The sequence below is a fragment of the Stegodyphus dumicola genome, chromosome 10 (genome assembly GCF_044657685.1).
Source record: "Stegodyphus dumicola isolate Sdum_Otavi_A_Nest chromosome 10, ASM4465768v1".
NCBI lineage: Eukaryota > Metazoa > Arthropoda > Arachnida > Araneae > Eresidae > Stegodyphus > Stegodyphus dumicola.
The window spans coordinates 5,231,796-5,303,884 of NC_140777.1; the positions used below are offsets into that span (position 1 = coordinate 5,231,796).

The 72,089-nt window shown below is 34.3% G+C and overlaps 1 long non-coding RNA gene across 1 annotated transcript; it reads left to right on the forward strand.

Annotated features, from left to right (window-relative positions):
- Positions 1-2,634: 2,634 nt before the first annotated feature.
- Positions 2,635-9,244, forward strand: LOC146994863 (uncharacterized). The gene is made up of 4 exons (XR_015043662.1): positions 2,635-2,767; positions 4,435-4,515; positions 7,856-7,973; positions 8,851-9,244. It is a non-coding gene; the product is annotated as an uncharacterized LOC146994863 (long non-coding RNA).
- The last annotated feature ends 62,845 nt before the right edge of the window (positions 9,245-72,089 follow it).

The window sequence follows — 72,089 nt, forward strand, 5'->3', positions numbered from 1 at the left end:
AACGCTAGTAAGAAAAGCAGTGTGGAAAATAATGCTTTGTTATAATTTACCTGCTCCGCACTAAGGCACTATACGAAAGGGAGCGATGCTTTCATGGAGGACATTCTAAGAGGAACTGGCCCGTTTTTAACGTTACACATGGCCGCTGATGGGCCTGTCAATAATGCTTAATACAGTAAATAACTTTCGTGATATTTAAAAACTCGATTCAGTCGAAAACCATAAATTAAAAACTTTGCTCTAAATTATAAAATGTTGCTTTGTTAAATATAATTAGCCTATTTCAAAATTTAACATTCAAAAGTGCTCATTAATAAAACGGTATAAAATAATGTAACGCTAATAAATAAAGAGGAAAAATGAAAGTTAAAAAAAATTGTCTCACCATTTTCTTTTAATTCGTAGTAAAAGTACTTGATACTCTTCTGTTGTCGCAACCGGATTCGGAAATGTCCGTATGTATGCATGTATAACGTACACATACTCATACATAGGTACACACATATACATATGCATATACCAACACATACATCCATACATACATGCATATATTCATTTCATACATTTCTAAATCTGGTGCTGATAACCGAAGAGTACGAAATATTTATATTAGCATTTCTCTGAACTTTTGTAACATAAAATCATGACACTTTAAAAGAAAGTGAAGATCGAAACAAAAATACGTACAAAAAAGATATTTTCCTGGATCTTCAGACATAATACTTCATATTAACTGATTGCCGAGTTTCCAACAGCGGGCTGCATCCAAAGAGTTCTACGCCTGAAAAAGAGAAAATATAAAAATATTTCAATGTGAACGAAAGCAGTTCTATACACACCTGGAAAAGAAATTTTTAATATGAATGAGATAAGTTCTATACGCTGCCAAAACCGGTATAGTGGTTAGCGTGGCTGACTGCGGTGACGAAGGCCCCGGGTTCGAATCCCGAAGAAGGCATGGATGTTTGCAAATGTGTAGTGCGGTATGGTGGAACTCGAAGTATACGGTGAGCCAAAAACTATCGTGTGCACACGAGCTCGTGGAGCTTCCTAGTGTGGTTTGGTGGAAGTGGAAATGGGTAGGAGACCCTCCATTCCCCCCTGGGGGTTTGCACTTCATCAAAATTGTGGGTGGAACTCAGCTAAATCGGATTCGCAAGTGTAAGGTACTCAAGGTTGATGCCAAAGACAGGAAAGTAGTGTGGAATGTCAATAATGCTTTGTTATTGCAGTGTACGTATCTTACGCTCCTTGCCACATGGATCTTTATCTCTAGGCAGAATAGCAGAAAATGCATCATCTACTCTGATTCTCTGAGTGCTCTTGAATCAATAAATACAAAGGTCTTAGAAATTTTAAAGCCACACCTCCGTTTGAGAAACGCAGGTTATTATATTGCATACTGCTGGGTGCCTGGAGACGCTGGCATCAAAGGCAATGTACTCGCCAATATTGCAGCAAAATCTGCTGATATTACCTCAGAAAAAGATGTCCCTTTTACAGGCATACGGAATTACATTAGAACAAAGTTCTTGTTCAGGTGGTAAGAATTCTGCGAATGCCCAACTCTGAACAATTTAAGGCAGCTAAAACCCAATTTGGAGTACAGGGAATCGAAAGGAGGATGTACTACTCACTCGCTTACGAATTGGTCATTGCAGACTGACATATCAGTACCTCTTGAAAGGAGATAATGAGCCTATTTGTGGCACTTGCAACGTTCCCGTTTTAGTCAATCCCATTTTAACCTGCTGTCCTGCTTTTAGTCAGAAACGTGAATTTTATTTCAACTCTACGAATGTTAACTTAACAGATCTCATTGGAAGAAACCTCACATCAACCTCATAAGTTTTTTAAAAGACATCTCCTTTTACCATATGATTTGAACTACATTTTATCCTGCTCTACCTGATGCTACAGCATTTTTCAGTCATTTCTGCCTGGACATTTTAAAGTCATTTCTCCATGCCTTCATCAGCATTTCAGGTTCATTTCATCAATTCACTCGATACAGTGTGTTTATGCATCTTGAATTTTACTTACCATTTGTCTGGCGCATAATAACCCTCGAGGTTTTGTGCCATTTAAAAAATCAACCAACCAACCAACTTTGCCACGAGGAATTTTTGGGCTTGGGCTGGTGTTACTATCAGACAAGTGAGAATAAGTAACAACAACAAGTTTTTATATTCTCAAACTACCTTCGGCTTCATCTTGGACTTGACTCGTTTCAGTTTATACTTATCTGCCCATCACCGGCCGAGCGGTAAAGTCACTCGTTGGTAGTTTGCTTCGAGGTTCGACTCCCGCGTACGGCCAGGTCGCATTGGGCGTTTCCGTGGTTTCCCTCATGTGTAACGTATTTACCAGCCAGTTTCCCTTAAAATGTTTTCCACGAAACCATTCCTTCCCTTATGCATATAGCCCTAGGGGTTTTGCCGTAATCACATATACAAAGGGTTTATCCTTACAATAGGAAATTTTAGTGTTTTTTATACATACACTCTAAATCTCGCAGAGTGGGATTTGGAGGGTGACAGCAGTTTTCGCTCCGTTGCGTGTCAAACAACGCAAATTTACTGTCTTGGTAGCAGAACATGTTTCCCACTTGCAATAATAACCTTGGGGAAGGGAGTGAATTGAAGGAGCAGGACGACCCCCTGTCTTGTCATCGTCCACCCAGACTGACCAAACAAGTTTGTTCTTTGGCTAAGCGCCATTTCAAGCGAGGACAGTCGTAACAATGGATACAGCTCCTTTGCCAAAAGTAAGTTCGCTTTTAAAATATATATACAATTATTTCTTAATATAAATATCTTAATTATTATAAATTATAGTTAGTTTGCTCTTTTTTTTTAGGTGTCTGTAAATTTGCTTTAAGAGTGTAATGCTGTAACGTAGTTTTATTTATTATGTACTGCTAACACAATGAAAGCTGTACGTATGGATGGTACTTTTTGTAAATAATTCTTAACATTATTTTTATTTTTGAACAATTTACACAAAGCTATCGAATTTAATTATTTAAATTTAGTTTTGCATGCATTCCTATTTCAAATAGGAAGAACAGCGGTGGAAAAAAAAAATGCATACTAAAGTTTTGATTTTTTTTATAACACAAGTGTGTAAATTATTTGGTAGTATTGGAAGAAATAAAAACCGTATACTTTACTGAATTTCCTATTGAACTCATATCGTTTTCAGCTTCTAGTAGTTTTTAATAGATTTTTAACTTTCATTTTTTATAAATTCTGCTTATAGTTTGCGACAATAAAATTCACTTACTGTTGCAAAGCTGAATTTTTCCAAAATATTCCACTACTTGGGTCATATCAGCATTCTAAAACTTATATTTTTGCAAATATGTTGTTATTCTCGAGAGTGTAGGTGTAACTAAGGCCTCTTGAACATTCAAAAGTCCGGGAGACCAATAAAGCTGCTAAGACGGCTTTCCGTTTACGATTTAAAAAAAATCTTGCATTCTTTAAAAAAGACTGAAAGCTTCAGATTTTAAATTACGTCCAAAGGGGCATTTTTTTAACATTTTGTGTGTTACCTTTATTTATTAAATATCACGTTCTTCGCACTTAAACCATAAAAACATTCAACAGCAATATCGCAAAATAATTTTAAAATGAACATATCTTTAGAATTTCCAATACAGAGTCTCGCGAGCTGGAGATATATATATATATATATATATATATTTTACTCGTACAGTCTTGCCATTGCTCGCTTTGAAATCGTTTACTTTGTTAATAAAAAATTCGTTGAAGTATTACAAAATATTAAATAATAAAGCAAATAATAAAACCAATTTCAAATTCAAATTAGGGCTTCCACATGCCCATATTCTATGGAAGATTACCTTATTCAAATTTTGTTGGCTCTAGGTACCGTTGTTTTATTATAATGCGAGAAACATACATACATTCATGCAGATTCTTCATTATTTAATTTCTTTTAATATAATGTTTGGTGGCAGCAATTTGAAATGAAACATATCGGGAATATGCAAAATGCAAAATATATGCAAAATGCCAAAACGAAATTAACAGTCCTTTGAAATGAAACATATCGGGAATATGCAAAATGCAAAATATATGCAAAATGCCAAAACGAAATTAACAGTCCTTCTGGGAGAATTGCCCCTTTGGACTAAAAGAAAACCCAGCTATTTAAAAAAAATAATAAGTTTTGATTTTCTGATGACAAACTGAAAAACTATTGTATTATTAAATATTCCAGGTAATTCATGCAGATAACTATTTAATGAGAATTCATTTTCAATCAAAGACCAAGCATAAAATTTTTGTACCTTGTCCCATTCTACATAGGTTCTATATTCCTAATACTTGTGCCACAGCAAATTGTCAAATTTATCTGCCCCTTGTCTTTTTTTTAAACTGTAGCACAATAAAATACTTTTTTCAGGAGGCGTTACATAATAGTTCAAAATTATCAGATTTTTATAACTGCAAGAAGTTCCCGAAGATGCTGTTAATGTCCTAAAAGGTAATTTTATTTTCTACTCTGTTTTAAATTAAAAACTATACCTAGTCCGGATTTTTGAAAATTCCAGATATTCAGTTGACTTTATATGCTATATACATGTATTTATTTTATGCTAAATATGTATTTACTGACAAATATACGTATATGCCAATATATAATATGTACACCAAATGTTTATTTCTTTTAATGCAAATAAGAAAATTAAAAAAAAACAGTATTTATTTCTAAAAAATGTAAGGCATGTTTTTTTCAGACTTAATTAAATAGTAAAATTCGTTTATATCTAAACATTTTTATTTCAACTGAAACAAAACGACTTTTTATATGTAAGCCATAAAACCTAAATGTTTGATGCATTTTTATTTTATAATATGAAAATTAAGCAATATTGCCTTATATTTGTGGCAGCGCCTATCATATTTAAAAAAATTAACTTATTTTATTAACAGATAATAGAATGCACAATTAAAAAACAGCTTCCCCTCCCTTCTATTGCGGGAGAAAACCTAATTCGACGGGTTATTTTTATTTATTTATTTCCCCCTTCTAAGAAAACTTGTCAGGCATACTTTCAAAATTGTCGAAATATATACTAATTTAAACGATAATTCTAAAATGATTCATAGATTAATTCATATACATCAACTCAATAGTTAGAAAGTTAAACTAATGACATTTACTTATTACTTTTCAAGATTATTGCCTTTTCATTTCAATTAGTTATTATATCTTCTCCTAGTGATATTAAAATGAGTGAGGATCTGATGAAGTAATGTTCAAAATAATATAATTGTTTACATTAGCAAAAGCTATTGTTGTATCAAACAAGTCTTATAAACCTTTTCTTATCCACAGTCCTTTAAAGTAGGAAAGAAATGTAAGTAACCTGATTTTAATAAACTCATATGAATTCATTTCCTGGTTTAGATAGGATTTAAAGACTCAGGTAACACAGCTTGTTTACATTTTCAATAACTAAGTTATGTGAACACTGTTAGAGGTGTAGCCAGAGTTCTTGCTGCCTCACTCAGTGCACAATAAAAAGTCTATAAAATGTCAAAATGATATACATAAAAACAAAATATCTGGGTTTAGTTTTGAAATAAAACATTAATTCTAATACCGTAAAGTACTATTTTGTTTGTTTTCCTTATACACAAAATCATTAATAGTATTCTAAAAGTTTGATTTACTATTCTATCAGCTGATTTGTAGACAGTATGGTACAATTTCTCAGTCTTAGGTGTTTTTTAATCCATTTGTACTTTGCAAAATTCTTCTCGCAACAGTCATGAAAAAAATTTACAGATGTATATCAGTATTTGGAACTGCATTCTGAAATTTTATGAACTGCAGAAGTTCAAAGTTACCATCCTTCCACCTGCCTTCGAAAACACTACCGCAAAGAATCCAGTAAATGTAAACGCTGCAAAAGCACAAAGCTGGTAGAATTCTCTTGCGGCCTCCTCGCTTTCTTTCGCTGCTGTTCAAAATTTATTTGCATGTGTCATTTTTTCTCAATTTATTATTATTTTGTCTGATTTCCGTGCTATGTTTTCTAAAAGTGATTTTAAAGTGTTTGCAAAGAAAATTTACAAAACTGCATACTCGAGTACTTGTCTCGGCATGAAATTAAGCATAATGGTTGAGATACAGTCAAAGAACTATTAAATTGCGTTTAAAGAATGTTTCCTTCTAAGATAATATGTTGCCGAAAATTTTCTTAACGGAACAGTTTTTGGAACAATTTTGAGAAAATGGGGGAAGGCCAAATTGATTTCAGTAACTAATATTTACTTTATGTAAATTTTACTTACGTATGCTTAATATTATATTTCTTGCTGCTCATTCAGAATCGTACCTAGGGTTTTCAGCGCCCAGGGACAACTGAAGATTTCGCGCCCCCTACTACTTCCCAAGGATAGAAAACATTTAATTCTAAAATGCCGTAACATCAGTTTGGCGCCCTTTGGATCCTGCGCCCGGGGACAGATGCCCCTTGCCCTCCTCTAGCTACGCCCCTGCGCTCATTTTAATTTATATGCCCTAAATACCATGTTTAACAGGCTGTTTACTTACAAATGCTTAATATCATGCTTTTTCTCCGAACATTAATGCACATCCCCTGAATATTACCCACCAGCGGCAAAGTCGCTGAGCACTGGTAGTTCGGTCCAGAGTTTGAATCGCATGAAGAAGCTGGCTGCATGGACTTTTTTGTGGTTTTCTCCATGTGTAACGTGTATACGAACCAGTTTGCCTTAGAAAGACCTCCACGGAGGCATTCTTCCCATTAGGCAGATTTTTGATGGCATGTCAGCAACTAAAGGACAAATAAAGGCTTTGAAAAGCTGTCAGAATTTTATCGAAGCTGTCGAAATTATGCTTGGCAGTAGATTGGATCAAGCTCTGAATACAAAAACAGGTCAATTTGAAACCAAAATTGTAAAAGAAACATTTCAGTATGTTTCAGTCATAAAAACAATTGAATGTAAGAAATTGTATAGATTGCCATGTAAGAAATTGTATAGAAACTGAAACAATTTCTAATGATAGACATTTAAAAAAGTTTTCATCTTTTTACGTCCCAAGAATTTTGAAATATGTGGAAACAAAACGCCCTGATCTTCTGGTACCAAGTATTGCTGATTTCAGTGGTAAAAATCTTTAAAAATTCAACTAGGATTATAGATGATAGAATTTAATTAGGATTATAAATGATAGAATACTTTAAAACTTTTCTTTGTTTACTTTTTAATTACCTAGAGTAAAGTAATTTTGCATCTATTACTCACATTGGTCTTTATTCTTAAATGGCTTATAGTTTTTTCCTTCTGGCTCTTAAAGATAAGCGGTAAATGCATGTGCCTCTAGTGCCAAAGGCCTTTTTAATGATAGTTTTGTAGTCATTATGTAATAAACGTGTATATATATATATATATAGATAGATAGATAGATAGATGACCTAAAAGCATTAGTTTTGCTCACAGAACTTTTGCTCAGCTAAAATTATTGGAAAGAAAGAGGGAAAAAGGTTTTATTCATTATTAATGAGTAAATATTTGGCATAAGTCTATGCATAAAAAATAATTTCATATGCTTAGCTATAAAATTCTTTTCATAGGATAATATTTTTAGTTTGCAGTGTATGTATATGTAAATAAGCTATTGATACTATATGTAAGTGAGCTGAGCTGCATATACTTTGAAATTTGCTACATATTCTATCTTGAAAGGTTCATGTGTGATATTTATATAGTTTCAATTAATTATTACATTTCACATGCAATTTTTATCCAGTATATGTCTTTTATATATACTTTTATTTTTATTTTTGTAGGGTAAAGGCAAAGCAAGTATTTTAGCATCAGGTTGTTATTTGAAAGAAAAAAAAAAAAAAAAAAAAAAAAAAAAAAAAAAAAAAAATCCAAATTCTGCACTTCTAATATTTGCTAAATGTAAGTATTGAGGAATTTTGATATGCTTTGCACTAACTTTCATTTTAAGAGGGCAGATTATATTAAAATGAGCCATTTTACAGCAGTGAATGTATTTGGCCTCATGTGGCTAAAATTCATCTTCTCAGGCTGCTTTCGACTATTGTACCCACAGATGATGCATGGTCATTTAGCTAATTTCTGTAGAATTGGAATTGCATTGATTTGAATGTCACCTACATACTAGCAAATATTTCGAGAGAGTAAGATGGTTTGTAATATGTGTGATGCCTTTATATGATCTAAATCTAAAGCATGACACTAATCATATATATGCATGTATATACAGTGAACATAGATTTTTTTTTTTTTTTTTTAACTTGTAAAGTGATGGAAAAATTGCTTCAAGGTGAAATTCAAAAGATACACTTCCAGCCAGACTATAGCGATCATGAAATCAAGAACAAACATCTTTACAATAACAATAGTTTATTATGAACAACAATAGTTTATTATGAAGGGATGATACTTGTTTTCATAAGGAAAAGACAGACTAATTCTCCATATAGTTTGTTCTTTTTACATTTTTATGTACATTATTTTTATTACATTTTTCATTAAGAAGCAACGCACAGATAGACTATCCTATTTTATATTTGCATCAATATAACATTTACATATTCCTATATGTATTTATACTGCATTTTTACAGAAACTAAAAGCAAAAGACCTCTATGTGAATAAAATTACTAGGAATTACTTATTTTTGAAAGAAGAAAAATTTTCTGGCGATATTTTTTAATTGGAAAGATAAACTTTCTAGTATGGCTCATTGGTATTTGACTTCTCCTAATAGATAGGTAATGGATGTATTCTTAATAAAGAAATTTATTTTCAGGGAATGGAAGACATGGAATCTCTTGGACCAGCTCAGAATAAACAGCCCATTATAGTGTGCATTACAAGTTCATTCTATATTAAAGCAGTAAATCACTTAAAAGCATGCCCAAATCATGCCATGAAGGCATTTGACATTCTATTTAAAACTAATTTTGTATTTAGCTTCAATATGCACATACATCAACAAATTTTTATAATTTTGTGGCAAGCCTTTTGTATAATGTCAGCACTCCTAGAGCTTGTGTGGACTCTTTAAATACATGTTCGAGTCTGAATTTATTGCATTTTGTACATGCATTACATTTCATATTTTTAATGTCATTTTAGTGTCATATTTTCCATTTTTATATATGTATATATATGTACATATATTTCCTAATAAAGAGTTTTTCATGCAATGCTTGTTTTCACTTATATTTAAAATACTTTGTTCATTGAAATTATTATAATTCTGTAGTTATGGTAATGATTCCTATTCGGATTTAATCAATAAATGAAATACATAATAAATTTCAGCAGAATTATGAAAAATGAATTTTTAGCTTACACATGTGAGCTATAATCCATATTATTTCATTTTAAAATTTACTTTATTTTTCCCAAATGAGACTTGGAATTAGCATATATAAAAATAAGTTATAGTCTAAAAGTATATGTAAGCATTTATTCACCTGTAATGATTAATGTATAGGAATTTGTATGCATATAACTTTTCAAAAATAGAAAGCGTAACAAGCTAACTGAAGATTTTAGACTTTATTCATAATTTGGGGTAATAATTAATTTTAAGCTCTTCATAATTATGTAATAAGAAATAGAAACATTTCTTTTGCAATATTTTGTGCAATATATGAAGCTAAAAACAATAGCATGAGAGTATTTTATGGTTACTTATTTTCTGAATCTCATACATTAAAAATAAAGCTGAATAGTTTTCATGTAAGGGAAATTAAATTCGCATTTGTTTCTTACTTCAATGTATATTAAAATTTATTATTCGATTTTTTATGCATATTATGCTCAAGTAGACAAACTACTAGTAACATCAATTCACAAATTGTATTAATATAGTCACTTATAAGTAGCATTTTAAGAAGTTAAATCTATCAGATTATGATACAGGTTTACTGACACATATATATATATGATCAGCTGTTCTAACACATTCAAATTTTCATTATAAAATTTATCAAGAACTATTTTTAATAAATTACTTTTCCAACTAGAATGATTATTTAATGGAAAATTTAGCTTACAATTTACATGATTACGTGCCCAAATCTTGTGAATAAGCATAATTTGCTTTTTTAAATTAAAATATGTATACAAAATTTAGAATGTATATCACTATATATATATATATATATATATATGATTCATCTAAAATGATTTTTTTTAAAATTTCTTTTATGAAACTAAGAATTTTTTGATTTCTCAAATCAAATTTTGAAAATATCTGAAATATTTATTCAAAGTTTTAAGTACCTGAAAAACCTTATTTTTTATTCAAAAGTTAAGTTTTTCATTGCGAATATCTTGCTATTCCAGTTTTTATATATAAGTTGCATTGACGTTCTTATTTTTATTGCTTACTACACATAAAGGCAAAAGCCATGTTTCTGTAAAATAAAATATATTTTACAGAAACTGTGAGAAAGTGATAGTGTTAAGTATTTCAGAATGTTAACTACACCGAATTTCCAATATTTTAATATGGATGTAATTTTTTTTATATGTATATTTCGTTAGATCTCGAAAGAAATCTCATCGCCAATAAATGTTTAAGTAAGTACATAGGTAGCAAATCTAAAACAGATGTATATATCAGATAATTAAAATCACAATAGCATGTTAAAAAGTAGTGTAAAATATTTTTTTCAAGAGATAATATTTTAACCAGATATCTAAAACAATACATCAGCTATAAAGTTTACATAGCAAATACCAATTTTCAGTTTGCCTATAAAATAATTATATAAAAATCGCACCATCAAGGAGTGAGCAGACTATTATTATAACTCCTTGTAATGTGTGTGGTTTCACCCGAATATCGGGCGATATCTGACTATCGAAGAAGAGCGAACGAAGAAAGGGTCACTCCTGTTTTTGTGTGAAAAGGGACCGCTTTTTACTAGAGTGAAATATCGCTCCTTCGAGGTTGGTGCCATTTTGGCATTAGAGGGAGGTGGGATATCACTCCTTTAGAATCGGATAGGACTCTTTCGAATTTAGAGTGTAATAAGTGGTAAATAAGAGGAAGAAATAAATATGTGATAAACATCTGAGCCGAAACGCTATCTTTACATAACACATAACACTATGCATATGAGAAAAATATTTACGCCAATTATATATGTTATTAGAAGCTCAGCACTTTTTATTGTAGTCTACACGAAAAAGATGTTACGTTAATTTAAGCGTACAGAAACGTTGCTGTTGTTTCCTGTTTGCAATCAATGCACACAAGTCATTTGATCGAGGAAATAGTTTATTGCGATCTGTTATTGCGATCTGTGGATGCTTATCCAGCAATATTTCTGTCATGTCCCATGATCTTTTGCGTGCTTTAAGATTTAAGCAAGATAGTTGAAAATACTTTGCCACGCAATTTTCTGTACAAAATAAAATAATTAAAGCATCGTCGATTGCTTCTGAAACATTTCATTGCGAAGTTAGATCAAATATAGGAAATTATGAAGATTTCACTACCTGGTTGAAATAAATACAAACACATGTTGGATACTTCGCAAAAGTATCGATGTGAAATATTACTTAGTAAGCGGTAAATAAGATGAAGAAAGAAATCTATGATAAACATTTGAGCCCAAATGCAATTTCTACCTAAAACTATGCGTTGAGAAAAAATATTTACACCAATTATATGTAAATAAAAGTCTATATGAAAAAGATGTTCTATAATAATAAAATATCGATGTAAAATATTACTTAATAAGTGGCAAATAAGATGAAGAAAGAAATCTATGATAAACATCTGAGCCCAAATGCAATCTTTACATAAAACTATGCGTATGAGAAAAAATATTTACACCAATTATGTAAATAGAAGTCAGCACTTTTTATGACAGTCTATATGAAAAAGATGTTCTATAATAATAGCCAATGCAGAATTTTATTCAAAGTGAATTTTACTAATTTGCATTCGTATACATTTAGTGTTAAATTTCACCTTTAATAACTGCTCACTCTTAAATGTACTCAGTGGCGTAACTAGAACTCTTGGGCCCCTATGCGAAAACATTTTTGGGCCCCTTATTAAATTTACAGTACTTTTAAGACTGGTAAGGGGGTGGATATATATTCTGCCAATTGCAATAAAAAGTGAAGTGCACAACTAGCTATTATAGCACTCCATATACAAGTTAGAGTTATGCGAGATATATATCTCTGTCTCACTGTACACATACGTATGCACATATACGCGAACGTACAAATGTCATGAAAAATCCCTTTTGAATCCGTTTTAAGCGCATTTTATAATCCTTTTTTAAAGGAAGAGCCCTTTATTCTGTCCGTACGTACAGATGTCACGAAAGCAAACCGTAGAAATGGATTTGAGAACGGTCAAAATGGATATTTCCGTTGAAATATGATACCCGACATTTTGGTATGACATAAATATTGAATTCAACTTTTATGGGGGCACCTTGCCCTTGATCATATTATTTATAAAAGAATGCGCATTTTTTAAAGTTTAATCATGTGAATGTAGTTCAGCAGAACATTCAAGGGCCCCTTAAACCTTCGGGCCCCTATGCGACGGCACTCTTTGCATACCCTTATTTACGCCACTGAATGTACTGTCTACACAAGAAATACTCAGCGTTATAAAATTACCTTATTCACAACGAATGTATTCCATTTATTCACATATAACTTTTAAACAATGGATATAATCAGATCATACACAATATGTATTCTGAATCTTACACTTAAAAAATCAAAAGAATGCAAGCTATGAAATAAGAAAAGACGCTAGAGTCATTGTAACACTTTCAGTCCTTCTCAGCTCAATAAAATTTAAAAAAAAAAAAAAAAAAAAAAAACTGAAATGTTTCAGATTTTAAATTACGTCCAAAGGGACGTTTTTTAACATTTTGTGTGTTACCTTTATTTATTAACTATCATGTTCCTCGCATTTAAACCATAAGATCCAGTGCAACAGCAATATCGCAAAATAGTTTTAAAACGAGCATATCTTTAGAATTTCCGATACAGAGACTCACGCGCTGGAGATAAAAATGTTTTTTCTGCACAACGTTGCCATTGCTCGCTTTGAAATCCTTGAGTTTGTTAATCAAAAGTTCGTCAAAGTTTTAAGAAATAGGAAATCGATCATAAAACAAATTTCAAATTTCAAATTTGGTCTTCCACATGCTCATATTCGTTGGAGGATTACGTTATTCAAAATTCGATGACTCTATGTACCGTTGTTTTATCACAATACGAGAAATATACATACATTTATGCAGATTTTCATTATTTAATTTCTTCAAATATAATGCAGGACTCTAACATTTTATGGCAACAGTTTGAAAAGTGAACCGACATTTATGAGTCCGACGCAAAATGCCAAAACGAAACTAATAGTCCTTTGGGATTCAAATCCCTTTGGACTAAAAACCTATACACTTGAATTTTCTTAATCCACAGGTGTTAGTAAATGCATGATATTCGAGGTTAATTGTTGCTCGAGTCATTAATTCGAGGTTAATTGTTGCTCGTTTTAAATAAAAATAACTCTAAAATTCAATTTCGAAATTCAGTTTATTCCGCATGGGTGTAAAATCACAGCGAACCCTCTCATATCAACTAGTTTCTTAAGATTAACTAACGAAAAGTGTTAGGTTTAGTGCAAAATATCACGGCGAGCGCCACTACTGTCTATTACTTTAAAATAGGTTATTTTCCGCCTCTGGATTTGCCTCATAACCGTGGAAACGACAGCTGCAGCAGATGATGAAAGCCGCCTAATTCTTTTCCCTCCACTTTCACACTCTTTCCATCACTTTTTCACATAAAGCGTGCAAATGAAGACTAATATAAACTTCAATCTCAAACGAGGAGGGGAAATAAATGATGTGTGGTTAGGACGACACGCGTTACTATCGCAAATGGAGAGGGCTGGCAACCACTTTGGACTGATTATTTTAAAGTGACAGATTATAGCATTTGCCGTAGATCTAATACTTTAAATTAGGCTCACCAGCAGCATAGTGGTAAAATCGCTGAACACTGGTAGTTTGGTTCTGGATTTGAATCCTGGAGAACATGCTGGCTGCATGGGCGTTTTCCTGATTTTTCCCATGTGTAACGTGTATACGAGCCAGTTTCCTTTAGAAAGGCTTCCATGAAGGCATCCCTCTCCTTAGGCAGATAGCCCTCGAGTGCTTTGCCATAATCAAATAAACCAAATGTAATAATTTTAATGAACTAGCTGGTTCACCAACAGGTATAATACTTTCTTTCTTATGAATAATAAAATTATCATGATAATTAGTTATAGAAATGCACACTTTACCTGGAGCGCTGTTGGAGATGATATTGGAGAAGCCAAACCAATTTTACGGTAGTACAAGTAACCTTAAATAAAGATGTAATTTCTTTTATTAGCATTAATCCTCTTAGTGACATTAAATTTAAATTTAAGTTTTTAAGAAATAAATTTCGCCTTCATCTTCTAATTTCATCAGAACGAAACAAAATGAATATAACCAAGAAATATTAATATTTTTTAAATACACTGGCTAAACCTTTTAGGAAACTTATATGACTGATATGACAATATATGACTTGACTATATACTATATATGACTTGATAATATATACTATGTATGACTTGGAATATATATTACTATATATGACTTGGAAAATATATATTTAAATGACTATATACTATATATGACTTGGGAAATATATATTTAAATATGTCAAATTGAGAGCCTTTGTAGAATACGTTTACAACATAGATACAAGTTCCAAAAAGAGGAATTAGATATTTTAAAGTGAAATATTTGTTTCCTTAATATTGCGTTCTGCAGAATTACTTTGTTCTAAGTTTTCTAAACGAATCAGTATCAAGTATTAAAAGAATTTAGCAGAGCTGAGACTTACAGTATACAAAGACGATTGTTTTAATTGTATAATATTGACTGCTTTACAGTTGTTCCAGTGGATTGAGGAAAATAATTACAGTACAAAGTCCGTAATCCGGACTCGTCGGGACTTCGGCAATTCCAGATTAGGGTTTTTTCCGGATTATAGATCATCAATTTAAATCTGGTAAGATGGCATGCAGAACTTATACAATTAAAAATATGAAACCGTAATTTATGAAATAAAGAACAACTATGATCTAAAGGGCATCAAAATTTACAAAAAAAAAAAAAGCTTAATATTTATTTGTTTATTTTATTAAACATTTCTTTCAATGTAACTTGTTTAAGTTGCTTCGTTTTTTGTGCTAATACTTTCTCTCGAATTCTCTCTTCTATAAACAGACCTAATTTCTTGTTCAGTTACAAAGTTCCACTGTTCAAATCCTGTAATTGCTGTGTCGAGAATACCGACTAACTTGTCAATCGAAATTTTTTCGTTTTCAATAATAACCTCTCTGTCACTTTCATCACTATCGGAAGAACTCATGTGTAAACACTTTACTAGCTTTACGCGCATGCGTAGCGGACGCGCGCATCAAACGCGCATGCGTAAGTTTGTGGCTTTGAGGTCCGGATTATAGATCATTCCGGATAATGGACATCTGGATTACGGACTTTGTACTGAATTACGAGATTGACAGAAAATGCCAAATATTGAGTATACATAATCATTGACGGAAATGTAATTTTTTTTTTTTCAGAAATAAAACTTTTGAACTGAAATATGCTGTAAGAAAACAAATACAGTACAACTCGCTTATAACGAGCCCTGATTTAACGAGAATCCGGATTTAAGGAATAAATCGAAAATACTTGGTTGGTACAATCGAAAACACTGGTCGCTTTTAACGAGCAAATTCGGTTATAGTTAGCAATAGTTTTGTGATTCATACAACTTTTATTGAGTTCCACTTCTTCAGGTCAGCTAATCCTTTCTTGGAAAAATTTCTTTAACATTCCGAAGTCAACCGAAGGTTAATGAAGAGTCATAAGTCCTGCGCATGCATGACGGCGGCTTCATTTTATCTTGGAGAGTGATCAGGTTTCAATTTTTCTTAATGATTTCTTCAAGTGTTATTCAGCCTATGGACCAAGGAATCATCAAAAGTTTTACATCAAACTTGATGCACCTGATGATTTTGATGCTTCTCGATAGGAGAGAAAAAATAGGAACATCCTCAAATGTTAATGTAAACGTACTCGAAGCGATACATTTAATGAACGATGCATGGAAAATAACGTTACATCAACATGCATTACCAATTGCTTCCATAAAGCTGGCTTGGACATTTCTCAAGTGAGACAAATCACTAAGAAAGAAGAAGACATAGACGTCTTGGAGAATTTGGAAATGAACAGAGAAGAATTTGAAAATTATATGTATGTTGACGCAAATGTTGTCAACTGCTTCCAAGGATATTGTGGCTGCAAATTGTGGCAGACGGAGAAAATAATAAAGCGGCGTTGATAAACGCCACGAATGTGAATAATTTCAAGCTGAGCCGCCCCCAACGTCCTCAATGGCTTTTTCAGTGTGAAGAAGAACTTCAGAAGTTTTTCGAAGCCAGGGGTGCAAATGACGAAGTTTTTCGGGCCCTGAGTCTACTCCAAAGAACAATAACACAAGAAAGAGACAATCAGGCAGTTCAAAGTAAATTATCCAGCTTCTTTTGTACTGCATAGAAATGAGGAAAAAAAAATCAATAAAAAGAAATTCTGAAAGGTTTCATATTTTAAATTATTTCCAAAGAGGAGTTTTTATAACATTTTGCGTGTTAACTTTATTTATTAGATATCATGATCTTCGCACTTAAACCATAAAATTCAGTTCAAGAGCAATAACATCAAATAATTTTAAATTGAGCGTATCTTTAGAATTTCTGATACACAGTCTGAAACGCTGATGATAAAAATCCTTTTTTTCTGTACAACATTGACATTGCTCGCTTTGAAATCCCTGTGTTTGTTAATGAAAAATTCGTTAAAGTTTTGCAAAACATGAAATCGATAATAAAAAAAATTCCAAGTTTCAAATTTGGGCTTCCAGATGCTCATATTCGCAATAGAATTACGTCATTCAAAACTCGATGGCTCTAGGTACCTTTGTTTCATCACACTGTGAGAAAAATACATACATTCAAGCAAATTCTTCATTATTAGTTTCTTCAACTATAATACTGGGCGATAATATTAGGTGGCAACAATTTGAATAGTGATACACCGTTTATAGTGATTAGACACAAAATCGCAAAACGAAACCAATCATCCTTTAGGGTCAAAGTCCCTTTGGACTAAAAATAAACACCAAATACAGGTAAAAAAGCAATTTTTACGATTAAAATTACAGTTTTTATGAAAAAAAAAAGCCATTCGACCTGCGGCAAGAAGATACATTTTTCGGTGCGTAAAACTGAATGTTTACTTTTGATCCCACTCGGTAAAAAGATACTGAAGGTGCAAAAACTGAATTCAATATTCTACTGAATTTCAAATGCAAAAAAATAGTGGTTCGTTAGGCTTAACTCGCCAGTTTTAAACTGTGGATAATTCTACAACCATTAAACCACATAATTCAATCACTTTTAAAGAAAAAATGCACAATTAACCTATATATAATAATTTAAAAAGTATGCTCGCCGAGCCTGGTAACAGAGTGAGAATATATACATACAACTGGCGCAGCCGATTCCAGCAAAAACGGGAGGTGCACATCTACATAATACATAAATACACACAAAAGTCAAGTAAAAGTCTTTTCTGAGTGCATTTAAAATCGAATTTGTAATCCTTTTTGCAAACAACAGTCCTTTATTCCATCCATACATACAGATGTCACTCGAAAGCACCTTTCAAGTGATTTAGAGAGCGGATGGAATGTATATTTTTGTTGAAATATGATACACGAAATTTTTTGCGATTACAATACTTTATTTGCATCGCACAATGAAGTAAACATACAAGTGCTAATCCTAAACTAATCACCAAACTAATCCTTTATTGTTTGCTTTTGTTGTCTGGCAGCAGTATATTTTTTTAAACAGATTAAAATTTAATTTATAAAGAATTTTACATTTAAAAGTGCCAAGCTCCGTTTCCACTTTTAAATTAAATATAACATAAAAATGACGTAAATAGGAAACATGGAAAAGCTAAAATATACTAGAACAACCATTCAGGGAAAATAAAGAAATGAAATACACTGGTGTGCAAAAATTAAGGACGAGACGGTTTTTTTCAATATAACTTTGTACAAAAGCTTTCCAAATCAACACATTTAATAGCGTAAGATCCCCAATACGTAAGGACATGAGTAATGTAAGCAACACTTACTAAAAGAGAAATCAGAGAGATAAAAAGAAGCTTTATTGAAAAAGTAGCATGGAGCGCAATGCGACTGAAGACCGAAACATGACTGTGATGGGTGTCCAGCAAGAAATATCCGGTCTTTAATAGGGGATATGATCTCCCCTGACTGCTAGGCAGGTTTCACAGCGTCTGCCTATGCTGAGAATGAGGGTGTCAATGAGTTGTTGAGGTATTGCTGCCGATTCGTCTTGCAGCGACAATCGAAGCTCCGGAATCGTTACTGGTGGTAAGGTACGAGCTGCCAAGCGTCTGCCTAGAAAAATCCCATACATGCTCGATGGGATTGAGATCCGGAGATCGTGCCGGCCAATCCATACGTTCAATATCCTCACTCTCTAAGAGCTGTTCGGCAGCTACTGTGCGATGACATGGTGCATTGTCGTCCATGAAAAGGAACTGCGGACCAATAGCGCCTCTAAAAAGACGCACATATGGAAGAAGAATCTCGTTACAATAACGGGTCCCGTTGACTGAACCTGAGTCGAAGATGTGAAGGTCTGTACGGCTACCAAGCCTGATGCCTCCCCACACGAGAACACCGCCACCTCCATACCTGTCCCTTTCAATGATGTTCCAGGGATGATTGCGGCTTCCCCGCTCTCTCCAGATGAGTATGCGATGAGAATCGCTGCTCAGACTGAATCTGCTCTCATCTGTAAAGAGTACTCTTCCCCATTCATTGTCTCTCCAATTCCGGTGTTCCCGGCACCACAGAGAACGCCTTCTCCGATGGGCAGGCGTTAGAGGTACACACCGTACAGGGCGTCGTGCAAACAGACCACCACCGTGCAGTCTTCTGGCCACGGTAAAACGCGATATCATCGTCCAGTCGCCTGTGTCGTGTGTCTAGCGATTTCTCCCGCTGTCTGCCGCCTGTTTCTTCTGGCCTGTAAGGCAATATACCGGTCATCTGCGGGTGTGGTTCCTCGTGGATGACCACTACTAAACCCTCGGATAGCTGTTCTTGTAGTTTGAAATTGTCTCCAAAGTCGTGAAACGATGCTGTGAGCAATTCCGAACTCTGCAGCCACACTTGTCACACTGCGGCCTTCCTCCAACTTCCCAATGATTCAACCTCGGGTAAAGCATCCAGACGTCGTCTAACAGATTGATTATTCGCCATTTCTCGCCGAGGCAGCAACTCAGTGAGTGATTTTAACTGCTATACGGCGTGCAATCTCTTTGCCAGAAATACTGATCTTACACCGACAACATGCTTTATACTACTCAGACACTCCCCCATTACGTCTACCTGCATATCTGCGCATGTGCTACCGTACATCACCTTACTTAATCTCCTGATTGGTCTTTCTGTCCGCTCTGCCTCTTCGTTCACCTGATATGCTAATTTTTCGACTTCGTCCTTAATTTTTGCACACCAGTGTATATATAGAGACTTCCATTCTATATGTTCCGCAAAATTTTAAAATAACAAATAGATTTCATTTTAAATGCAGAATTTTTTAATACTCTTATAAAATTTGAATGATAAATTATAGCACTTACTTTTCGTTGATAAGCAGCATAACATATTCACACCGCACAGGATTTTACCGCTCCTAAAATAGAATAATCAGAAAAAAAAAGCCAAAATAAGAGATCGAAGAATAATACCTCTAGAACAAAAGTAAAACGAACTATATATACAAAGAGCCTTGCAATGCATACAATACGGAAAACTTTCAGGATAACAATTAAATTTTATTTAAAATGCAGATGATAATATACTCACTTTGACAATATCGAAAATTAATAATAGCATCGTCCGTTGACAATTATCGGACAGACAGTTCCTATTTTCAAAGAATTTTAGCAAAGTGTCTAAACCACATTTGATGATTCATCGCTTTCAACAAATATGCCAAATTTCAAACGCGCAAATATATAAATTCACGCATATCTTCGGAAATTTTGGATTTTAAATGTTTTTAAGCATTTTTTAATGGAATTTTTGGATTTTTATGAAAATTAAGGAATTTTGAGAATTTCTTTTAACGAAAATTTGATATTGTGATATGTAAATATATGTTTTAATTTCTTAAGTCCCCTTTCCGTGGTGCATTGTAGTTATTATAGAAACGTTTCAAGATGTCTACTATGAATGATAGAGATTCCTTTAATAAAAGTGAGAGTACTTTTGAACAAGACATGAGTAAAACTGATGTATTGAGTGTTATTCAAAATCTTTATGATACAATTGATGTAATGAAGGAAAAGCGGATCGCAAAGAACATTATTCATGACCTCTCGTCAGGTTTGTCTTTTATCGCTAGATGGGTAGAGAAATACAGCCTGAACCAGATTGAACTTGAGAACTCTAAACATAGAGAAGAAAATTTTACCGGTATATTTGAAGAACTGAGGGAAATCAAGAAAATGATTAAAGGCAGAGATGACCAAGTATGTAGCGGTCCTTATGAGGTAAAAGAGACCGGAGAAAATGATATGGATGATATGGTCTTACAAAAGAAAGAAAAGCACTTCTATAAAGCTAAGAATAAAGATAATGAAATTTTACTAAGATCAGTAGACAAAAGTAAAGATGTCTACGAGGAAATCTCTAGGCAACTTGATCCGGGCAAATTAGGCATTGGAGTTATTAACGCTTTTACAAGAAAAAAACGGTGATGTTGTGGTTAGAATGAAGGATAAATATGAAGTCGCGGTCTTATAGAAAGCAATATTAAAAGAAGATAAATTAAAGGATGTCGTTAAGACCAGGAAATACAAATTTATAAAGACAAAAATTATAATTTATAACGTTGGAGATTTTGTGGAGGATTCGGATATTTTGCGTAAGCTTAAAGAGGATTGCACATGCGATGGACACTGCACTAGAGCACGTTTTCGGCTAAAGACTTCCGAAAAAGAGGTTACACATCGTGTTTTTATGGTTTCTTCAGAGTGTCAGAGTTCTGTATTAGAAGATGAACGATTCGCATTGGGATGGAAATCCTATGCGAGCCGTTTATACTTAAACCCAAAGAGATACTCAAGGTGTCTTAGATATGGTCACACTAAAAAATTTTGCAGGTTTGATCTACGATGCGCTACAAGTTCTCTGAAACATGAGAAGAATGAATGTAAGCGTGAAGAAGTTAAGTGTTGTAATTGTATCGAATACAATGAACAATATGGTACAGTATTTGATTTTATGCATGATGCTTTTTCTAGATCTTGTTCAGTTTTTAAAGAGGAAATTAGATTTTTAAAGGATCATTTAGATATTTGACATTTTACTTATGATTTATGCACTACGGTGGGGACTTTGCCTTTTGCTGTTTATTTGTTTCCGCTGCTCCTCGGACTGCTATTTATTAAGAAGAAAGACTTTTCTATCCCCCTGGTGACGCGTAAGTAAAGAATAAAGCTATTTGAAAACTGGTGTCTTGACTGATTATTTTAGTTTTATATTACCATTTTATCATTGAAAATATTGTTTTAATTATCTTGATTTTAACTGTAAATAGCTTTTTACCTTAATTTTATTGATTATATTCTATTTTGGATTTTAACTCTTTTTACAATTTGAATTTTATTATGAACATTTTAAACATAAACTTAAATCACTGCGCCGCTGCGGCATGTCAACTTACAGTTTTGGATAAGGTCTTAAATATTGAGCCAGATATTATCACTCTGCAGAAGCCTTATTACATTGGGGACAACATTGCTTATCAATGTAGAGACTGTTCATTACAAAAAAGGAAGAACCGCCATCATTGTGGTTAATAGAAATCTAAAATTCTATGTTGAACATGTTTCAGATATAATTACGTGTATTAGCTGTTACAATCGAGATGGTATAATTTCAGTTATCTCTATTTATTTCTCCCCTGCTGAGGACATTGAAAGTCATTTAATGAGTTTAGAGAATGTTTTAAAAGATATACACAATGAATTTATTTTAGTTGGTGATTTTAATTCAAAGCATTTTAACTGGGGGGCTCCTCTATTGGACCAACGGGGGATTTTAACCATGGACTTTATTTTACAAATGGACTTGGTTCTTTCAAATGAAAGCGACTCTGCTTCTACTTTCTCCTCATCAGTGGGAACTGGATGGACAGACCTAGTTTTGGGCTCGTGCGATATGAATTTTGAAAAAGTTAAGATGGAAATACTCGATATAGACTCTTTAAGTGATCATCGCTATATTTTGCTGGATCTGTCTTGTGCCATTAGAACTGAACAAAATCGGCTAATATTCTCTAGACATAAAGGACGAGTTAAAAAATTTATTAAGAGATTATATCCACGTTTGATTGAGTTTGAAAACAGAATTATTAGTTGCGGTCCACCAGAAGAATTGAATTCTGTCATTATGGAGTTTGAGACCTATTTACAGGGAGAAATGATGGATAAACTGAGGATAAAGTCAGAGCGAAAGAAACATGAAATTTCTTGGTGGATCCCTGCCCTTCCAAGGCTTAAAAGAAAAGTTAGAGCCTATAGGAAGAGCTATCAGGTCTATGGTATTCAAGATTCAATAAAAATAGAGAGAAGAACGCTTCATAAAAAATATTTGGCCATTTATAAGAAGGCGATTAAAAGAACAAAATATGAATTCAAGCAATGTCTTTTTTCTGCGAAACAGAGATTACTATGATAAATTCTATAGAATTGCTGCAGATAAAAAGAAGAAGAGAATGATCTTACATAGAAATGGTGGCGGTTCCCCAGAGGACTATTATCGAAGACTCATAGAAGATGCCCTCGATTTAAATGAGAATTACAGCGATATTATTATGGATGACTCAGAGGTAGATATGGATGATACAAGAGAAATGAATTTTACCGTTAACGAAGTTAATATGGTTATCTCCAATTTACGTGACAAGATTGCCCCCGGACCGGATGGGATTAGGGTCACATTGGTTAAATCCCTTTATGAATTTTTTCCTTCACTTTTGATCATCTTGTACAATCGATGTTTAGAGTTTCAAATCTTCCCTACCACCTGGAAGGAGGGAGAACTCATTTTAATCCCTAAAAGTAATGGAAAACTCAGACCGATATGTTTGCTCAAGATTCTGGGTAAAGTTTACGAGAAACTGTTGATCAATAGACTACAAATTTTGATTGATAGGGATGAAGTAATATAAGATGACCAATATGGTTTTAGAAAAGGAAGGAGTACAGAATTGGCACTATATAAAGTGGTTGACGTGATAAGAAACAAAAGAATTGAGACATCTTTTGCAGTTCACCAGAAGGACTAGAGACAAAAAGGAAGCGCGGACAATCATTAGATTCTTTGGTATTTGCATCGGTTCGGATCTTCTTGTTACTGGATTTGTCAACAATTTCAGTATCTTTGTCATTTTCATCGGTACGGATCTTCTTGTTAATTGATTTGTCAACAATTTCAATATTTTGGTTGGTGTCATTTGAGTCAGTTTTTTTAGAATAAAAAGAGAAGCCATAATTGAAAGAGAAAAAATTCAGGTCCGACGGCCCCGCCCAGCACGGAGCCCAACAAGGGAACACAGATTCCTGTGTTAGGGCTAGCCGGACCTATACGCAAACTGAAGCCCCACAGTCGGCTTTCCCGAAAGCAGGTACTCCCGAGAGCTTGACCCCAAGCCACTGATACAAGGACTAGTGACCAGCCGATTGACACCCGTGAGGACGACTAAGGTGCCTCCCGTTTAGCTGAAGCAGAGGCCAGAGCAGTGTGTTGGGGACAGTACCTCGCCCCTCAACTACCAGGACCCTCCTTTCCAGCGACACGGGTCTCCACGCACGGAAAACACGTGAGCAGTTTTCCCCCGACTCGAAAACTAGAGACAAGGTCTGTTCCAGTCTCTCGTGACGAGCCCCAAACTTCGTAGAGAGAAACCACAAGGGAGAAGGGAAGGGAAAAAGTTCCAGCCAAGAGAGAGGAGACGGAAAAGAGGATAGATAACTGGGGCCCCAGGATCGTGACACCCGTCTCATTAAGAAGATGATCCCCTGAAGGGCTAGGGTACCTCGGGATTGCCACACCCGTACTCACAAGAGCGAGCCCCCTGAGGGGTCTATTAGTTGAAAACCATCTTATATATATAATACAGTCCAAGTAAACTCCATTTTAGATCTGTATACCAATTAGTTGTCTGTTATTATTGATAATCTTCATAATGTCTCTTGAATAATTTTGCAATATCTCATATTTTAGATTTTTCACATCAAATGTTCCATATTTGTCTCTCACCCTCTTGGTAAGAATATAAGTCTCAAGGAAGTGTTCAGCGTCGCCAATCTGATGACATATAAGGCAATTTTCATTGCCCTGGAGGTGAAATCTTCTCAAGTAATAGGGAAACCTACCGTGTCTTGACAATAGCTGATTAACATCTATATCACTGTAGAATTTCATTTTATTGACAACTTGTATTTCTTTCAGGTACTTAACTTTTTTCCCGGAGGAATCCCAATTTTCTTTCCATTTTTTATTATAATAGTCCTTCATGATCGTAATCTTCTTCCGCCTTGCGGGTTTTATAAATAAATAATCTGATCCATCCCCCAGGGCAGCTTCTTTCGCCAGTGCATCCGCCCTCTCATTACCTGTATGTCCCACGTGTGCTTTTATCCAGTGTTACTGTAAAGAATGCTTATTGCTAGCAGCAAAATAAAGTGTCTTTACTTCTTCTAAAAGAACATTTTTGGCTCTGGCTGGGAGAGCGCCATCAAGACCAAAAGAGCATCAGAATAAATATGAATACAATGTCGATTATTAAGTCCTTCAGTAGTCCATCTGATGGCTTCTTTTAGTGCAATAATTTCAGCCTGGTACACATAGTTGATATTATTCATTTAAAATTTTTTATTATAAATCTCTAAATTATAAAAAAAAACCACAAATGCAGACCCGAAGCCCCCCTCAAAACCAGAGCCATCTGTAAATATATCTATTTCATTCATTTCCAATCTGTTATAATCAAAATTTATACCATGAAATATATTTGGATTTATTCCCTTAAAAACTGCATATTTAATAAAATCAGAGCACACTTTAAAAATCATTGTATAAAATAAAATCCTGTAAACCATTACCCAATACAAAGTTTTCATAGTAAAATTGATAATAGATAGAGAGAGGGGGTACACCGGCAAGTATACACAGAACCTCCGTTGAGAGAGTTCTAAAAGCTCTAGTGATGGTCAGAAGCCAAGCTCTCTGCATAGAGTCCAATTTAGTCCGCAATCTTATAAGCTCCCCTGCTTGAAGTCCCCATGAACCTATTCCGTAAATAATCTTAGGTAAAATGACGTTAATATAAATCTCTCTAAGGGTGGTGCTTTTGTTAGTCAAGGTACCTGGGGTAAAGGTACTATTATAAAATGTCATAACTCTCTCAGTCTTCCTTTGAATATCTTTAAAGTGTGGGATGAAATTCAGTATACGATCTATAATAACCCCCAGATACTTAATCTCATCTTTGAATTTAATATTTCTTCTTTCAAACTTCAATTTCGGCGGTCTTGTTTGTGCGCCACCCATAGGAAAAAAATAGCTTGAGTCTTGTCCAAATTGAACTGAATTTTCTGTTTAAAGCTCTATTTATTAAATAATTCATCAACTATTTTGAATCTTTGTTCTAATTTTTCAAGGGAGCACTCATAGGACAAGACCATGATATCGTCAGCGAAACAAATAATCTCCGTGCATGGTAAATCAACAAGTATTTCGCTTATCATGAGGCTCCAAAACAAGGGAGCACTGCAGGAGCCTTGTGAGAATCCTTTCTCAATTCGATAATGTAAAACAAATCTATCATAGTCGTCTTGATATATGACTGTTCTGTTCATCAAATAATTTCTTATTAGACCAAAATGTCTTCCAGTAATTCCAGCCTTCTGGAGAGTGGAGAGGAGTAAGGACCAAACGATAGCATCAAAAGCCCCATGAATATCGAATGATATTAAGGCAACATGGTAATCATTCTTTTTCTATCTAATAAAATTAACTGTGTGATATAGAGCCAAATCAGTCGACTTTCCCTTCCTAAAACCGTATTGCCTTTTGCTTATAAAATTCTCAGTATCAAGGATATAACTAATTCTATTAGTAACAAGTTTATCAAGAATTTTTGCAAATACTTTTAACAGGCAAATAGGACGATATCTTTTACCTTCTTTAGGTATCAAGATAATTCTTCCAACTTTCCAACAGTCCGGGAAAGCCACCAAAGACAAACATTTATTATACAGAATAATAAAAAGAGAAGGATAAAATTCAAATAATTTCTTAATAATATTGGCTCCAATACCATCAATTCCAGGGGCAGATCTAATCCTCAATTTTTTAACAACACAATAAATTTCTTCCTAAGTAAAAAAATCATCACAAACAGTGTGGTATCTTCCGGTACTTCTATTTTCTTTTTGATTATCATTTCGTTGTTCACATTCAAAAGTTTCATCTTCTTCTCCAACAACATCACAGTCGTTCAATTTTAAAATTTTTCTTATTATTTTATCATAATAATCTTCAATTTTATGAAAATCATTATTACCCATTTCTAAAATTATCTTTTGTCATATTTTGCTAGTGGCAATTTTATAATATTTATCATAATAAACTGTATTTTCTAAAAAAGAGTTTTCTCTAAAATTCCTTTTAACTTTTTTAATCAGTTTCTTGTAAATTGCTAAGTTTCTTTTATATCTTATTCTTCTTTCTATCCGCAATCCCTCAGGTATATTATTAACTTGTGAGCTTTTCCTCAGGGCTCGAACTTTCCTTCGTTGAACATCCAAGGCCCCAGTCCACCAGGAAACATGTTTTCGATAATTACATGGTTTTTTTAATCAACAAGTACTTATCCATTTTTTTTTCTATGATTTTCCATTTCAAAAACAATATTATTCAAATCCTCTGAGGTTTTGACCAAACTAATTTTATCTTCAATTTTACCAAGAGCAATTCGACTTCTTTTAATCATACTTTTGATTCTATTTAAATCTCTTGAATAAATTTTTCGTGTACTATTCTCCATCTCACAGTTTCCAATTTTAATTAACATATACCTGTGATCACTGAGTGTCTTACTGTCCAAAACTCTCACTTTATCAATATCCATATCTGGAGAACAAAGGGCCAAATCAGTCCAACCTTGACACACAGGGGACAAAAACGTTGGTGCAAGATCTTGCACATTTAAAAGTTTCAAATTATGTTGTATAATAAAATGGTAAGTTAAAACTCCCCTACTATCCATTTCATTCGCCCCCAATTAAAATTCTTTGAATTAAAATCTCCTACTATAATAAAACTATATGTATATAATCTAAAAGAACTTTCCAATTGACTTAAATGAGTATCTAAGTTCTCTGCAGGTGAGAAATAACTAGAAATGATAGCAATACGTGTGTGTTCCAAATAAACAGTTATTGCCACTATACAATCTTGAACAACATCGACTGTCAATTCTAATCTTTTATCTTCTACAATAATCGCGGCTCTACCATCAATAGCATTAACAACTCTCCACACAGTCAGTAGTTAAAATCTCTTTATTTTAGATAAATTCAAGAGCTACTTACCAGGGGTGAGGGCAAAATTATTCATCTGTATCTTGTTCCAGTGTATAATATTTACTTTATATCAATCAGAACAGGACAAAGTATAAGATAAAAAGTAATCTAAAATATATAAAATAGTCCCGGCCGACAATACAATAATCAGAATTAAATATCCAAATGTGTTTTTAGAAATTTCATTTCCTCAATGTAAACACTACAGTCTACCGAAAAAGCATCACGTGAAATATCAAAATTTGTATTAAATTTCTTGTTAAACTCTTTGCAATTTATGGAACAATGAGATTCACTCTTACAAGAAGATTTATGATGTTCTCTTGAGCAAATACTACATATAACTTCATTTTCTCAATCTTTCTTTGTGTGTCCAAAAGACAGACATCTCACACATCGCTTCGGTCGTAGAAATAACTTTGTTGAGTAAGACTTCCATTCTTTAAGTAGACGCTGATCCTCCAAGACCTGCTTTTGACATTCACTATTTATCAGGAAAACTCTATGGGATACTTCTTGTTCAGTGGCCTTAATTTTAAAAATTGGTTTAACACATTCCTGATTGCAAGAACAATCACACTTCATAGCTGCAACAAATTTCTCATCAGACAGAGCATCAGAAACATTATAAATAATTAATTTTGGTCGTATAAATTTACGCCTTCTAGGTAAAACCGATCCATTGAATTTTTGATTATTTACTACTTCCTTTTCCAAAACTCTGCATTCTTCTTTATTCTTCAGCTGTACCACCATCTCACCCTTTCGTCTGCAATAAGATTTTACAACATCAATTCCCATATCGCTTGGATTTAAATTTTCACGGATTTCATCATAAACGTCTACACCTTCTTTCAAAGGTTTCAAAATAATTTCATTATTTTTTTCCTTATACAAGTTTTTCTTCTCCTTATTTCTAATTTTCTTACTCCTGACCTCAATTCCTTTGTTTTCCATATTCTTCTCATCTGCTCTAAACCTATCCCGAAGATCAGCAATTCCATCCAAGACACGATCTAATTTCTCTTATGTTTAGAATTTTAGATCTAATTTGTCATCATGTTTAGAACTATTCACTTGATATAAGTATCTCTTGGATACCCACTCCGAAGTGTAGATATTTCCATTACTCAAAGACTCAGCCGACATCTTCGGAACACGTTTTTCTCTTAAAATTTCTACAATACTACTCGGCTGATCTTTGGAATATGGTAACAGGTAGTTTGGCGACATTTTGGAGGCGATAAAGGTATACCCAGGACTTTGGGAATAATATGAGAAGTACTCAGTTCCGATTACGCATTATTTTGTGTGAGGGAAATGAGAGATCATGAGATATGTCATGCGACATTAATAGACGAATCACTGTTCTTTAATCGGAAAAGGGGGTATATTTGTAAAAATATCTGCTGTACTTTATAGCAGTAGTTTCATTCTATGTTCTGTGAAAAAGTGTTGTTTAATATTTGGATCCCATGGCCGTATATAAAGTAAATCCGAAATTTTTATTACGTTTATGTGTAGTTGCAAGAAATCTGGTGAAAATGGACATTTTGTGATCCGCCATACACTCAAGATTCTGTAGAAGATTAGGTAAGTTAGTATTTTTAATTATTTTTATGCATTGTTGGAAATGTAAGGAGTAAATAAATTAATATGGTATTATTTGAAAATTGTTATTAGCAATGATTTAGTTTAAAGTAATTAGGATTGTAATCTAATTTTTATTAATTTAATGTATGTGCTTATTTATATTTTAAGTAGTGTTTTTTAATTTAATTATATTTTAATTTAATGATCGTGATTTTGAGAGTTATATGTTTGTAGCATTTTGGAATACGTTTGAGTAGAAGTAAATGTGCATGAAAAGAACTTAAGTATTTGACACTAAGTATTTGTAACCATTTTTAATGTTTTGTTATGAATTCGTTGGTGACGTTTATAATAGATAATTTAGAGGTAAAAGTTTTTGGACATTTTATTTACATATACGTGGAAATGTTCATTTTTGGATAGGGTATATACTTTTTCGCGATCAGGTAATTTCATATATGTGCTTTTTACCGAGTTTAAAGATTCACAAAATTTTCCTGCATTTTCGCGCAAATTTTTGTAATTTATGAGAAAATAGCAGTGTAGATGGATAAAGTCAAGAGGGTGCGCAATGCCATTTTTGTGAAATTCTGGGATGTTTTTTTAAGTAAAAATAAGTCGACGTGTACATGGTTACTGTGTATGTGCGATTTTGAAAAACGCGGCAAGGAGTTTGCGATTATGCACTTTTTCCCAATTTTGCAGTTAATATTTGTCATGATTAAGCAGTTTTGTTCCATAAAATTTCTAGCATAAGTGTAATTCGGCTAGCAGATTCTTGGAAAAAGTGTTGAGTAAATAAAAAGAAAAGAAACATGTCTTTTCTTCGTTAAGACAAAATGGCAACGAAAAAAATAGGGGGTTGCTGTAGCAGAGTTGGTCGCCAAAGTTTCGCCAACAAATCGCCAAGTTACCATAATCCAAAGATCAACCCACTACTCATTTGTTTGAGAACTGAAACAATGTCATCCTTACTATCACTCTTAATTATCTCCGTAAGATCTTCAGTATTACTATTTTTTAATTGAGACACTGTTGGCCAAGGGACACAGAAATAAGCTATATACAAATAAAAGTCAAATAAATATAAAAAATAGCTATAAAATACTAAAATCCAATTCTTCAATGCAGCAAAGTTTCTTGAAAAAATTCTAAAAACTCTAAAATTCAATAAAACATCCTTAAAACAGTAAAATCAGTATCTACAAAGCAAATGAAAAATTTTTGCAATAAAAACGAGAGTTCTGGCACCTAAATTGAACAAATTGACCAACGTGCTGAAAGACGTCAAATACGGTGCACCAAAGATTGGCATTGACTACCCGTCAACGGGCAAAAAGACTCTCTGATATTATTATGCACCAAACGATTTTCCTTCAAATAACATAAATCTTCAAATGTAAACAAATGTCAGCCTCGTTAGGCCTAACTCACTCAACGTTTTTAAGTTTAAATATCTCTAAAACCATGCAAGATAGAATTGTGCTTTTAAGTATATGCACAAATAAGACATGTAAGAATATAAAACATCAAACAGAATAAAGTTGCATGAAATATTCATCAAATAATCAATGTTTAACTTACTCGTCCATGCGAGTGGGGCGTTTCCGTGTAAGTAAAATTTAACACCATCATATCTTGAAAAATATCTAATTTCAGAACATACAATATACCTTTTTCGAAAGCGGAACACACAAATTATACGAATTTTACACTCTCACAAGCCACAAATTAATATGCACGGAGAAAATACAATTTTAATCGAGAGCACCAAAACCTAGGGCGGTATCTGATCGCCTTCGAACCTCTAACTTTCACAAATTTTATAATAGAATTGAAAATCATCCTTCAGATCTTATCAAAAACACAGGCATTCCGCTCAACCGGTGTAATTACGGGGCGCAGCCCCCAGCCCACCTAACCAAGACACGCTTGGTCATATGACTCTTCATGGGAGCTAGCCCATCCAACAACAAACGACGAGCCAGCGATCCAGCCGTGCTCAAAACACTCAACAAGAGAACAAAAAACAAAAGAGAAAAACTACAAGCCCCGGAAAACCAAATCATCAGGAACCGAGTAACAAAAAGGTTAGTAAAAGGAAAACGAAACAAAATAATAAATACGACCAGGGAAATTCACTTTATCCCTGGACCTAATACATTCATACAAACGAACAGAAACAAATAATAATAACTGTTAAAAACAAAAAAATAAGACGACATAAAAACATATAAACACATATACATACATCATTCACACAAAAATGCCTATGGCTTCTTTAGACGAATTTAAAATCCTCATAATCTCTTTAGAATATTCTTCAAGATTCTTATAGTTTTTCTTAAAATCACTGTGAAATTGTTTTCGATATTTAACCCTTGCGCTCCCGGTAATACTACAGTCCTCAAAAAGTGTTTCGAGTCTCCCAGAGCGTTACATAGTTTGCATTTATCATTATCCTGTAATCCGAATCTCTTTAAATATGCTGGGAAGCGACCGTGTCCTGTTAGGATCTGATTAACATCAATATCTATATACATTTCCATTTTCTTTCCTAAATTTATATTTTTTAGCAAGCCATAATTTCTACTAGAGTGTTCCCAGCTAGTTTTCCACTCATACAGAACATGATTAAATAAAACGGAGGTGGCCCTTCTTTTAGAGTATGGGATGTATTTAACAGTAACATTTTTATCTAATATCGCAGCTTTTGCCAATTCATCAGCCCTCTCATTCCCATCATAACCAGCATGAGCTTTCATCCAGTGAATTTTAATATTATGAATGTTTTTCAATTGTAAAAATAAATTTTTTATATCAAATACTAAACAATTTTTATTTTCAGGGCCCGAGAGGGATTGCAGTACAGACAAGGCATCGGAGTAAATATTTATACAGTAACCAACTCTTAAAGTTCTTTTAATCCAATTTAAAGCTTCAAATATTGCGTACATCTCAGCTTGATATACAGAGTTCATAGCATGAAGTTTAAATTTCCAATTATGGATCTCAATGCCATAGAAAAAGACAACAAAGGCTCCTCCAATACCACCCTCGAGCCCCGAACCATCTGTATAAATATCCAGTTCTTGATGTTTCAAGTAATTACAATCATAAAAAATCGAAATTCTATTAGCAGGATGTGTATAAGTATCATCAAAACCTCGGAAAGCATCGCTGTTAATAATGCAATCATCAATATTTATTTCGTCAACCAAATCATTTAAAAGTAAAAACTTTTGAAAATAAAATTTATATTGGGAAGAGAGGGGAGGAATTCCTGCAAGAATACAGACCACCTCCGTAGAAACAGTTCTGAAGACTCTAGTAATAGCCAGCATCCAGCTTAACCGGTATAGTGGTTAGCGTCACTGACTGCCATGCCAAAGATCCAGGCTTCGAAATCCGAAGAAGACATGGATGTTTATAAATGTATAGTGTCGGCGTGGCATGGGGGCACTCTATATATGCGGAGAACTGAAAATTCTCTTGTGTGGATTGGTGGAAGGGGAGAGAGGTTGAAGACCCTTCGTTTCATCCCCCCCGGGTGCTCTCCATCAAAACTGGGAGCGGAACTAAGCTATCCCTACGAAAAACTTCGTTTCTTACGAACCATAGTGCACCCAGCATGGTTCTTATGATTTTGTTTGAAGAGGATTTCTGTTCGTGCGAGAAGCTGCCGCCCAAACTGGTGATCCATAAGACCAGTCATGAACTATGGATCACCATTTTGGTTCGTAAGAAACGAAGTTCTTCATAGGGATATCAAAATCAACACAATAGATGAAGAAATCTTAAAGTTTGTCCACAAATTTTATACTAGAATTGAAAATCAGCCTTCAGATCTTATCAAAAACACAGGCATTTATGATTACTTAATTACTCAGCCTTATAAACGAACGCGGACAATTCATCACAATGTTAGTTGGTAGCATTTGTATATATTCATCATCGTACTTTATTCTTTATCACTTAGTATTTACTCAAGTTTTCTCTATGCTTCAATATTTGGACTATTGAATATGAACTTTGATTGACGTCTTAGCACTTATTTCATTCTGTAATTAATCAAGAATTCTTAGTCTACTACTTTAATTATTTGCAACTGTATTGGATGCTTAGCGGCCACACCCTTATACTCAAGTTTCTTATTTATCTACAATTATCCTGCGTCTATCATTATACTGATATATTTCTATAACAGACATTGTTAGACAACAGTTCTGTGCATTAGTTTTGTATATAGACCATGATTTTAACATAAAGCAACATGTGTATCTTAAGTTCGTTTCACCTCAGCCAATCAGCATCATGGTATTTGCACATGTAATCAGCACTTCACTGATTTTACGACGATAAATATGTAGTTACATTCTCGACACATACATGGAGCCACATTTGCAATAAACTTCTGCGAAAAACAGATGTAACTCAAGAATTTCATTCTCTACCAACATGCACCTATTCAGGACAAGCAATACTACATTATATAAAGCATTAAATGGATTATATCAGGTCAAGCAATGTACTTTCATTAGTACGACACTTGAAGTATAATGCTACGACCTGAGCTACATCTCAGTCTCACCTGTAAGGTGCTCAAGGCGCTGGCGTTACTTACGCTCCTTGCCACGAGGTATTTCATGGGATTGTTCTGCTGTTACTGTCAGACAAGTGAGATAAGTCACAACCAATCAAATGCAGTTCTATTTCGGAAAAGCCAGTCGTCCAGTTTACTAGCTACTCCCAAAGCCGCCGCGTGGGTATTAGGCAAATTGAAAGTTGGCGCCATTTATGGGGTTCTGTTGCACTCATACAAAGTGCTGCAAATTACGTGTGAAATACTCTTTTATAATATTCAAAATTTGACTTTCGAACTGAAAAGCTTTAGAATTATAATATTAAAACACGTGTTTGTCTTAGTGTTTTTTATTATTTCTTAAATTTTAAAAACTAAGCAATGATAAAACATTTTTTAAGTAAAATATAAAAATTAGAAAAATATATTCAAATATTGATTTCCCTAGTTTTAGCAGCTACAAACGCGCGTATCAGTTCCTTTACATTTAATTTATCCAAAATTTGGCTCTCTTTGGATATCCGACCAATCCGATAATTTCTCCGGCGCCATCGTAGATCGCATGTATTTTTTTATACTTTTAAAGTTTTGAAAAACTTCCTTCTCCAGTAGCCACCGAAACTCTCAGGTTTAAAAAAATCCGTAAAATTTATTGAAATATTTGAAAATGTATCCGTAAGATCATATGTTTTCATAAATATAATTAAAAACATCAATATGTAACAAATTCTCTTTGGTAAAACGTCGCAAAGATTTTATTTCTTCAAACAAATTTAATCCGTCAGTATTCTTTTCATTAAAATTTTTAGTATCCATTAACTTTTGTTCTAATCCTCAACAATGCTTTAAAATTTCTTTGTCACTCTAGTTTTTTAAATTAGGTATATACTGAATTGAAGTAAATGCAATGTTCTTTTAATTGACTGAATATTTCAATAATTGAAGAAATAGTAGTGTCTAATATTATATTGTAATATTCAACCTTAAATTTTTGTCTCGGATTCTTGATTGGTTTGTTCATCTTGAAGTAGTTTCTTTTTAAACCTGTTTCAACTTAAAACCTGTTTCGAAAAAAAAATCTGTTTTGTTTCGACTTAAAAGGAGTTTTTTTTAAACCTGTTTCAAAAGTCAGTATCCACCCCCAAACCATCAGCAACGATACTTGCATTGGCAATTGCGTGTTCATACCCTTCATCAGGTCTACGGTTATTGAGTTCTGATATAAGATTTTGTAAATTGTCAGTCACGATTTGTAAATAACATTTAGAGTTTTGCATTATTTCATTTACCACATTTACTAAATTTAAAACATCGTGTCAGATGTTAAAGGAACAAATAAATTTAAACGTCAAACCATCTGAATCAACTCTTTTGCTTGCGTTCTTAATTCTATGTCTCTTATTTGAGAGTTTTCAAAACTTAAAAGTATAAAAGACTACATCTGATCTACGATGGCGCAGCAGAAATTATCGGACTTGTCGGATATCCAAAGAGAGCCAAATTTTGGATAAATTAAATATAAAGGAACTGATACGCGCGTTTATAGCTGCTAAAGCTAAGGGAATCAGTATTTGAATATATTTTTCTAATTTTTATATTTTACTTAAAAAATGTTTTATCATTGCTTAGTTTTTATAATTTAAGAAATAATAAAAAACACTAAGACAAACACGTGTTTTAATATTATAACTCTAAAGCTTTTCAGTTCGAAAGTCAAATTTTGAATATTATAAAAGAGTATTTCACACGTAATTTGCAGCACTTTGTATGAGTGCAACAGAACCCCATAAATGGCGCCAACTTTCAATTTGCCTAATACCCACGCGGCGGCTTTGGGAGTAGCTAGTAAACTGGACGACTGGCTTTTCCGAAATAGAACTGCATTTGATTGGTTGTGACTTATCTCACTTGTCTGACAGTAACATCAGAACAGTCCCATGAAATACCTCGTGGCAAGGAGCGTAAGTGACGCCAGCGCCTTGAGCACCTTACAGGTGACACTGAGATTTAGCTCAGGTCGTGACATTATACTTCAAGTGTCGTACTAATGAAAGTACATTACTTGACCTGATATCATCCATAAGGCTTTAAATAATGTAGTAGTGCTTTGTCCCGAATGGTGGGATATTTAGTAACTCTGACTAAAATGCCGAAGGGATGGGAGTCGAATACCGGAGAAGGTTTGGTTGTTTGTAAATGTATACTGTCTGTGCGGTATGGAATTACTCTGAATATGGAATGAGCGGAAAGTCCTATGAAGAAGTTGTTGGTAGGGAAAAGGAGTCGGAGACCCTAGGGGCCCTCTTGCTGAATCTTGGTGGCAAGAGTGAGCTAAGTCGGACTACCACCTGTGTGATGTTCAAGGCTGTTGCTAACGGCAGGCGCATATGAATTCTGTATGCTGTCCAAGGCTCTTCCCAACGACAGGAGCCTATGACTCCTTTATGGTGACCAATGCTCTTGCCAACGACAGGAGCCTATTACTACTTACTCCTTTATGGTGTCCAATGCTCTTGCCAACGACAGAAGCTTATCATTCCTTTATGGTGTCCAATGCTCTTGCCAACGACAGGAGCCTATCACTCCTTTATAGTGTCCAAGGATCTTGCCAACGACAGGAGCATATGACTCCTAGCTACGATGAATATCGTGGGCTTATGCTGACCATTGACAGCCAAGCGAGATTGGTAACAAAAATAGCAAGTCTTAAAATGCATTATTCTTAAGAAACAGTTAATTTCTTTTGAAATGTATTCACATTTTTTTTCTACAGATCAAAGAGCATAAAAATAGCTCACGTTAACTATCTAAAACGTTTAATGGAATGATGTTTAATGAAATGAAGTATAAATTTCTTTGAAGAAGGAAAAAACTTTCTGAGCCATAGAGACATCAACTGTGAAGTGGACATACTTAGTTGTAGTATTAGAAAGTAAAATATATGAAGTAAATACAATAATGTAAAATTCTGACAGTATGTTATTATTCTTAATTCCTTTTCTATATGTTCAAAAATGATAAGAATGTTAAGTTCCATTAAAATCTTGAGACCAAAAAAAAAAAAAAAATCATTAAAATCCTGAGGCAAAACATTTGAAATAATACTACAATAGGTTTCTTATAGCATTTTCAGAATATAAATATTTGTTAAGTTATACCAGATGTTTCTTTTATATATACTTTGTAAGATAATATTAAGTAAAGTGAGGCTGTAAGCTAGTTACTAAGTAAACTTGCTTTTACTTTGCTGCTAAGCGAAATGACAAGATATAACTTTTTTGTTCATCTACGTAAAAATTCACACAGTGAAAGGCTGAAAAAGTAATGTGCGAAAATAGTATGTCGTAATGAATGAAAGGTTCAAATTTGTATAATTTCATTTTGCTTTATTAGATGCAGTTTTTCTATCCATTTTAATGCCCCATGGATTTCTTTCCTGATTAAAATTGGAGGCAAATTTACCTTGGGTAAAATAACACAGGTATTATCTAGTTTAAATAAACGCATCTAAACTTTTTGCTCAAGCATATTAACTGAAAGAGGGAAATAATGAATCCTCTTGCCGAGAAATTAAAAAAAAATATTTAACTATCTTCTCCGATTTATCTTATCAACTTCCATAAAGTGGACTTAAAAAAAGAGTAAATACTTATCTTAATGCTTCATAAGCAATTATTTTGTAACACGATGTCTTATTTCGACTAAAAACAATTTACTTTCTATTTTAAACTCTTCATGTACGACTTAGGATACAACAATTGCATTGTTTTTGTTACTAAGTGTTACCAAAACCCACGACATTCATCAGGGCAAGAGTCAAATATGCTTGTTGTCGACAAGAAACTTGCGCACCATGTATGTGATTACCCGACTTCAGCTAACCCCCCAATTTTGAAAAATAGCCCCCGGGGAGGGGAGTGAAGAGTCCCAGGGTCTCCCAGGGAAATTTATTGTGGTAATGAAGTGCAGGATTGCGCCTGTCGTTGGCAAGAGCCTTGAGCAGCACAGAGGTGACAGCCCGCCCTTAGCTCAGTTCCGCCCCCAATTTTGATGGAGAGCACCCAGAGGAGATAGGTCCTAAGATCTCCCACCACTCTACTCCTACCACCAACCCATCGGGAGGACTTTCGGCTCGGCGCATATTTAGAGTGCTCACATGCCGCACAGACACTTTACCACTGTCCTGATTGGGCGGTACCAAAAGTTGCATTAATAGTAAAAAGGAATATATCTGGAGAAATGCAAGTTATAATTAGGGGCAAAGCGTTCTAATGAAAACAGTTATCAGGTTCTGTGTTCCTCCTTACTTGCTTTGGGAACATTAAATGACCTGACTCGGAACAGGGAGCTTACTAAAGCTATGTTCAATAAATGTGGGAAGTAGACAAGATACACAGGAAGGGTATACGAAACCCTTTATTTTTCTCTCTTTACAATGATTTCCGGACTTCGGAATACAGAGACCAACCACTTGTGGTCTGAACGTAAGAATATAAAAATATTAACTAAATTCTAACTAAACTAACTTTGGATTAATAAACAAGTGTCTACTTGAAGATTGGCCGTATATTAACAGAAAGGCCGTATGTAGTACAGAGAACTGTTAACACTACGATACGTTTAAAATTATCAAGAGGATTAAACCTCTGGCCTTGAAGGCAACCAGCAACCGAGTAAAACTGCTATGGCAAGCTGCCTGCTCCTAATCACTCCTTCCTCTCTCTTGCTTGGCAGAAAGCCACAACTTAAGTACTTGGCGTTCGCAAGACAAATTTGCATAAATAAGTTAAAGCTTTTAATTCTGGCCGGAAGTACAAAATAAGAAGTGATAGTAAGGATTTAAAATAAAAAAAACGTTAGTAAAACTTAAGATCCTTACACTGTGAATAATTTAGATACATTTATATTCAGAAATCCCTTCCAAAATGCAGAATGCAGAATCTACTGCAATAAATAGTTAATATGGATACAGAATTATAATAACAAATTTTTTTAAAATAAGTACAAACAATGGCATAAAACGTGTTTTAATTTTAAGAGCTTGAATGCATCAAAATACTTTCAAATGTACTAATTTATTATTATAAGATAGGCGCTCCTCTATAACCAGCATTGCGCAGCTCTTCAATTTGCACATATTGTAACAGATAGGCGCTCCTCTATAACCAGAAAATTGTGCAGCTCCTCAACTTGCACCTATTGTATAATATAGGCGCTCATTTATAAGCAGAAATATACTGCAGCTCCTCAACGTGCTCCCATTGTATTATATAGACGCTCCTCTATAACCAGAAGCACTGTGCAACTCCTCAAATTGCACCTATTGTATTATATAAATGCTCCTCTATAACCAGAACCATTGCGCAGCTCCTCAACTTGCACCTACTGTATAATATAGGCGCTCCTCTATAAGCAGAAATATCCTGCAGCTCCTCAACGTGCGCTCATAGTATTATATAGACGCTCCTCTATAACCAGAAGCATTGTGCAGTTCCTCAACTTGCACCTATTGTATAAGATAAGCGCTTCTCTATAACCAGCATTGCGCAGCTCCACAACTTGAACATATTTTTTTAGACAGACGATCTTCTATAACCAGAAGCATTGTTCAGCTCCTCAACTTGCACCTTTTGTAATATATAGACGCTCCTCTATAACCAGAGGCATTGCGCAGCTCCTCAACTTGTACCTATTGTATTAGATAGACGCTCCTCTGTAACCAGAAGCATTGTGCAGCTCCTCAATTTGCATCTATTGTATTGGATAGACGCATCTCTATAAGCAGAAACATTTTGCAGCTCCTCAACTTGCGCATATTGAATAGATAAGCACTCCTTAATAACCTGAAATATTGTGCATCTCCTCAACTTGCAGATATTGTATAAGACAGACAATGTTCTATAACCAGAAGCATAGTGCAGCAATTCAACTTGCACCTATTGTATTAGATAGACACTCCTCTATAACCAGAACTGTTGTGCAGCTCCTCAACTTGCAACTATTGTATAACATAGGCGCACCTCTATAACCGGAAATATTCTGCAGCTCCTCAACGTGCGACCATTGTATTGTATAGACGCTCCTCTATATCCAGAAGTATTGTGCAGCTCCCCAGCTTGCACCTAATGATAGACGTTATAGAAGCTATAACGTTAAAGAGGAGTGTCTATCTGATGATAGACACTCCTCTATAACGAGAAATATAATGCAGCTCCTCAACATGCACCTACCGTATTAGTTAGGCGCTCCTCTATAACCAGAAATACTCTGCAGCTCCTCAACTTGCACCTATTGTAAGAGATAGGCGCTCCTCTATAACCAGAAGCATTGTGCAGCACCTCAACTTGCACCTATTGTATTATATAGGCGGTCCTCTATAACCAGAACCATTGTGCAGCTCCTCAACTTGCACCTATTGTATTAGATAGCCGCTCCTCTATAACCAGTATTGCGCAGCTCCTCAACTTGCACCTATTGTATTAGATAGACGCTTCTCTATAACCAGAAAATTCTGCAGCTCCTCAACTTGCACCTACTGTATAATATAGGCGCTCAACTATAAGCAGAAATATTCTTCAGCTCCTCAACTTGCGCCCATTGTATTATATAGACGCTCCTCTCTAACCAGAAGCATTGTGCAGCTCCTCAACTTGCACCTATTGTATAAGATAGGCGCTCCTCTATAACCAGCATAGCGCAGCTCCACAACTTGCACATATTTTATTAGACAGACGAACTTCTATAACAAGAAGCACTGTGCAGCTCCTCAGCTTGCACCTATTGTATTATATAGGCGCTCCTTAATAAACAGAAGCATTGTGCAGCTCCTCAACTTGCACCTTTAGCAATGGTTACAGCCGAAAACATCGCGGCAAAAACATCGCGGACGAAAACGTCGCGGAGAAAACAACACAAGGCGAAAACGTCGTGCTACAAAACATCGTGGGAGAAAACATCGCAGTTCTAAAACATCGTCGTACAAAATATCGTCGTCGAAAATAAAGCGGTTCAAAAACTTCGCAGTTTAAAAACATCGTCGTCGAAAATATCGTGGTAAAAAATAAAGTATCTACAAATCATCGCATGACGATAACATCGCAGATATGCTTTTTTCAGGCTTTAATAACTGTAAATGGATATTCCCGTAATGATTTGTGAGCGCAAGATGGAAAGAAGGATAATTTTTACTTTCATATTTTTTATTAACTAATAAATTTTAGTTGAAAAAGTATGAAGGATACTTAAGCATAGAAAATTAATGCAACTTATAGCACTTAATAGAATTTTAAACCAACATAGTTAACTAACAATGGTCATTAATAAATCATTTTTATAAAGTTTTTACTGGTAATTTTTTATGAAAAGTATTATCTAAAAAAGATTAGAAAAAGGAAGGTAAGTAACTGCATAATCTTATTTTTAAAAAAATTGCTAAGTTAATTTTGAGATTATTTTCTTCACTTTTGTAGGTCTAATACTCTTATAGCGAAAATTATTTCTTGTTTTGTTTCAGTTTATTCTTAAAATGTCATTAAAATTTCCATGCACGGCGTGCAGTCAGTTACTTGAATGACGAGTTGTTAGTTATGAAGAAAACCAGCTATGCATAATATTTCAGTAGGATTTATATTTATTAGATTATGCCAAAGCACACTACGGCTATCTGCTTAAGGGGTGGGATTCCTTTGTGGAGTACATTCTCAGGAACTGGTTCATATGCACATTATACTTTAGGAAAATCACGAAAATCTTCATGCAGCTTTTTTTTTTTTTGTTTTGTTGTTTTTGTTTTGTTTTTTAGAAATAATGTATACTTGCAGTGAACATTCTTGACTATCTCCCTCTAAGACGAACAGTGTTTTTGAGAATAATAAACATTGGTTTTTAATCATTACGCAAGTTCACCACATTCACTCAAGATTAAAAAGATATGGAATTTTGAGTAGTCGCTTTAAATAGGGTTGCCTACATTTACTTTTAGATTTAGACATTTCTTATTTAGCACTTTAAAAGTATTATTTAATTTTTCATATACATTTTATTCGAAAATTTGTAGTTACTTGTTGAACTTACAGTGGCCAACTTTCTAAGACAATTTTGAATGTTTTCTCCAGTATTTCTTAATTTTCAGAATATCTTAAATTATGCTTGCCAAAATTCTGTAGCGAAATTAAAATTAATATTTCTGAGTGAGATTTTATTTTGTAGCGATTCTTTGCCTAGCAACTTTGAAGTGACTAATTTTTCTTGTAGATTTTTAATTAAAGATAAAATTTTGTGAAATAAAAACTTAATCGAATTTCCTTTATATAGATTTCAAGGATAAAAACTGTACATATTTTATATTGTCTTTTCTTTTCACTGACTGAAACGTTTCAAGTACAATTTCTTTTTGTATTTATATGACAAATTTTTTGGAATAAGAAAATATAACATTTTTATGAATCATATGAATACATAGTTATGAATTATATATGCTTTAGAAACATATGATTTTGAATATCAATGATAATTATACTTTAAAATCCGGGTTCGCTTCGTGCATGATTATTTTTTAATTAAAGTGTCCAGAAAGAAATTGTTTCAAAAAAATGTATTAGTGCAAAAAAATGTAAAAAGTATTTAGTGCGTCTAGGCATTAAACTATTGGAAAAAGATGTCTTGAAAGAAGGCATGTTAATTTCCATAGTTTACGTTTTAAATCAAACAAAATTATCTTTTTGTTTTAATAATTTTACAAACCTTATTGTTTTTTTTTTCATCTGTAATTAACTGTAGTTTTAGTTTCTCAGTTCACAATAATAAGCAAAGATATACTGTGAAATAGCTGAGTCAATGAGAGGTGTGTTATTAGGTAAATGTAGAGTTCAGTGTATGTACACCACTGTAAACAACAAATATACTAATTGCTTATCTGGATTTCTTTACCTCAACGTTAAACATTTTCTTCCTCTTACACTTCACAGAGGGGGAAAAAAAGCTTCTCTATCTCTTTTCCCAGCCATAAAAACTCTACTACGATGTTCATTATTGCATCTGCATGTAACAAAAAGAACAAAATGTTGCATATAAGTTTATAACTTCATGGAGTTAGCCATTTTTTATACTTCGATATGTGTTCTTTTTAATATTCACGTAAGGCTTAATTAGCATGTTGGCTATGATTCATACTATATACTTGTATAAAATCGAATCACATGCTTTTTTGAGTGCAGGATTGCTCAAAAAAACATATTTTTCGTTTTATTGTTAAAATATGACTAATTTTTATATAAAGTGTAGTGGTGATGGTGCGTGTTCAGAGGACTACATATAGTCCTTATTCGTTTTGTATAATGTCCGTATTTACTAGTCCTTATTATATTACATATTGTAGTAATGCATTTTAGTAATATTTACGAATTCGCATTGATTCTGTGACACAATCATTTTGCTTCTTGAAGGCAACTTTTGCAATAAACTTCGAATGTTTCAGTTTCATCATAAAATGAATTATTTTTTATGGATATTTAGCACTAGGGTTTTGATACGAAAAATATGATTCAAATTTTGTGCTCTAATTTTGCATTAAACCGGACCAAAATTTTTGGGAAATCCTCTTGTTATTGAAAACTAATACATATATAAAAGTAGAAAATTGCAGTTTCTCTAAATTGTTTTGAATTTCTTTTAAATGAATTTCAAATGCTTCTAGGACTAATATATTCCTAATTGTAATGGGTAAGAATTGCAATAAAAATTATAGCTCATAGGAAATGTAGAATTATAAAACAATAAGATAATTATGAATTTTCTCAACTGTATTCAGAATTCTTGCATCTTTTTCTTTAGCACTGAGTCATCTATGATTGTTTCACTACTGACCTAGCTAACCACAGTGTTATCAAATGAGTCTTACAAAAATGCATATTATGATGCTTCAAATCATTAAAACAGTATAGATAATGGCTATCTGGTTATATCTTTGTGTAAGGTCTTTCTGATTTGTATATAAAAATATTTGAGTTATATTTATTTTATTGACAAATGTTTAGAAAGCAGACAAAAAACTCTGATTGACTTAAATGAATGTAGGTCTTTACATTTATGACTTAAATGAATGTAGGTCTTTATATTGAAAATAATGCTAGTTTCATAACTCCCTACAATTAAATATAATATGAATTTCTTGCATATCTATGAATTTGCAATTTGAAAGACACACAATTTGCATTTTTGATAGTCCAGTATCAATGAACACATAAATTCAGAAATTTTAATGAAGAAGATTTCTACTTTTTCTACAATATTCATTTAATTTATTTACAGTTACGTATAGAGTTTGAGCTTAATTTCAGGAGAGGAGACTAGAAATGTTAACTTTTTGTTTACTCGTTTACCTGTTGTAAAAGTATCTGGAAGTGGCATTCGAAGGTAATTTGAAATTTTTACTTAACTTTAATATCTTCTACAATTTAAACAAAATGAAGTAATGTGGTATGCATTATAGAAGAAGATATGATTTTACTAAATAATTACAATATTATTTTTAAAAAAAAACTGGTGTAAATATCTTATTTTTCTTTCATGTCTTTCTTTTTTCTTTTTTTTTTTTCCATTAAATTACTAGACAAATTGCGTACTTTTGACCGATCTTACTAAAAAAAGTTTGGTTCCTGGAGTAATCATCCAAATAATTTTAAAAATCATATAAAATGTGAAAAAGGTTGGATAGGAGGTAGTCAGCTGAGGAGCATTTTATATTTTCGTTTGAAAAGTAAAAAAAAATATATATATCTTTTCTCATTTTAGATTTTTTTTTTTTTTTTTTTTTTACACAAACCAACCTTGTCTCATATAAAAAAAATAAAGCTTTGAAAACTACAGATCTCAATAAGTTCAATCTCAGTGCAAATTTCAAAAGTTCTTTTGATGCCCTTCAAGTTCCATAACAGACATAAAAATTCTTGTCAAAGGCATCTCTCGTGAATAAAAAATACATTTTTATTTTAATTAAAAAGAATAAATATTTTAGTTAAATAATAGTTTTACTTTTAATAAACATTAAGTTAAATTAAATTTAAATAATTCTCTTGCGCATTGATTTAAGTAATGAAATTTGAATTTAATAAACATTCTCTATTCGTAAAAAGCAAAGTTAATTAAATTTTAAATTATGAAATTTAATTGTAAACAAATGAATGATTAATTATTGCTGCGAACTAATCTGCAATATCATTTAAATTCTGAATACATGGATGACGAAACACGAATTGAATAATTGAAGAGTTAGGTTTGGGGGCAACTTCCCTTGATAAGTTTGTCTCCTGCCTGTTCAACAATTATTCACTTATACATTTTAAAAATTTTTTTAGGATTAACAAATTTTTTGGAATTATATATTTATTCATGGATTTTGATACTTTCACGTAATTTATATATGCTCTCAGAATTTAAATGATATTGTAGATTAGTTCGCAGCAATAATTAATCATTTATTTGTTTGCAATTAAATTTCATAATTTAAAATTTAATTAACTTTAAATTTGCTTTTTACGAATAGAGAATGTTTGTTAAAGTTTTATTTTAATTAAATATGTTTACGTTTTGTTTATTTGCATTTTTTCTATTGACTAGTTCTTAAATATTAATGTTTTTTAAAGAAATCGAAAGTTGATTAAAGAAATTGATATATTAATATAATATATGAATCATATGCTGAAAAATTCTTTTCCTATGCTATTTACATACTCAAATGAGTTTTTTTATACTGAAATAAGTACTGGATATATACTGAAAAGTTTTTTTACATTCATATACTGGAAAAGTATTTCCTTATGCTATTTATATAGTGAAAAATGTTTCCTTATTGTGAAATAAATACTGAATGTATACTGAAATGTATTTTATATTCTTCCCTAATGCTATTCATATGCTAACCTGTTAGTTTTGAAAGACTCCTTTTTAACTTTCCCTCTATATTAATTTCCAAACTTAAGCTGAAACTTCGTTTGCAACATTAAACCACAGTATTTTATAAAAGAAGACTCCTATCATAAGTTATCTATTTTATGAAGCAGTATAGAGATTGTTTGTTGAATTACATAATCACCTTGTATTAATGTTTATTTATCAGATCAAATTATATCCAAAAGTGCATCCTGAAAAATTCGTTTACAATAGACTGTGCTACTTTCAGATTTTGCAGTGCGTCAGGAAATAATATTTTGAATCTGTATTTTAATCAAAAGTTGCCATTCTTAATATTATATTATTTTTATTAAACACAGTGCCTTATAATCCAGTCTTTTACGATTTTTAAGTAACTATAAAAATTTATAGTTGTTATTGAATAATGAAAAATATTTATGGCACCTTTATAAAATTTAGCGTAGATGTGTCAGCCTTGTTCAAAATTTGTAGCTTAAGAATAAACAATAATTTTACTTTCCTTCATTTCGTAAAAAAGGTGATATCGTGTCAAAACTTTGCAAATAATGTACCATCTATTAATGCAGTTATAAAAAAATAATTAAATAATAAATACTTCATTGTATACATTTAAAAAATTAGGAGCGCGAGAAAACTGTAAACATAGCAGAAATTTCCACCTATGTTAGAACTAATATTTAAAATTGCTTCATAAATATTTGCGAATAAGCTATACAGGGAAAACCATAAGCATATATTGAGAATGTATTTTTGTAGCAAAAGACCGATGTTTATAGTGTTACCCATTGCAGAAAAACATGAAACTCTCTAAAATGCCTTTCATATTTATCAAATAAAACTTCCATTTATATATCATTCTATATTTAGCAAATGAAAAACTGCTGTTAAGGATTTTTAACGTTAAATTTACATTACTGTCATATAATAAATTATTTTTAAAATTATGTTATATTATCAGTATTGATCAAAATTGAAATGACTAGGGATTTAAAAGCAAATCTCTTACCTCAGTTTTCAAATTTTCCCCCTTTTAAATATACAGAAATACGCAATAAAATACCGTATTGTCTCAAAACATAATGGTGTCATATATGAAAAAGTTTTGTCTTTTAAGAATCTTTCAGAAAGACAAAAGGGGCTTACATATAAGATGTGCCCACGTATATAAGTTTGATATATCAAGTAAGCAATGGGAGATATATTTACTTAATTTTATCTCAAATAACAAGATTAGACTTTTAATAAAAATACTCTTAAACGTATTCTTTAAAATTAAGCTGCCTGATCAGGATGATTTCAGAAAGGAATAGAAATTGAAAATTTCGTCTTATATGCATCCACAATGGTATTGAATTTACTGAATTTTATTAAAATATAGATAGCTTATTAAGCTAAAAATTTATCCACTGTAAACAAATACTCTAAAGTCCTTTTCTCACACAAACATGAATTAATGAAAAATGAAAAATGAAACGAAATAAAATTTTAATTGATAGGAATTTTTCAAAAATATCGTTATTGTTAATACCAAATCTCCAATAAATTTTAGCTTCGCCTACCGTTTCAGTTAATAAATGATATTTAAACGAACAAGGCATCATCATTTGTCGTTCATAATTTCTCTGATGAAATAAAATTTGATTTATACTACCAAAGAGTGTATACCAAAGAGGCTTAAATAAAACACATTATACCAAAGAGGCTTAAATAAAACACATTATATGGAGTAAAATATCATTCACATATATTCATGAAAGCTAGTATAATTGTAAATATCAACTCTAAGAGCATAAAAGTTCGCCTAATATTTTTCAGAAAATATAATGTAATTACGACTCATGTTAAAGCTGTAGTAATAAAAACATGTATAATTATATCAGACATTAAACATCCTCATTAATTAATGTATAAAAAATTTACACCTGCAGTTGAAAAGTGTAGGCTATTCCCCTTAAATAGTCTAAAATAGGCCGATCATTATAATCATTTACAATCTTTTGAATTCTGAGAGATGTATCTCTGTAAACTTTTCTACTTACTGGTGGATGGTGACCTGCAATGTATTGTTCAATTTTTATAGAATTTAAATTTTGTTCCTTTTCTAAGCAATAAATAAATTTCCAGATTGTTGGATGGCATCCGTTCATAAGTTCTTTGAATCTGCGATGCCATCCTTCAACCGCATTATTTGTCCTTGGAACTTTATCTTTTACAGCATCATAACAGTTCCAAAGAGAGATGTCAAACACTGGTCTGCAACGTTGTCCACGACGAGTAAATCTACCAATCCATGTGTCTTCAAAATAATTTATGATTGGCTGAATGATGTTCATATTATTTACAAAATAAGTAGATGATATTAATAGTTCAAATGCTTCAATGACATCTGAAGTAGGAACGAAAGCAAAGCTGCAAGTTGAGAGATTTCCAAAACGAAATTCGGATCAGTTTCATATTTACTTTGCAAACCTGCAGATTGAACCTTTCTATACACACATTGACTTAAATGAAAAAAACATCCTCTCTGAATGATATTCGGAAAGGAATTTTTAAAGGAATTTATGGCAGCCTTTTCAAAATCAGTCATTACAGTTTTGGGCTGCAGATTCGGTTTCAAAGATTTTATCACCGTAAACACTCTATTGTATGTTTCTTCGCGTTTGTTTGGCATTAATACATACACTGAAGGTATCACATTATCATATTTAACACCATGGATTGTATAAATCTGACTGAAAAGCGGTGGTGTTGCTTTAAAAGTTCCATCAGCAAACCAGTTCGGACATTCAGCCATGAAGTCCAGATTTCTGAGGGTCGAAAAAATTAGAATTCTGTCTGTCTGCACTCCACTGCCATACAGCAAAAATTTCTCTTCTTTTAGTGTTTTTGAAAACTGTTCTGGGATTACTAATTCTTCAAGACATCTAGGATTACGCAATGGCATTTCTCCGTGTCGAGCATATCGGATAATTTTTTTAATATTTTCCACTGGTGGTATATGCCCCGAAACAGCACAAGGAAGACCAATTGTACCAACTGCTGCTAAAGAATGTGTCGATTCTTGCGTTGTTACCGCACGCTCTTTAATTGAACTCATAATCTCTTTCGCTGTAATTTTGCCAGCATTTGGAGGATGCCCGTGAGATTTTTCAAGAATGATATTATCATCTTGAGAGTGAATTCGCCCTTTACACAGTAAATTATACAAGTAAAATACAAGCCCTTACAAGTAAAATACTCTACACATTTGCAAATACTTTTCTCAGCACTAGCACGTTCATAGATGTATCCTTTCACCATAAGTTGTTTACGGTTCTTTTGGCTGATGATATAGTGTAATGGCATGTTGGCTTCGCTGACAGAAAATGCAGTTAAGTTTCCGAGTTTCAGGTACAACTAAGACTTTGAGCATCAGACATACATTATTTACCTAATTGTCAAACAATGGTTTTCTCGAGGCAGGAGCCACCTGTTCCCCCTTCAGGTTCAAATGACGTTTTACAGTTTGTTAAGTAAAAATAAGCAGGTGTTCCATTATTGAACACAGTTAGTATATGTTTATTAGTAGTTGAACACAAGGAAAATTTCTGTGAACTGAAAAATGTCAGCTAAGCAATTTACAATTTGATTTATTTTTAGTGTATCTGGAATCATTATTGCTAGTTTAAAACTAATGAGCAGTTTTTGTATATAGTGCTGGAACAGATTAAAATTTTAATAAAAATTAAACTCGAGGTTCCTTTCAGGTAACAAATATTAGCATCTTTACTGAGAAAAGCTAGTAAACAGAGTTTTGAAATCGGAATAAATTATTTAATTATTTTAAAATGGTTCAAACCCAAAGAAAAACATCTTTAAATCAAATATCAGATAGTAATTGAATCTTAAAATAATTAGACTGAAATTTTATGATAAACAATGAGAAGTAAAATGAAGATAGAAAGAGAGATGAGTCTTGTTAGAATAAAAATATCTGTGTAGAATTAAAATAAAAAGAGTAAAAAATACAGCAATTCAACATCCAAGTTTTAGTTATAGAGATGTCTTATATAAGCATATTATACTCTAAGTAAAGTGGTAAAAAGCCTTCCGTGTCATATTTGTTTGTACAACTGGTCTATTGTAATGATCTGAATGTTGAGTTTTATCAGAAGTACTTTATTAATTACGTATCTCGAGGTCTCTATCGATATTTATCCACGTATTGGCGAGCAGCGAGTACCAGATGCATGTAGATCACAGCCACTATCATACTATAAGACTATAAGAAAACCATTTACTTGAGAAACTTAAGATTGAGTCTACCAGGAAAATCAGAAATGAGCTATGAGCTTTAAATCTAAAAGTCACTCTGCACGTGTTTTGACGCATTTTCATTTTTTATTGAATCTTTTTGTTTTTGTTTCACATTTAATTTTATATGAACAAACGTTTCGCAAAGCATTCGAATTTATAAATTATAATCTTTAATCTTACTGTAATCATGACCCCTATTAGTGGTCGAATGGTTAAAATCGCTGAATGCTAGGAGTTTGAACGCAGTGCCATTTCAGGCAAAGAGGCTGGCTTCGTGGTTGGTATCGAGAAAGCGCTCATCGCAGGCATCCTTTCTCTAAGCTTGATAGCCTTTGTGTGCTTTGCCATATTTAAACAACCTAGCCTATTGTGTAAACATAGAAACATATGATAAGAGATTACACTCTTTATGGAAACGAAATGTACGTGTCGAAAGTGTGCAATTAAATTCTAGACATGTTGTTTACATATATATTTATATGTAAATGTAGTATGTAAATTGTGCAATGCGTTTATTTGCTAACAACTTTTATTTTTAGTGCATTTTTATAAAGAATTTAAATACTTCTTACATAATAACAAGACCGAGACAATGATGAAGAGAAAGAAGTACTCAGCTAGAATAAATAACTCAGACGGGAATTGCACGGGAAAAAATAACATGAAAGACAGTGTTATTTAAACCTGAAAATTAATTAATATGCATTATTCTCTGTCCTGATAAATATTTTATGTAGGTTTTTTAGTAATTAAGTCTTTTAATTAAGTTTTGTTTAATTAGGTTTTCTTATCATATGTGTGGAATTCAATCATTTAAGGTAATGTGGATTACCTCAGATAACAGGAAGTGCGGATAAATGGCCAACTGTATTATTTCATAAAAAATTATCATTACGAAAATTTATTGCACACGGTACTGTTATTACGCAGTGTTATTACGCACGGTGTTAAAAAAATGTCCCTGAAAAATTATCCTGGAAAAAATGTTCCAGTAAACATGTTTCTAGAAAAAATTAAATGTTTCTAGAAAATGTATGGCTATTTTCTTATTTTTCCAAATCTTATAGCAAACTATTTAGTGTCATATCATAAATATCACCACAAGTTTATATAACTTTTAAAATCAATGAACATTATTTAGCTTTTACATAAGAAAGTTGCCTTACATTTAATGAAATATGTTATACAAATGTACTAAATGTGAAATATTCTATAAAAGATACTTAAAGTGAATAGAATTAATCATACGATTGTGTTATGTGGATAATTACGAGTACATATAAATTTAAACTAGGTCTTTGGAACATTGTGCATTATGCTTATCAATGTAGACGTTACGTCGATTATTTTTTTAACAGTTTGTAGTAAAGGCCAAATCATATTCCTAATTAGTAAAGCCGTATATCATACTCCTAGTTAATAATAATCCGTAAAAATGATATTCCCAGTCCGTAAAGCTGTAGATGCTGTTTCTAGGCCGTAGATGTGAAATATATGATATTTTATTCTTTAAGGGGCTGTGTTCAATTCTAAATTTTATTTTGTATAATTTTTTTTTAAAGATTACATTTTAATTTAGAATTAAGATTAATTAGATAATTAAGATTACATTTTAATTTAGAATTAAGATTAATTAGATAATTAAGATTACATTTTAATTTAGAATTACTCGGTCCTGTTATTATGTAGATTTAATCGTACAGGAACAGACGTTGTGAACACGAGACATAAAGAAAGACAGTCGTGTGGGCGTTTGTTGAGCAATCGGAAGAAAGGGGAATTAATGAAACATTTCGGAAAACGGAACTGGAAAAATAAACCACAGTACTTTTAAAAGCATTATACCAATTTCATTTACTTGTAAAGCACTTATATTTTCTCATTTCTTCGTATTTATATTATTCTCATTATTTACATAAACTAAAGTTTTATTCCTTAAATACATTAAATCGTAAAAGGAAATTTTATAATTTTTGTGTTTAAAGACCGGACACCAAATTTTTAAAGTTGTTTTGACAGATTAAAACATATTTCGGGAAAATTTGTATATTTCTCTTATTGGTCTGAAGAAGTATTTAATAATAAAGAAATTTAAAAAAAAATAAATGCATAATGCACAGTTCTGAAAAGACACTGCTTAAAGTTTATATAATTAAAAAAATTATTTAATTTTGGAAAATTTTGTTCCTCAGATTTTAAATATTTTCCATTGTCAGCGACAAAGTTTGAATTTTTTATGTTTTTATCATACGTATAATCGTAGAGTTTCGCCTCCTTAATCGAACTACGTAAATATGTAATTTTATTGGAAAAAGTTTAAATTTTTGAATTATTCATTATTCGTATCGTTGAACTTAGGCCAAAAAAGAAAGAAAAAATGTTAATTAAATCCATATTTTTAATATAATTCATTGATGAAATTATATATTAATTAAATAAATCTGTATGTATGAATACTTATATGCAAAAGAGGCAAAGGGCCTTTTTTCAAAAACAAACAAGGAAGGGCGATCTAAACACGTTTGAACTCTAAACTTTTCTGGGTTCTCTTTTTAAACTGCATGGTAGATGTAAAACACACAAATACTAAGAAGTTAAGAAATGCTATTTCTGTCTGTACATGGACCATCATCAGTAATGACCGAAATTTTCAGCTGTCTTTTATTAACGAAATAGCCTTCAGCGGCCAGAGGGGACAGAACCCTGGAGTAAGGCTTGAACGAAACACCCGTTCTCACGGATGTTAACTAATGGTTGACTCTCCCCAATAGTATAAATAGCTGTAATTCATCCGCCCTCCCCTGAGTTCAGCCACTTAGCTTGTTTTTCAACTCAATGTTCAAAACTAAGACCTTCAAGCTTTAGTTTCCCGAAAAGTTCTTAATTGCTTTCATCTTGCATACAGATTGCTACAATTCCCAGGCAAATCCTAATTCTCACTTCTCTTTCGAAACAAATATATACTACCACTATTAATGAAAGAAAAAATTTCATTTTATGAATAACTGAATATGAAATGTAATCATTTATTAAAAAATGAACTTTTGTAAAAAATTCATAAATCAATATTCTGAAAATTTTAAGTGCGGTGAAATACAGCATTTAGGTCTCTCCCTTAACCCTTTCAGTCCCAATGGATTAAGTCCCAGTAGATGTTTAAAGAAACCTTACATTAGAGAATTAAACGCATTAATTTACTACATAGTTGATGTCCCACTGGTAGCAGGCATCTTTTTTAACATCCCCATTACAAAATTGTTGCGCGCATCTTCTTATAGAGGCTTAGTGACAGACTGTCAATTTCTGTTAGTGTGATTTGTGTCATTTGTGATAATTACCAAGAAGGCATAAAAAAAATCAAGTCGTAAGATAGTCGTAGTGTGCTTTGGCATAATCTAATAAATATAAAACCTACTGAAATATTATATAGCTGACTTTCTTCATAACTAAAAAATCAGCATTCAAGTAACTGACTGCACGCCGTGCATGAAAATTTTAATGTCATTTTAAGAATAAACTGAAACAAAACAAGAAATAATTTTCTCTATAAGTGTATTAGATTATCAAAAATGAAGAAAATAATCTCAAAATTAACTTAGCAATTTTTTTAAAAGTAAGGTTATGCAGTTACTTACCTTCCTTTTTCTAATCTTATTTAGATAATACTTTTCATAAAAAATTACCAGTAAAAACTTTATAAAAATGATTTATTAATGACCTTTGTTAGTTAACTATTAATATTACTTTGTTACTATATATATTACTTTGTTACTACTATATATATTACTTTGTTAGTTTGTTAGTTAAAATTCTATTAAGTGCTATAAGTTGCATTAAATTTCTATGCTTAAGTCTCCTTCTTAAAAATTTATTAGTTAATAAAAAATAAGAAAGTAAAAATTATCCTCCTTTCCATCTTGCGCTCATAAATCATTATGGGAATATCCATTTACAGTTATTAAAGCCTCAAAAAAGCATGCCTGCGATGTTATCGTCATGCGATGATTTGTAGATACTTTATTTTTTACCACGATATTTTCGACGACGATGTTTTTAAACTGCGAAGTTTTTGAACCGCTTTGTTTTCGACGACGATATTTTGTACCACGATGTTTTAGAACTGCGATGTTTTCTCTTTGCGATGTTTTCTCCCACGATGTTTTGTAGCACGACGTTTTCGCCTTGCGTTGTTTTCTCCGCGACGTTTTCGTCCGCGATGTATTTGCCGCGATGTTATCGGCGGACACCTTAGCAATATATAGACGCTCCTCTATACCCAGAAGCATTGTGCAGCTCCACAACTTGTACCTATTGTATTAGATAGACGCTCCTCTGTAACCAGAGACATTGTGCAGCTCCTCAACTTGTACCTATTGTATTAGATAGACGCTCCTCTGTAACCAGAAGCATTGTGCAGCTCCTCAATTTGCATCTATTGTATTGGATAGAGGCACCTCTATAAGCAGAAACATTTTGCAGCTCATCAATTTGCGCACATTGAATAGATAAGCGCTCCTTAATAACCTGAAATACTGTGCAGCTCCTAAACTTGCAGATATTGTACAGGACAGACAATCCTCTATAACTAGTATCATAGTGCAGCTATTCAACTTGCACCTATTGTATTAGATAGACGCTCCTCTATAACCAGAACCATTGTACAGCTCCCAACTTGCAACTACTGTATAATATAGGCGCACCTCTATAACCAGAAGTATTCTGCAGCTCCTCAAGTTGCACTGTAAGGATCTTAAGTTTTACTAACGTTTATTTTATTTTAAATCTTTACTATCACTTCTTATTTTCTACTTCCGGCCAGAATTATAAGCGTGAAGCTTTTTATGCAAAGTTTGTCTGGCGAACGCCAAGTATTTAAGTTGTGGCCTTTTGCCAAGCGAGAGAGAGGAAGCAGTTGAGTCAAAGCAGGCCGCTTACCTTAGAAGTTACGCAGTTGCTGTTTGCCTTCCAGGCCAGAGGTTTTAATCCTCTTGATAAATTTAAACGTATTGTAGTGTTCTCAGTTATCTGTACTACATACGCCTTCCTGTTAATATAAGGCCAATCTTCCACGTTTATTAGTTTAAAGTTAAATTAGAGTTAAGTTTTATCTTTATACTTTTACGTTAGACCCCAAGTGGCGGGTCAGTGTATTCCGAAGTACGGAAGTTATTGTATATAGAGAAAAATAAAGGGTTTTGTATACCCTTCATGTGTATCCTGTCTACTTACCACAATTAGTGAAAATAGCTTTAGTAAGCTCTCTGTTCCGAGTCAGGTCCTTGTATGTTACCGAAGAAGGTTAGAAGGAACATTGACCCTGATAGTAGCGCCCAACGAAGAAGAATAACCATGGCCGAGTTTCAAGAAGAACCTGTGCTGCCTGCGGAAACGGCTCAGAATCCAGAAATGCCAGCTGCCGCCCTGGAAGGATTCGGTTACATCGTCCAGACCATGCGCGCTTCGATGAAACCAGAAGCAACGTTTAATGGAAACTCACCGGTAACCAGTTTTTTGGAAAAATTGCATGACCACTTCATACTCTACCCCGTGCACGAGTTTCAAAAAGTTACCTTAGCTACCAGCGCTTTGAGGGGCCAAGCGCTTAACTGGTTCAAATGTATAGGCAGAAGTCTCTTGGGTCAAGCAGGAAGTCCCACCTATACTTACGAAAATTTCAAGACTGCCCTACTAAAAGCCTTCCCTGTTGTAAGGGATCGTGCGAAATTAGAAACTGAACTTTTCAGTATATATCAACAAAGAATCGAAAACCTCTCGAGCTTTATTTTAAGAAAAATTCACGTTTTCAAACTCTTGTATGGAAACCGTCCGGATCCTGAAATAATTCAAGTGATTTTGCCGAGGTTACTGCCCCAAGTGCAAGACTTTATTGAATTAAGAAATCCGACTACACTGGAAAAGTTATTTGAGCTAGCAATCCAGTTTGAAAGTAGAAGAACGGCGGACGTCGAAAGAAGACGCCAGTATCAACAGCGAAACCAATTTGGTACGCCAAGACTACAGCAAACTCAAACACATGGCTACGGAGAAAAAGCGAATCAGTTGGCAAGGAAACCCGAGCATTCAAAAACAGCCGGCGAACGTCGACAGTTCAATAGCAACCCAGGAAAACAGTCTCAAGGCCAGGGGAAAAAAGAAGGAAAGCACGGAAAGGAAAAATAATTTAAACTAAAACGGATTTCTGCTGACGAGAGGGTGCGGAAATCCGAAGGCCACGAAAACCCCTCTTCCTACAAGTTAAATACAGTAATGGTGAAAAATTTGACTCTTCCGAAGATTGAAGTCTTGGTGAATAATATCCCAGCCACCGCACTCCTGGATACCGGCGCGCAGTGTTCCTGTGTGGCAGAAGAGTTTTTTAGGAAGTATTTTCGCAAATACCGCATATATAATGCGGATAATACGACAGTGTTAGCGGCGCAAGGAGAAAAATGTAAGTGTATAGGTAAAGTACCTTTGTATATCCGTATCAAGGACGAACAGATAAAGGTGATGTTTTTTATAGTAAAGAATCTGCAAGCACATTTAATCTTAGGGATAGATTTTCTTTCAGACGGACAAGCAACACTGGATTTTAATGAAGCGTCCCTTAAGCTGACAATGAGACCAGTTCGTACTGAAAAGGCTGAACCGCCGATGGTAAATCTTGACCACCTGCCTAATGACGAGCAAGAAAAAATCCGACAAGTGGTAAGTGAATTTGCTTCGTTATTTAGTGATATTCCAGGATTTACTCAGGTTACTAACCATAGTATTGACACCGGAGATGCATTGCCAGTTCGTCAAAAACCATACCGGTATGATAAGAATAAGGAAAAAATTATAGAATGGCATATTACCGATATGCTACGTAAAAAGATGATAACGCCCATCTCAAGTAGTTATGCTAGCCCGGTGGTTTTATGTAAGAAAAATAATGATTATCCTTTGGAGCATCCAAAAAGGTGGAGATTCGCTATTGATTACCGTAAATTAAATTCCATAACGAAATATCCGGTATATCCGTTACCGATCATAGAAGAAATTTTAAGGAACATAAATTCAACCAAATTTATGACGACTTTAGACTTAACGACTGGTTATTTTCAAATAGGAGTGAGGCCTGAGGACGTGCCTAAGACTGCTTTTATAACCAAGTCTGGCACTTATGCATTTTTGCGTATGCCGTTTGGCCTTTCAGGGGCCCCGGCTACATTTCAGCGATGCATGGACATTGTGTTAAGACCTGTTCTTGGAAAGTCCACATTTATCTATTTAGACGATATCATTATTACTAGTGATAATCTCGACCAACATGTACAGGATTTAAGACAGGTGTTTTCTTTATTAAATGAGGCCGGTCTAAAAGTTAATGTCGAAAAGTGCAAATTTGCAGCCCCTGAATTAAAATATTTAGGTTACAAAATATCTCAAAAAGGGATCGAGACAGATGAATCAAAAATAATCGCTGTACAAAATTATCCGACTCCAAACACGGCAAAGAAGCTCTCTTGTTTTCTAGGACTTTGTTCATATTATAGGTCCTTTATAAAAGATTTTGCGGCTATAGCGGAGCCATTGTTAAAATTAAAAAGAAAAAAGGCAAGATTCTCGTGGACGGCCGAAGCCAATAGTGCTTTCGAAAAATTAAAACAAGCATTAACGCAAGCCCCTGTGTTGAAATTTCCTGAAAAGGATGAGAATTTCGAAATTTCAGCGGATGCTTCGGATTATGCGGTAGGAGCGGTAATTTCCCAAAATCAGCAGCCCGTGGCATTTTTTAGCCGAACTTTAAATCAAACACAAAGAAACTATTCCGCGACCGAGAGAGAGAGGCACTTGCAGTTCTGTTAGCAGTGCAAAAGTTCCGAGTCTATTTTGGAAAGGCGCCGATAACAGTATACTTTGATCATGTGGCGGTAACTAGATTGTACTCAGGGAAAAATTTATCCCCAAGGTTAATAAGATGGGCACTCAAGCTGCAAGAATATAATCTGGTAATCAAGCATACCCCTGGAAAGGAAAATATCGTAGCAGATGCCCTATCAAGGATTAAAATAGACGAACAAGGCAACACCGTAAAGATGGCAATGCTTACAGCATGTACAATAAATTCCCGAGAAACTGTAATAACCGAACTGAGTAAGGATCCTGAGTTTGGAAGTATTTATGAGTATTTGAAGGATCCTGAAAATTTTAGCCACCAAGATATTGTGGCGATAAGAAATAGGGCGGCCCATTACGAACTAATAGATAGTCTATTATTCTATACAAAAACTACGAATTCCAACAACGAATTTCGACCTGTTATCCCAGCTAGTCTTAGATTAAATATCCTGCAGGAGCTCCATGACAGCCCTTTAGCTTCTCATGCTGGTATTCGAAAAACTATCCAACGCGTACGCGAGGCAGTCTACTTTCCTGAACTGCAAAAGTTAACAAGGGCGTATGTCCAGTCCTGCCCAACATGTCAAGCAGTTAATTATATTAATTTCCGCCCGGCCGGGTTTCTAAATAGTATTAAATCCGAATTTCCAAACGAAATAATTGGCATCGATTTATTGGGCCCTTTCCCAAAAAGTCAGTTAAATAAAAGTCGCTATCTCCTTGTTATGGTTGATCATTTTAGTAAATGGACCGAAATTGTTCCCTTAAAACGAGCCTCCGCGAAATTAGTTACTGATTCTATTTTAAATAAATATATTTTAAAATACGGGGCGCCCCTAAAAGTTATATCGGATAATGGTCCTCAATTTGTAAGTAATATATTTGAAGACATGTGCCAAAAACTGGGCATACGTCATTTAAAAATGGTCCCGTATCGGCCGCAATCAAATATAGCGGAACGGGTCAACAGAAATATAGTGAAAATTATCCGTAGTTATGTTAAAAATTTTCATAAAAGCTGGGATAACTATGTCAATGAATTTGCTTTCGCCCTTAGGACCGCAAAACATGATACAACGGGCAAACTCCTGCTGAGTTATTTCTAGGCAGAAAGATTATAACACCGTTAGATAAATTATTTTATGTGCAACAAAGAGCCCCAGAATTTAAAATGGGTGATATAGAAAAACTAATAAAAGAAGCAAAAAAGAATACGGAAGTAGCACAAAGAAAACAGAAGCTATATTATGATTTGAAACGACGGGCAGTAACTTATAAAGTAGGGGATGAAGTTTTAAAAATTAAGCATTCACTTTCCTCAGCACCAGAAGTAACTTACAAAGTAGGGGATGAAGTTTTAAAAATTAAGCATTCACTTTCTTCAGCACCAGAAGTAACTTATAAAGTAGGGGATGAAGTTTTAAAAATTAAGCATTCACTTTCTTCAGCACCAGAAGATAAAACTGCCAAATTTTTTCCACGATTTGAAGGACCATATGTTATAGAAAAAATAACTCACGCTGTTGTAGTGTTAAAAGCCAGAAATGGTGAAACCTGTTCCGCAAACATTGATCAAATCAAGCCCTACTTCGATCGTAATAAAATGCAAATCTTTTCAGATCTTTTGCAGGATCCGGCACGGCAGACACCGCAGGTACAAGCTCCAGAGGTGGAAAAACGACAAGTACAAGGGCAAGCCAATAAGAGGCAGGAGCAAGTGAAAAGAAAATTTCCCCGCGGAAAAATTAAAGGTAACAAGAAAAAGAAGCCGTTCCACCGTCCAGAAAAGAGAGTTCACGAACACCCCCAGAATGAAGAAGGGAGAAGGACGACGTATGTGAAGAGAACCAGGAGAAATGACGGCAACTATAACCCGGCTCTAAAACGGATAGTCGACTCATCCGACAGGACTCTCCGCAGTAAATGTAGCCGAACTGCGGAAGGGCCATCAGCGGCGGAGGAAAAGTTACAAGGAAAATTTGAACGACCAACAACGAGGTCCAAGCAGGAACACGACAGAAGTTTCCCGGTTCCGCCAAGACCAGCTGCCATCAAACGGCCAAGACCACAAGCAGAGGAGAAAAGGAAGGTATTCAAGGGTGGCCGAACTGGTGAAAAAAGGAAGCTTCCAGAGGAAAGCACTGAGGGGCGAGCCCGTACAAGAAGGAGGATAAATCAAACTACTATCTCCAGTACCTTTAAAGACTGGGCCCAGAAAAGGATGTCCGAATATTACAAAGATAAGTAAAATTTTATGTTACTTTGCAAACTTAAATTAATCTTTCATTCTTACTGCAAGTGGCAGATTTCAAGAAGTTTTACCTCATGCGAGGTCTACCTTTATCGCCAAAAGGGCGAGAAATGAGTTGTGACCGATTTTCTTATTATGTTTTCAATTACTCGCGCGTAAAACTAAAGTTGATGTATAATAGCGTTGTGTAAAAACTTAAATATTGTAAAAAGTTATTGTATAAATTTTATTTAAAACATTCTAGCAAGAGAGAAGTTTTAGTCTGAAAGACTTTTTGAAATGTAGTATTTCAATGTAGAAAGAATTGGCACTTGCTTTGAAAAGAATAGAAGTTAACAATGTACTACTAATGTGTGTTTTCAAAATGTGTAAAATTAACGGCATGTTGATATGTTCTTATATACAATGTGAACTGTTATTTTAAATGTTAAGGAATACCGTGATATGGTAAAAGTGAATGTTAATTTTTTTTTTTATTTGTGTGACTGTAAAAAGTCTAGATCATGGTGAATATGTGTTAAAGGTTGAATGATGTAGTTAGGCTCTCTGACGCTACACTTTAGAGTTAGCCACTTTTAGAATAGTACCTCAGGGTTTAGAGTTGAAATTAGGGTGTGTTAAGAGGTCTCGTTATGTTGAATTTTAACACGTTAGTGTTTTGATTGTAGGAGGAAGTGTGGCACACGTAGACAGAAACACATTCGTGTTTGGTGTTCTTTTACAACACATGTCAGAGAGCACGGGGAGAGATAATTAAAATAGTCATGAATGAAATAAGAATGTTAAGAGAAGTATAATTGTATATGTTACTTGCCATTTCATTGTGTAACATTTCATTAAACTAGTTTTCCTTTCACATCTCTGGAAGGAACCAGAATTGAATAAAAGCTCCTGTTTAGATGCAGTACAGATGAAAAAAGATTGTTGTATATCCTGGGAGCTGCTATTGTAACAAATTTCTTTCTTTTAAATTTCTAGTTTCTAGCGAAGTGTGTTTGTAAAAGATTGGCCTCGCGTTAGATTCTAGAGCTAAAAGTTTTCAACAAGGTCGTTTTAGACCTAAGTTTCAAACTAATTAACTCTGGCGGGAAGTATGTAAGGATCTTAAGTTTTACTAACGTTTATTTTATTTTAAATCTTTACTATCACTTCTTATTTTCTACTTCCGGCCAGAATTATAAGCGTGAAGGTTTTTATGCAAAGTTTGTCTGGCGAACGCCAAGTATTTAAGTTGTGGCCTTTTGCCAAGCGAGAGAGAGGAAGCAGTTGAGTCAAAGCAGGCCGCTTACCTTAGAAGTTACGCAGTTGCTGTTTGCCTTCCAGGCCAGAGGTTTTAATCCTCTTGATAAATTTAAACGTATTGTAGTGTTCTCAGTTATCTTTACTACATACGCCTTCCTGTTAATATAAGGCCAATGTTCCACGTTTATTAGTTTAAAGTTAAATTACAGTTTAGTTTTATTTTTATACTTTTACGTTAGACCCCAAGTGGCGGGTCAGTGTATTCCGAAGTACGGAAGTTATTGTATATAGAGAAAAATAAAGGGTTTTGTATACCCTTCATGTGTATCTTGTCTACTTACCACAATTAGTGAAAATAGCTTTAGTAAGCTCTCTGTTCCGAGTCAGGTCCTTGTATGTTCCCGAAGAAGTTAGAAGGAACATTGACCCTGATAGTGGCGCCCAACGAAGAAGAATAACCATGGCCGAGTTTCAAGAAGAACCTGTGCTGCCTGCGGAAACGGCTCAGAATCCAGAAATGCCAGCTGCCGCCCTGGAAGGATTCGGTTACATCGTCCAGACCATGCGCGCTTCGATGAAACCAGAAGCAACGTTTAATGGAAACTCACCGGTAACCAGTTTTTTGGAAAAATTGGATGACCACTTCATGCTCTACCCCGTGAACGAGTTTCAAAAAGTTACCTTAGCTACCAGCGCTTTGAGGGGCCAAGTGCTTAACTGGTTCAAATGTATAGGCAGAAGTCTCTTGGGTCAAGCAGGAAGTCCCACCTATACTTACGAAAATTTCAAGACTGCCCTACTAAAAGCCTTCCCAGATGTAAGGGATCGTGCGAAATTAGAAACGGAACTTTTCAGTATATATCAACAAAGAATCGAAAACCTCTCGAGCTTTATTTTAAGAAAAATTCACGTTTTCAAACTCTTGTATGGAAACCGTCCGGATCCTGAAATAATTCAAGTGATTTTGCCGAGGTTACTGCCCCAAGTGCAAGACTTTATTGAATTAAGAAATCCAACTACACTGGAAAAGTTATTTGAGCTAGCAATCCAGTTTGAAAGTAGAAGAACGGCGGACGTCGAAAGAAGACGGCAGTATCAACAGCGAAACCAATTTGGTACGCCAAGACTACAGCAAACTCAAGCACATGGCTACCGAGAAAAAGCGAATCAGTGGGCAAGGAAACCCGAGCATTCAAAAACAGCCGGCGAACGTCGACAGTTCAATAGCAACCCAGGAAAACAGTCTCAAGGCCAGGGGAAAAAAGAAGGAAAGCACGGAAAGGAAAAATAATTTAAACTAAAACGGATTTCTGCTGACGAGAGGGTGCGGAAATCCGAAGGCCACGAAAACCCCTCTTCCTACAAGTTAAATACAGTAATGGTGAAAAATTTGACTCTTCCGAAGATTGAAGTCTTGGTGAATAATATCCCAGCCACCGCACTCCTGGATACCGGCGCGCAGTGTTCCTGTGTGGCAGAAGAGTTTTTTAGGAAGTATTTTCGCGAATACCGCATATATAATGCGGATAATACGACAGTGTTAGCGGCGCAAGGAGAAAAATGTAAGTGTATAGGTAAAGTACCTTTGTATATCCGTATCAAGGACGAACAGATAAAGGTGATGTTTTTTATAGTAAAGAATCTGCAAGCACATTTAATCTTAGGGATAGATTTTCTTTCAGACGGACAAGCAACACTGGATTTTAATGAAGCGTCCCTTAAGCTGACAATGAGACCAGTTCGTACTGAAAAGGCTGAACCGCCGATGGTAAATCTTGACCACCTGCCTAATGACGAGCAAGAAAAAATCCGACAAGTGGTAAGTGAATTTGCTTCGTTATTTAGTGATATTCCAGGATTTACTCAGGTTACTAACCATAGTATTGACACCGGAGATGCATTGCCAGTTCGTCAAAAACCATACCGGTATGATAAGAATAAGGAAAAAATTATAGAATGGCATATTACCGATATGCTACGTAAAAAGATGATAACGCCCATCTCAAGTAGTTATGCTAGCCCGGTGGTTTTATGTAAGAAAAATAATGATTATCCTTTGGAGCATCCAAAAAGGTGGAGATTCGCTATTGATTACCGTAAATTAAATTCCATAACGAAATATCCGGTATATCCGTTACCGATCATAGAAGAAATTTTAAGGAACATAAATTCAACCAAATTTATGACGACTTTAGACTTAACGACTGGTTATTTTCAAATAGGAGTGAGGCCTGAGGACGTGCCTAAGACTGCTTTTATAACCAAGTCTGGCACTTATGCATTTTTGCGTATGCCGTTTGGCCTTTCAGGGGCCCCGGCTACATTTCAGCGATGCATGGACATTGTGTTAAGACCTGTTCTTGGAAAGTCCACATTTATCTATTTAGACGATATCATTATTACTAGTGATAATCTCGACCAACATGTACAGGATTTAAGACAGGTGTTTTCTTTATTAAATGAGGCCGGTCTAAAAGTTAATGTCGAAAAGTGCAAATTTGCAGCCCCTGAATTAAAATATTTAGGTTACAAAATATCTCAAAAAGGGATCGAGACAGATGAATCAAAAATAATCGCTGTACAAAATTATCCGACTCCAAACACGGCAAAGAAGCTCTCTTCTTTTCTAGGACTTTGTTCATATTATAGGTCCTTTATAAAAGATTTTGCGGCTATAGCGGAGCCATTGTTAAAATTAAAAAGAAAAAAGGCAAGATTCTCGTGGACGGCCGAAGCCAATAGTGCTTTCGAAAAATTAAAACAAGCATTAACGCAAGCCCCTGTGTTGAAATTTCCTGAAAAGGATGAGAATTTAGAAATTTCAGCGGATGCTTCGGATTATGCGGTAGGAGCGGTAATTTCCCAAAATCAGCAGCCCGTGGCATTTTTTAGCCGAACTTTAAATCAAACACAAAGAAACTATTCCGCGACCGAGAGAGAGAGGCACTTGCAGTTCTGTTAGCAGTGCAAAAGTTCCGAGTCTATTTTGGAAAGGCGCCGATAACAGTATACTTTGATCATGTGGCGGTAACTAGATTGTACTCAGGGAAAAATTTATCCCCAAGGTTAATAAGATGGGCACTCAAGCTGCAAGAATATAATCTGGTAATCAAGCATACCCCTGGAAAGGAAAATATCGTAGCAGATGCCCTATCAAGGATTAAAATAGACGAACAAGGCAACACCGTAAAGATGGCAATGCTTACAGCATGTACAATAAATTCCCGAGAAACTGTAATAACCGAACTGAGTAAGGATCCTGAGTTTGGAAGTATTTATGAGTATTTGAAGGATCCTGAAAATTTTAGCCACCAAGATATTGTGGCGATAAGAAATAGGGCGGCCCATTACGAACTAATAGATGGTCTATTATTCTATACAAAAAATACGAATTCCAACAACGAATTTCGACCTGTTATCCCAGCTAGTCTTAGATTAAATATCCTGCAGGAGCTCCATGACAGCCCTTTAGCTTCTCATGCTGGTATTCGAAAAACTATCCAACGCGTACGCGAGGCAGTCTACTTTCCTGAACTGCAAAAGTTAACAAGGGCGTATGTCCAGTCCTGCCCAACATGTCAAGCAGTTAATTATATTAATTTCCGCCCGGCCGGGTTTCTAAATAGTATTAAATCCGAATTTCCAAACGAAATAATTGGCATCGATTTATTGGGCCCTTTCCCAAAAAGTCAGTTAAATAAAAGTCGCTATCTCCTTGTTATGGTTGATCATTTTAGTAAATGGACCGAAATTGTTCCCTTAAAACGAGCCTCCGCGAAATTAGTTACTGATTCTATTTTAAATAAATATATTTTAAAATACGGGGCGCCCCTAAAAGTTATATCGGATAATGGTCCTCAATTTGTAAGTAATATATTTGAAGACATGTGCCAAAAACTGGGCATACGTCATTTAAAAATGGTCCCGTATCGGCCGCAATCAAATATAGCGGAACGGGTCAACAGAAATATAGTGAAAATTATCCGTAGTTATGTTAAAAATTTTCATAAAAGCTGGGATAACTATGTCAATGAATTTGCTTTCGCCCTTAGGACCGCAAAACATGATACAACGGGCAAACTCCTGCTGAGTTATTTCTAGGCAGAAAGATTATAACACCGTTAGATAAATTATTTTATGTGCAACAAAGAGCCCCAGAATTTAAAATGGGTGATATAGAAAAACTAATAAAAGAAGCAAAAAAGAATACGGAAGTAGCACAAAGAAAACAGAAGCTATATTATGATTTGAAACGACGGGCAGTAACTTATAAAGTAGGGGATGAAGTTTTAAAAATTAAGCATTCACTTTCCTCAGCACCAGAAGTAACTTACAAAGTAGGGGATGAAGTTTTAAAAATTAAGCATTCACTTTCTTCAGCACCAGAAGTAACTTATAAAGTAGGGGATGAAGTTTTAAAAATTAAGCATTCACTTTCTTCAGCACCAGAAGATAAAACTGCCAAATTTTTTCCACGATTTGAAGGACCATATGTTATAGAAAAAATAACTCACGCTGTTGTAGTGTTAAAAGCCAGAAATGGTGAAACCTGTTCCGCAAACATTGATCAAATCAAGCCCTACTTCGATCGTAATAAAATGCAAATCTTTTCAGATCTTTTGCAGGATCCGGCACGGCAGACACCGCAGGTACAAGCTCCAGAGGTGGAAAAACGACAAGTACAAGGGCAAGCCAATAAGAGGCAGGAGCAAGTGAAAAGAAAATTTCCCCGCGGAAAAATTAAAGGTAACAAGAAAAAGAAGCCGTTCCACCGTCCAGAAAAGAGAGTTCACGAACACCCCCAGAATGAAGAAGGGAGAAGGACGACGTATGTGAAGAGAACCAGGAGAAATGACGGCAACTATAACCCGGCTCTAAAACGGATAGTCGACTCATCCGACAGGACTCTCCGCAGTAAATGTAGCCGAACTGCGGAAGGGCCATCAGCGGCGGAGGAAAAGTTACAAGGAAAATTTGAACGACCAACAACGAGGTCCAAGCAGGAACACGACAGAAGTTTCCCGGTTCCGCCAAGACCAGCTGCCATCAAACGGCCAAGACCACAAGCAGAGGAGAAAAGGAAGGTATTCAAGGGTGGCCGAACTGGTGAAAAAAGGAAGCTTCCAGAGGAAAGCACTGAGGGGCGAGCCCGTACAAGAAGGAGGATAAATCAAACTACTATCTCCAGTACCTTTAAAGACTGGGCCCAGAAAAGGATGTCCGAATATTACAAAGATAAGTAAAATTTTATGTTACTTTGCAAACTTAAATTAATCTTTCATTCTTACTGCAAGTGGCAGATTTCAAGAAGTTTTACCTCATGCGAGGTCTACCTTTATCGCCAAAAGGGCGAGAAATGAGTTGTGACCGATTTTCTTATTATGTTTTCAATTACTCGCGCGTAAAACTAAAGTTGATGTATAATAGCGTTGTGTAAAAACTTAAATATTGTAAAAAGTTATTGTATAAATTTTATTTAAAACATTCTAGCAAGAGAGAAGTTTTAGTCTGAAAGACTTTTTGAAGTGTATTATTTCAATGTAGAAAGAATTGGCACTTGCTTTGAAAACAATAGAAGTTAACAAGGTACTACTTATGTATGTTTTCAAATGTGTAAAAGTAACAGCATGTTGATATGTTCTTATATACAATGTGAACTGTTATTTTAAATGTTAAGAAATACCGTGATATGGGAAAAGTGAAAGTAATGTTAAAAATTTGTTATTCGTGTGACTGTAAAGACTAAATCATGGCGAATATGTGTTAAAGGTTGAATGATGTAGTTAGGCTCTCTGACGCTACACTTTAGAGTTAGCCACTTTTAGAATAGTACCTCAGGGTTTAGAGTTGAAATTAGGGTGTGTTAAGAGGTCTCGTTATGTTGAATTTTAACACGTTAGTGTTTTGATTGTAGGAGGAAGTGTGGCACACGTAGACAGAAACACATTCGTGTTTGGTGTTCTTTTACAACACATGTCAGAGAGCACGGGGAGAGATAATTAAAATAGTCATGAATGAAATAAGAATGTTAAGAGAAGTATAATTGTATATGTTACCATTTCATTGTGTAACATTTCATTAAACTAGTTTTCCTTTCACATCTCTGGAAGGAACCAGAATTGAATAAAAGCTCCTGTTTAGATGCAGTACAGATGAAAAAAGATTGTTGTATATCCTGGGAGCTGCTATTGTAACAAATTTCTTTCTTTTAAATTTCTAGTTTCTAGCGAAGTGTGTTTGTAAAAGATTGGCCTCGCGTTAGATTCTAGAGCTAAAAGTTTTCAACAAGGTCGTTTTAGACCTAAGTTTCAAACTAATTAACTCTGGCGGGAAGTATGTAAGGATCTTAAGTTTTACTAACGTTTATTTTATTTTAAATCTTTACTATCACTTCTTATTTTCTACGTCCGGCCAGAATTATAAGCGTGAAGGTTTTTATGCAAAGTTTGTCTGGCGAACGCCAAGTATTTAAGTTGTGGCCTTTTGCCAAGCGAGAGAGAGGAAGCAGTTGAGTCAAAGCAGGCCGCTTACCTTAGAAGTTACGCAGTTGCTGTTTGCCTTCCAGGCCAGAGGTTTTAATCCTCTTGATAAATTTAAACGTATTGTAGTGTTCTCAGTTATCTTTACTACATACGCCTTCCTGTTAATATAAGGCCAATGTTCCACGTTTATTAGTTTAAAGTTAAATTACAGTTTAGTTTTATTTTTATACTTTTACGTTAGACCCCAAGTGGCGGGTCAGTGTATTCCGAAGTACGGAAGTTATTGTATATAGAGAAAAATAAAGGGTTTTGTATACCCTTCATGTGTATCTTGTCTACTTACCACAATTAGTGAAAATAGCTTTAGTAAGCTCTCTGTTCCGAGTCAGGTCCTTGTATGTTCCCGAAGAAGTTAGAAGGAACATTGACCCTGATAGTGGCGCCCAACGAAGAAGAATAACCATGGCCGAGTTTCAAGAAGAACCTGTGCTGCCTGCGGAAACGGCTCAGAATCCAGAAATGCCAGCTGCCGCCCTGGAAGGATTCGGTTACATCGTCCAGACCATGCGCGCTTCGATGAAACCAGAAGCAACGTTTAATGGAAACTCACCGGTAACCAGTTTTTTGGAAAAATTGGATGACCACTTCATGCTCTACCCCGTGAACGAGTTTCAAAAAGTTACCTTAGCTACCAGCGCTTTGAGGGGCCAAGTGCTTAACTGGTTCAAATGTATAGGCAGAAGTCTCTTGGGTCAAGCAGGAAGTCCCACCTATACTTACGAAAATTTCAAGACTGCCCTACTAAAAGCCTTCCCAGATGTAAGGGATCGTGCGAAATTAGAAACGGAACTTTTCAGTATATATCAACAAAGAATCGAAAACCTCTCGAGCTTTATTTTAAGAAAAATTCACGTTTTCAAACTCTTGTATGGAAACCGTCCGGATCCTGAAATAATTCAAGTGATTTTGCCGAGGTTACTGCCCCAAGTGCAAGACTTTATTGAATTAAGAAATCCAACTACACTGGAAAAGTTATTTGAGCTAGCAATCCAGTTTGAAAGTAGAAGAACGGCGGACGTCGAAAGAAGACGGCAGTATCAACAGCGAAACCAATTTGGTACGCCAAGACTACAGCAAACTCAAGCACATGGCTACCGAGAAAAAGCGAATCAGTGGGCAAGGAAACCCGAGCATTCAAAAACAGCCGGCGAACGTCGACAGTTCAATAGCAACCCAGGAAAACAGTCTCAAGGCCAGGGGAAAAAAGAAGGAAAGCACGGAAAGGAAAAATAATTTAAACTAAAACGGATTTCTGCTGACGAGAGGGTGCGGAAATCCGAAGGCCACGAAAACCCCTCTTCCTACAAGTTAAATACAGTAATGGTGAAAAATTTGACTCTTCCGAAGATTGAAGTCTTGGTGAATAATATCCCAGCCACCGCACTCCTGGATACCGGCGCGCAGTGTTCCTGTGTGGCAGAAGAGTTTTTTAGGAAGTATTTTCGCGAATACCGCATATATAATGCGGATAATACGACAGTGTTAGCGGCGCAAGGAGAAAAATGTAAGTGTATAGGTAAAGTACCTTTGTATATCCGTATCAAGGACGAACAGATAAAGGTGATGTTTTTTATAGTAAAGAATCTGCAAGCACATTTAATCTTAGGGATAGATTTTCTTTCAGACGGACAAGCAACACTGGATTTTAATGAAGCGTCCCTTAAGCTGACAATGAGACCAGTTCGTACTGAAAAGGCTGAACCGCCGATGGTAAATCTTGACCACCTGCCTAATGACGAGCAAGAAAAAATCCGACAAGTGGTAAGTGAATTTGCTTCGTTATTTAGTGATATTCCAGGATTTACTCAGGTTACTAACCATAGTATTGACACCGGAGATGCATTGCCAGTTCGTCAAAAACCATACCGGTATGATAAGAATAAGGAAAAAATTATAGAATGGCATATTACCGATATGCTACGTAAAAAGATGATAACGCCCATCTCAAGTAGTTATGCTAGCCCGGTGGTTTTATGTAAGAAAAATAATGATTATCCTTTGGAGCATCCAAAAAGGTGGAGATTCGCTATTGATTACCGTAAATTAAATTCCATAACGAAATATCCGGTATATCCGTTACCGATCATAGAAGAAATTTTAAGGAACATAAATTCAACCAAATTTATGACGACTTTAGACTTAACGACTGGTTATTTTCAAATAGGAGTGAGGCCTGAGGACGTGCCTAAGACTGCTTTTATAACCAAGTCTGGCACTTATGCATTTTTGCGTATGCCGTTTGGCCTTTCAGGGGCCCCGGCTACATTTCAGCGATGCATGGACATTGTGTTAAGACCTGTTCTTGGAAAGTCCACATTTATCTATTTAGACGATATCATTATTACTAGTGATAATCTCGACCAACATGTACAGGATTTAAGACAGGTGTTTTCTTTATTAAATGAGGCCGGTCTAAAAGTTAATGTCGAAAAGTGCAAATTTGCAGCCCCTGAATTAAAATATTTAGGTTACAAAATATCTCAAAAAGGGATCGAGACAGATGAATCAAAAATAATCGCTGTACAAAATTATCCGACTCCAAACACGGCAAAGAAGCTCTCTTCTTTTCTAGGACTTTGTTCATATTATAGGTCCTTTATAAAAGATTTTGCGGCTATCGCGGAGCCATTGTTAAAATTAAAAAGGAAAAAGGCAAGATTCTCGTGGACGGCCGAAGCCAATAGTGCTTTCGAAAAATTAAAACAAGCATTAACGCAAGCCCCTGTGTTGAAATTTCCTGAAAAGGATGAGAATTTCGAAATTTCAGCGGATGCTTCGGATTATGCGGTAGGAGCGGTACTTTCGCAAAATCAGCAGCCCGTGGCATTTTTTAGCCGAACTTTAAATCAAACACAAAGAAACTATTCCGCGACCGAGACAGAGGCACTTGCAATTCTGTTAGCAGTGCAAAAGTTCCGAGTCTATTTTGGAAAGGCGCCGATAACAGTATACTCTGATCATGCGGCGGTAACTAGATTGTACTCAGGGAAAAATTTATCCCCAAGGTTAATAAGATGGGCACTCAAGCTGCAAGAATATAATCTGGTAATCAAGCATACCCCTGGAAAGGAAAATATCGTAGCAGATGCCCTATCAAGGATTAAAATAGACGAACAAGGCAACACCGTAAAGATGGCAATGCTTACAGCATGTACAATAAATTCCCGAGAAACTGTAATAACCGAACTGAGTAAGGATCCTGAGTTTGGAAGTATTTATGAGTATTTGAAGGATCCTGAAAATTTTAGCCACCAAGATATTGTGGCGATAAGAAATAGGGCGGCCCATTACGAACTAATAGATGGTCTATTATTCTATACAAAAACTACGAATTCCAACAACGAATTTCGACCTGTTATCCCAGCTAGTCCTAGATTAAATATCCTGCAGGAGCTCCATGACAGCCCTTTAGCTTCTCATGCTGGTATTCGAAAAACTATCCAACGCGTACGCGAGGCAGTCTACTTTCCTGAACTGCAAAAGTTAACAAGGGCGTATGTCCAGTCCTGCCCAACATGTCAAGCAGTTAATTATATTAATTTCCGCCCGGCCGGGTTTCTAAATTGTATTAAATCCTAATTTTCAAACGAAATAATTGGCATCGATTTATTGGGCCCTTTCCCAAAAAGTCAGTTAAATAAAAGTCGCTATCTCCTTGTTATGGTTGATCATTTTAGTAAATGGACCGAAATTGTTCCCTTAAAACGAGCCTCCGCGAAATTAGTTACTGATTCTATTTTAAATAAATATATTTTAAAATACGGGGCGCCCCTAAAAGTTATATCGGATAATGGTCCTCAATTTGTAAGTAATATATTTGAAGACATGTGCCAAAAACTGGGCATACGT